Source organism: Miniopterus schreibersii (genome assembly GCF_964146895.1).
Source record: "Miniopterus schreibersii genome assembly, chromosome: 8".
Lineage (NCBI taxonomy): Eukaryota > Metazoa > Chordata > Mammalia > Chiroptera > Miniopteridae > Miniopterus > Miniopterus schreibersii.
This window is the reverse complement of record NC_138109.1, coordinates 57911587-57983675: the sequence shown is the minus strand read 5'-3', so window position 1 is coordinate 57983675 and position 72089 is coordinate 57911587.

The following is a 72089-nucleotide window of genomic DNA, read 5'->3' as shown; positions in this document are numbered from 1 at the left end:
AAACACCCTGAATGTTCATTAATATCAGATTGGTTAGATAAATTATAGTGAATTCATATCATTATGCAGCTATTGAAAATAATGAGTTTTATCTATATAGGTGACTCATAAGGATTTTCTTATGAGATATAGATAAGAAAAGATATGTGTGTTTTTTACTATAAATTACCCCAAAGACCAATATATATATTTAAATTGTTACACAACTTATGAGCATGGAAGGCTATATACCAATATATTAACTTTGGTTCCTGGGTGAGGGGTGAGGTGAGATATAAGGGTCAGGAGAAAGGGAAGGGAGAGGTGAGTGAACCGAAAGACTGAAGGTCAGGGAAAGGTATTTAGAATTTTAAGAGGTGCCCTAGCTGGTTGGCTCAGTGGTTAGAGAGCATCAGCCCATGTACTGAAGGGTCCCAGGTTTGATTCTGGCCAAAGGCCTGTACTTTGGTTGCAGGCTCGATCCTTGGTCCTGGTCAGGGTGAGCGTGGGAGGCAACAAGTTGATAGGTCTCTCTCACATTGATGTTTCTCAATTTCCCCCTTCCACTGACTCTGAAAAGCAATGAAAAAAAATATCTCCTGTGAGAATTAAAAAAAAAAAAGGCTATATAGAATTTTAAGAGGCAGTGTAGTATGAACCCATTTATATAAAATTATATATATGTATATGTATATATATTTGTGTGTGTGTGTGTATCTTTGCCTAAAATCATGTATGAAATTATAGTCACATAAACATTAATAATAAATCTTTCTGGGTGGTGAGACTTAAGCAATTTTTTTTTTTTACTTTGTTCATTATAATAGTCTGAATTGCTTGATTTTCTAAAAGTAAGAATGCATTATTTATATATACAGAAAGAGCAATAATGCTATATTTTATGGAGAGGATACTTACACATGCTTTTACACGTATTTTTGTGTCATCAAGGAAAATTTGCCTGGGAGAGATACCAGGAGAGAGATTTGGTGCTTTGAAGGTGGATGTCTATCAGTTGGGTGTGCTGGAGCTTTCAGAGGGGTGAGAATGAGGGGTTTGTGTTCTGGGGGTGAGGTAGGGTGAGCAAACTTACCCTGAGATGGCCTTCCTCACACTCGGAAAGGTGCTGGGTCAGAGATTCCCTCCAGTGATGATGCGTGATGGAGATGGGCCCCACTCAAACATAGCTTTGGCAAAGATAGAATCTGGACTGGGGTGATGAAGGAGAATAGTTGCAGACAGCTTTGTGAACCAGAGGTTGTGCTGAGGTGAGCATCTATATAGGGATGATACGTGGTTAGATTCTAGAAAGTTCTAAGGTAAAGCAAATAGAATATGTTGATGACCAAGATTTTTGGCCTTAGCATCGAGAAGACTGGAGCTCCATTTCCTGAGATAGACAGCTAGGGAAGAAGCAGGGTTGGTGGTTTACAATAGCCTGTTTTAGACATGTTACACTTGAGAAAAGTATTAGACGTATTTGCTGAATATTCTCCATTTGGACCTCCAGAATCACTGTCACTTTCCTCTGTGTCCTGGGAAGCCAACCACCACAGACTTAGTCACCCAAGCTCCCTTGTCCTCTAGCTTCTGTTTGGGCCAATGGGACACAGAAGCTCAGAGGGCAGAGAAGACAGGTTGGGAAAGTTACTCCTCCCACCCTTTCCTCTAAGTTGCAGGTCATCAGGGGCTGCACTTTTCTACCTAAAGCCATAGCTCTTGTCATACGGCTTCACTCCCATAGCTACAGTTCTTGTCAGGTACTTACAGCAGCTCCTTCTCTTTCCTGTTTGTATTAGTTCCCTAGGGCTGCCGTAACAGAGTTGTATGCCACAGATTGGGTGGCTTAAACAACAGAAATGCATTTTCTTACATTTCAAGAGGTTAAAAGTTTGAGATCGAAGGGCCAGCAGAACCCTGATTTCTTCTGATGGCAAAGAAAGAAGGGCCCGTTCCAGGCCCCTCTGCTCTGCCTGCGGATGGCCGTTTCTTCCCTGTGTCTCCACAGCCTCTTCCCTCTGTATGTGTCTACATCCAAATTTCTCCTATAAGAACATCAGGTGTATTGAATTAGGGCTTACCTTAGTGACCTCAGCTTAACTTAATCACCCCTATAAAGACTCTGTCTCCAAATGTAGTCACATTCTGAAGTATTGGGGGTTAGGACTTCAACATAAATTTTTTTGATGAGGTAGCACAGTTTAGCTCATAACACTTTAAACCTAGAGGTGATAATGGCTCCTTGCTCTTGCTGGTTCCATGAGTGCTTTGTCATCTGTTGCGGGCTCCCCTAACCCTGTCCAGTCCTTTGCGAAGAGTCCCCTCACCAAACGCTCTTTAGGCACCCCTTCAGCGTGCTCTCTGTTACTGCAGGAACCGTGGCTGGTATAAAATCCAAGTGGCAATATTGAGTGGACACAGATATTTGAAACCAGAGTTCAGCAGAGAGGCTTCAGATGACTCCAAGGTTTCCAGCCTGTACAGCTGGTCATTTGCTGGCACCATTTTGCTGAATCTGGAATGCAGAGAAAGGGAAGGGGTTTTGAGGGGACTCTTAGAGTTCTTTTAGTAGCCTGGAAAGGAATGGCTTTTAGGAGACTAAGAAATTGAATAGTGGAGAGAGAATGGAGACAGCAGCTATGAATATATATTTTTAATGTTTTGTATTAAATAGAAGGGCTTTCAGTGAAAGTTGTATTATGAAAAAGCAAGTTATTCTAATTGTACAGGTAAGTGTGTGTTTAGAGGAAAGGAGGGAGGAGTCAGGGGGCAGGGAGAGATTGAGGATATATGAACGAAGCAAAGAGCAGTGACTCTGGAATTAGGTACATATCTGTCATAGAGCAAAACAATTACCAACATGGGGGAGAAAATGACTTGAAAGGAAGTCTCCACCTCCACTGACACTGCCTGAAAGTTGAGCAAATGTTTATAAGACAGTAGAGCCAAGAGGAAATGGAGGGGATTCTGCTTATTAACATATTTTATTTCTCCCTATATCAAGTATAAGTTGAAATCATAGTTGCAAAGAAAAAGTGTTTTTACTTTCATGATTGGTTGGTTTTCTATATTAATTCCTAGGAAAGTCTAAGTGACTAATGTTTATTTTCACCTGCAGAATCCACCCAGCAGCACTGGGCATCTATCACGCAAGACAAGTTATCAGTGAACCACCACACACAAACATTAACATGGGTCTTCTTCATGTCACAACAAATGTTGAAAATATCCCCAGTTGCCTGTAGATGTCGTTTACAGTTTTTATCTTATTTGTTAAGGTACACACAAATTTGTGGCCATTTTAAATATAGGTGAGCAGAGACTTTTGGTTTACCTACATAATAATTTGGAAAAGTAATCTAGAGAAAGTTTTTCAAGCTAAAGAATTGCCCTTTAATTTAGTTTCCACAATGGAACTGTTAGGATATTAACTGTTAGGTTAGTAATTCAAATGCAATGTGCAATATGATGAAATGGGTCGACTAAATATGCATGGTTTTGAATACCTTTTCATCCTGGAAGGAAACTTGGAGTTCCTCTGAACCAATTTACCTCATTTTACAGATGGAAACATGGAGGCTCAGAGAGCTAAACAACCTACCTGAAGCCCACAACTAGTTGGTAGCATAGAACCCAGGAATCCTGACAACTTAGACAGGGCTTTGTGTTCTGTACTGGACTGCTCCTCCCTGAAGTCAAAAGAACCATGTTTTAAAAGCATTTGATTTTATTCCATGTCAGCCTGCCATGATGAAACAATTAAAAAAAAAAAAAGTGGGTAATAGGATAACTTCTAATGAGATTAAAACCCAGGAGGAAAGTAGTCCTGTGGCCCAGAAGGCACAAATGGTTAGGTGGGTGATGCCATCTGGAAGGAAGAATGGCTTTATGCTCTTAGCCACGGCCTTGTGGAGGCTTCGCAGAACTGCCCTGGACACTGGGGAGGGCAAGGCTTGCCCGGAATAGTGGCACCTGTGGAATTCTTACCAGGAGTTTGTGCTGTAAAAATGCTCAGCAATGGTTGTTTTTTGTTTTTTTTATTAAAGATTTTTTATCGGGAGAGGGAGAGGGAGAGGGAGAGGGAGAGGGAGACGGAGACGGAGACGGAGACGGAGATGGAGACGGGAGATGTCTCAGAACCCTAATGGCATTTCTATCTAAATTAACATTGAAAAGACTGTTGCCACCTTTATCCACCTCTTCATACAGTCTGCTCTATTACCAATTTATATCTGGAGCCACTGGGCTTTTATGTTTATAGTTGTTTTTGTTTTTTTTTAACTAAAAGAGAGAGAAAGTAGCAAACTTTATTTCCTGTGGCCAGATCCTGATGCTCTAAAGAACAGGTTGAATCCTCACTGAAGCAGTTTACAACTCACCCAGGTAACATATGATCCCCTCCTAGTGAACGGCCAATTTGATCAGCAAATGAAAAGGAAGTAACTTTCCAGGAATGGTAAGGGAGCAGAGCTGCGGCCTCCAGCAGAGACCAAACAACCCTATGCACTGAGCTAAGAAGAGCTCGTTTATTCATTCAATTCAACAAATATTTATGGAATGCCTTCTATGTGCCAGGTACTGGGCTAGGCATTGAGGTTATAGCAGGAAACCCACCCCTTTGGCGAATCGGGGGCACGGAGTAAAGGTAAGTGTAGAAATCATGGTCATATGCGTGGTTCACCAATTGTATGAGGAAGACCCAATGTGAATCAAAAACAGAAACCAGAACAGGCTTTAAATAACCAAAACCTTGCGCTCGCACTTCTTATTCAAGATCGTGCTTGCCAGGCTCTCACTTTCAGGGAATCAGAAAAATAGCAAGAATTTATTTCATATAAATTCTTCACCTCCAATACATATGTGGAGCTCTTCTTAATGACCTTGTTTTCCTCCCTATTAATATTATGCCAATATTCACTTTTACCTACCTTTTTCTATAAGAGTTTGGTATGAGTTTTGATTAGTTAGAATGTTTTGCAATAATGCTGGGAAAAGGTCTTTTTAATATTTAATAGCTATTTACCACATGCCAGCACAGGGCTAACTGTTTTACATATTTTATTGCAAAATATGTGTGGTTTTCCATTTTACAGATGAGAAAATTTAGAGAAATTAAGTAATTTGTTTGGAGTAATACAGGTTTTTTGGTGGCAGACTCAGGACTTCAAGTTCTAAAGTATACTCAGGGTGCGAGGACCCAGCCCTGGAGCCTCCAGAGGAGGCTGCACAAGTGGTGCAGTAGACAGTGAGCTCTAAGTGCTCTGCAAACCCCAGCTGCCCGACCAGGAGCCACAGAAACCGTCTCAAGTAAGGTCATTGTGCCCTTTTATCTCAATACCTATTTAAGTTGCTAACTTTTTGCCAGGCACTATTTGAGGTCCCAACTAATAATAAGACAGAGTTAATCATGACAATGATAATAATGGCCTCTAATTATTTATATTTTACTGTAAATAATTAGGGGCCATTATATTTTATTATAAATTATTAGAACCATTCCACCAGGAATGGTTCCAAGTACTTTATCTGAAGTAATTAATTTAACTCTCACAAGAGTCCTACAAGGTAGGTCTTTTTATTACTCTTATAGATAAGGAAGTACAGGGGTTAGTTAACTTGCCTAAACCTACACATCTAGGAAGGGATGGAGGCAGGGTTCAAACCTGGCAGAATGACCTCAGGGGTCTTAGCCATGCCATGTTGACATTCATCAAGGAAATGGTGGAGCAGAGGAGACAGCCAAGTGGACTTAGGGAGAAAATGCAGTGAACTGCCCAGTGAAGAACGCAGAGAACAGATTGTTAGGCAGAGAGAGTGCCTTGTGCAATGGCCAGAAGAAAACAGAAGGACGTGTTTGGCATCTAACAGCTCTGCGTGGCTGGAGACTGGGGTGGCTGTTGGGGATGGGGGTCGGGGAGGCGAAGGTGGATTTTAAAGGCACTGAGATAGTAAATTGAGGAAGGTGCTCTCCACAGAGAAGCCGGGTAAGGGTTGAGCAGGGAAGGAACACAACTGGATTTGTGTGGAGAGTTTTATTGAGAGGACAAGACTAGAGGTGCTGTGATGGGTTAGAAGTCAACTAGGTGAGAAAAAAAGAGAGGGAAAAAAGAAAGCCTGAACCAAATTAGCATCCCTGGAGGTGGAGAGGAGGTGGACTTGGGAGGTTTTTAGAAACGTAAAGTTGGTAAAGCTTAGAGACCAATTACTGGTGAAGCGAGGGACTGGGAAGAGCCTAAGATGACTTTGATCTTCTGGAGACTTAGTGGGTGCTGACGTCATTCACCAGATAAGGCAAGAGGAGGAGGGAATTTCAGCAACCGCAACACCAGCCAGCAGGTGCTAAACAAGCTGTTCTACTCCCTGTTCTAAGCAGTTCACGTTTACCCATTGATTTATCCCTAATAACAGCCCTGTGGTGTAGGCACTGTTATTTTCCATATTTTATAGATGAAGAAAGGGGTTCACAGAGGGGTTAAGTAATTTGCCCATTTGCAACTGCTGAGTGGTAGAGCCAAGATTTGAACTCAGGCATCCTGGCACCAGATTCTGTACTCTCGGCCACTATACTGTGCTGGGAGTAAGGTGATGAGCTCAGTTTTGGGCATCTCAACTTTGAGATGCCTGTAAAATCATCAAATGACAATTTCCAGGAGGGAATTGGGCCTATGGACCTGGAACTCAAAGTGAAGATCCGAATTCCTCTGCCGGCTCAAACTCGATGCAATGCACAGGGCTCATCTGCACCTTGGCAACCAGGAGCAGGCACCCCTATAATGCTCATTTTAGGGGGCCTGTTTCCTCAATATTTCAAACATTTTGGAAACAGGAGCTTTATGAATTGATTTCTAACTCTATGCTTAATGGTGTGGTTTGAAATTTTATTGAGCACTGGTTGAAATCATTGGGCATCAATTTAGGGGAGAGATTGTGCTTATAAAAATCTAAGAATCACCTTAGATTCTTTCTGGAATAAAGTGGTGGGATGATTAAATAGGTAACATACAGATAGGACTCTCACTTGTCATATGATTCTGGATACAGCAAGGAGGAGATAAGCCCTGATATGGAAAGAGGCTGGCAGAATTAGTGGGAAGAAGCTGGCCTCAAGGCGTAGGAAACAATCAAATTAAGTGGGCTGCTTGCAGGCACAAGTCTACTGTGGGCTAATTTGTTTCCTGCACGAAGAAGAAAAAAAAGCCTCAACTCATTTTTGTCCTCTTAAATTTTAAACAGGCACTGCGTAATTGCACTTCCCTTTTCTTGAGATTGTTGCTTGGGCAAGGGGGGAGGAGAGAGAAAGAAAGAGAGGAGACCGGGAGGGAGAGGGGAAGGCAGGGAAAAGGGGGAAAGAGAGAGGGAGGGGAGAGGAAGTGCCTAGGGCTCCATCTCCTTTGCTTATCAGGGATGCTAATAACATCCCACCTGCCAGTGCTAGCGGGAGATGTGTATGTTTCATCTAAGCATCTTCTCTCTGAAATATCAGTGCTTGCTCTTTTTCTGAGGAAAATTCCAGCTTCAGTTTTCTTTCATCTCTGACTCTGCATGAGAAGCTATAGTTTAACGGCACTTAGTGGACCAATTGGTTAAACATTGACCTCATTTGCAGGCTCAACCCAGACAGACTATAGAGGAAGCATGAAGCCTGCTTTGCTTGGCTCCATGCTCATGCTTTTCCCATCCCTGCAAGACATTTGTTCATCCATCAGATATTTGGGTAAGGCTTATGATGGGCTAGGCACTATGGTGGATGCTGGGAAACAGCAGAGAATAAGAGCTCACGATTCACTGAGGAGGAAAGGTCCACCCACCGGCTGTAGCAATGCAGTGTGCTAAGTGCTGCCAGGAGAGAAACAGAGTGCCCTTGGTAGACACATAGGGGCAGGAACCCAAGATTTGGAGTATCAGGGCAAGCTTCCTGCAGGCAGGCGGGATAATTAAGCAGAGACCTGAAGGCTAAGCAGGGGATAGCCAAGTTGATGGACAAGGGAAAAGGCACAGGGCTCCAGGCTATGGGAACAGCATGTGCAGAAGTCCTGAGGCTAGAACAAAGAAGGCAACTGGGAACGGACATAGTTTACAGTGATGAGAGGGTACAAGTATGGTGGAGGGAAGAAGGCAGGGTGGTAAGAGAGGTAAGGCTGTAGAGATAAACAGAAGGAATGTGGACAACGGGCCCTACTATAAACCTAAGGAATTTGGTTTTTACCGTGATTTCGATATGAGCCATGAAAATATCTTGAACAAGGAATGACATGATCAGATTTACAGCCTATAAGTGCTATACTGGCTGAAGTGTGGATAATGATTGAGAGGGTGCAAGACTGGAGAGGTAGCATTGGGATCTTGCTGTAGTAAAACAGATGTGAGAAGATGCTGGCCTGACTAATACAATGGCTTGGTTAGGGAGAAGTTTGGAAGAGGGACTGGCCAAGAGTCAAGGCTGGAACCTTAATATAGTGGAGGAGGAACTCTGTGGAGAGAGTTGACTGTTACCACTGCTGTGAGAGTGACTGCAGGCCACACTCCCTTTGTTGGCTACTTATGGAGTTAACTCTTGGGAAAAAAGGCTATATAATCTCTTAATGTTTCCCATTTCCTCATTTTGGGTAACTATTAATCCATTCAGCAGATTTATTATATATAGTGTATGTCCTCCAGGAGCTTGCAGACAATTAAGTAAACAATGAGAAAACCAGACTAGGTTATAGGGCAGGAGCATGGAGAATCTGAAAGGATTGCGTGTTCAAAAGTCTATTTTGGCTTCCTCACCTGGAAAAGGGAAAAAAACCCACCCACCCCAATGCCGATTGGAACTCTCCTGATGTTTGAATTCATGTTTGTATCACAGAATCATCACCAACACATTGCTGATCACTCTGATGAGTTCTATACCAACATGCCCAATTGCTTTCTAAAAACCTTGACATAATGTCCTTTAGAAACATCAAACTTCAAAAACAACTTAAGACTCTTCCTTCTATATCCCTATCTTAGTGGATGGTGTCAGCATCTACTGATCATTCAGGTTAAAAACTTTAAAGTCAACCATGACCTCTCCTCCTAATTCCCTCAGCCCTTCCTAATTCAGCAGGTTAGGAAAACTCATCAGGTCAACATCCAAAATGCATCAGTATCCCCATGTCTTAGTTTGGAATGGCATAATTTCTTCCTTGACTAATTCAGTCCCATAATGGTCTTTTGGATACCACTCCATTTTTACATTCTTATCAGAGTATGTCTATAAGCAAGTCAGATTTATGTGGCAACTTGACTTAAAAACTTCTGAGGACTCTCCATACCCAGATGATAAGATCAAAGTTCTTAGCAGGTTCTTCCCAGTCAGGCCCCAAATTATATTTTTAGTCTCTCTACTCTACTAGACCAGTAGCTCCACCAGGGCAGAGACTAGGCCCTATTCATCCATGTAGACTGAATGCCTGGTGTAGCAAATGACATAGTATTTGCTCAACAAATGTTTGCTGAAAGATAAGGGATATAAATGTGACACCTTCCCACCACGTATATCTACTTCCTTTCAAGTTAAAATAGTCTGTGCTGCATTTTGCTGTGGACACATGACTGTAGCAGAAGGAACAGTGGCTTTGCTGGTCCCCTGTACCCTTGTTCTCCTCACCCCCAGAATTGCAGTGAACATCCATCCAGTCACTGTGCTCTTAGTGCCCATGATGGATGATGTACTATAGGGTGGAAAAAATGTAGCTCACTTTCAGAGAGAAGGTTGCACTCACATCCTGGGAAGTTAGGAATAAGACTCGAAAACAGGAGTACATTTATAAGAGCAATCCTTTTTTAGGGAATGAAGACTGAAGGCGCAGTCATTGCTTTGGTGGCAACAGTCTCTAACGGAGCTTTGTTCTAACAGAGTCTCTAACTGGGCAAGACCAAAGTACTGATAGGGCCTCAAAGGCAAGGGCTGAAGCTCTCCTACATTTAGTGGGATCCGTCAGGACCTCTTTAGAGAAGCATGTACCTAGCGAGGATAGTGATGAAAAGATTTTAAAGGTTGAAGAAAATTTGCGCTTGAGGAAGAAAAGATTATATATATTGTGTGTGTGTGTGTGTGTGTGTGTGTGTGTGTGTGTGTGTGTGAAAATGGAGAGTCAGTGAGAGAAGTTCTAGATGTCCAAATCTTTTTTCTTCAATTATAAAAGAGATAGATGTTCATTTCAGATAACTTGGAAAAGAAATTTAAAGAAGAAAAAAATCAATAGTAATCCCAATACCAGGCATAATAACAATATTTTGGATGACTAAATTCTTGTCTTTTTGTATGTTTCTATAAGTAGTATAACATACTGTTAAAGACCACAATCTCTGCCATCAAATGGGCATGGTTACAAGTCCCAGTTCTGTCACTTACTACCTACTTGGCCTTAAAAAGTTATTTAAACTGTCTAAGCCTTGATTTCCTTTTCCACAAAAGAGGGATAATAATATTATATTACCATAGGTTTATTTTGAAGATTAAATAAATAACATACATGAAATTCTTAGTGTGATGCCTAACACACATAGTAATTACACAATAAAGGTTGGGTAGTGTTGTTTTTTATCAAAACGTATATGATTTTATTTAACAAAATGGATTTTATCCTGTGTGTATATGTATGTAGTTTTGTATCATGTTTTTTCCCCCTAATACTTTCTCATTCAAAATATTCTATCACATGGCTGTATAGTAATTTATTTTACCATCTACTGTGATTAGAAAGTGAGTTTGTTTTCAGCTTTTAACTGCTATAAATAATACTGCAACCAACATTCGTTAGCTTAATCTCTACCATGTTCATGATTATTTTCATAAGATGAATTGCTGAAAGTGGAATAACTGGATTAAAGTGCATGATTATTTGGAGATTCTTGATACCTGGTACCAAATTGTCCCCCAGATAAGCTATACCAATTTATTCTCCCTGTGGCCTAGTCTGAGAAGTCTCATTTCTCACCCTCACACATCCACATCCACACAGTACGCCCCCTTATCCATGGGAGATACATTTCAAGACCCCTCTAGAGGACGCCTGAAGCTGCAGATAATACGGAACCCTAAATATGCTATGCTTTTCTACACATACATACCTATGATAGTTTAATTTGTAAATTAAGCACAGTAAGAGATTAACAACAATAATAAAATAGAACAATTATAGCAATATACTATAATAGAAGTTATGTGAACATGGTCTCTCTTCTTGCTCTCTCTCTCTCTAGTAATTTTTATATTTTTCAGACCAAATTTATTCCTGAATCTTTCACCATCGCTTACTTGCAGTAAGTGCTTGGTGTCACTCATTTTGGGGATCCCTCGCTGAAGTCTTCGTATAGACCCAATGCTCTCTGGTGTAACACATTGCCATCAATCAGACCACATTTTCTGTTCATGTCTTTCACCCAAAAGTAAAATGCCTTTTCTATCTTAAAACTAAGGACTTATCAAGCACTGTGGCTTTAACTTGCAGTTTGAGCTATGACAGGAAAAATAGTATGAATTTTTTTCCCCACAATTTCACAGATAGAAGACTCATTCCTGAAGACCTTAGCAACCTCAGCATATGATTTTTTTCTTTTATTAAGTCAAGAATTTTCACCTTTTCATTTAAAAGAAGCACTTTCTGGCTTCTCTTTGGCATATCTGAATTGTCAAAATCGCTACTTTTGTGTTTGGGGGCATTATTAAGGAAAATAAGGATGCCTCGAACACAAGCACTGTGCTAGCGCCCCAGTGATCTGATAGCCGAGTGGACTACTAAGCGATCCACACTTAGCACAGCAGGCGTATGCTGGACAAGAGATGCTTCGGGGGGCAGGACAGAGAGGGCCGGTGTGAGACTTCATCATGCCACTTAGAGTGGGGTGCAATTTTAAACAGATGAGTTGTTTCTGGAATTTTCCATTTAATATTTATGGACTGCTGTTGACCATGGGTAACTGAAACTGCTTAAAGCAAAACTGTGGATAAGGGGGGACTACTGTATACATATACATATATACTTAAATATTTCCAGTTTAGTAGGGGAAAAACCCTCCCTATTTTAATATTTAAATATTACCTTATCATTTGAAGTCAGATTTCTCTGGGACATTTAATATTAATATTGGTAATTACATGGATAGAAGTGCCCTTTACATTTCTATGTTAAAGAAACTGGGGTTATCCTACAGCAGGTAAGATCAAAGGGGGGAAACTTCATTATTCTCTTCAAGGACATAAGAGGTCTATAAGAAAGAATTGCTTCCCATGGTGTGCGTGGTTTAAACAGGAGGAACTGGCTTCAATTAAAATAGGAGAGACATCTCTTGAATACAAGGGCAGAAAAGCAACTTTCAAAATGATGAAACACTGGGAAGTCTCCTCAGAGAGACTGTGGGTCCCTGAAGCTCTAAGACCAGCACAGTCACCTTCTTACCCTGGTTGGCTGCAGATCCAGTGCCCTGAAGGAGAGAGGCACACCACCTATCTCTTTGGTATCTTCCAATCTGCAATTTCCAGAGTTATTTTAGTGAGGTGTTGATTTTGTGATATTTTTGGAACTAGAGAGAGATGGTTTTATTCCAATGCATATATCGCGTGACATTTTTGAACTGATGAATTAAGCTCTATTTAGAACCCTCTCTCCCTTTACAAGTTCAGACACATGCAATGCAGTCCTGCCATCAGCCATCTTATTTGAAGCATGTTAATAACTAGCAATAATGACTATAGTCTTTTAAAAAGAAAATTTTCTCTATTTGTTCTTTTCATGCTTGGGCAGTGTTTTATGGAAAGAGGTATTTATTGTTTAAAAAAACACATGTTTAATGGCAGAGTACATAATGAAGAAATAAATAGTGCAAAGATGCTGGGCTTTTTGTTACTGACCAGTCTCCCCAGCTCTTCCCCTGGATTCTTTCACACAAAGAACACATTGTTACTGGAGCCATTACGGAGCTCCTCTGCTTTGCCAGGCTCTGCAGGGCTCGGGGGAAATGGCTATAGATTGCAGCAGAAAAGTCCATCAGATGGATCACATGTGACCTCACTGTTTCTAGAAAAGAATGCAGTAGGACACTCCAGCTGAATAGACCGATTTTCCAAATGTTTTAAATCAGTTTTGAGACAAAAAGAGGAAGATGCTAAGAAATGGATTTGGCCTATACACGTCTGACCATGCGGTGCCCATTTCTCTGGAATGCAGACATTAGGGGCTTTCACGTGGATGGGGGGCTTTAAGGGGGGAAAAACCCAGCCCACTGCAACAATTAAGCGGCAATTGAAGAAAAGCAGGAAAGAAAAGATGGCCCTATGTTAGTACAATAGCTCAGGGGCTTTTCATTTTGAGGCATAAAGACAGAACAGAGAATGTTGTTTTCTTTTTAAAGCCCTTTTAAAAATGGTAACTGCATCCTGCTCTTGTAGATGTATTACTTATGACATCCCAGTTTTCATCCGTTCATGATTTTACATTAGAGTTAAATCTCTGCAGCTTGAATCTCACGGCTGAGTTAGCTGGAGCCCATAAAATATTGAAACCTTTAGAGCAGCAGCCAGCCAGGTTGAGAGAAGTTCATGTTCAAAGCTGAGCTTTAGATTCTGAGACATCCCAATTGGAGTGTAGTACAGAAAAAAGCACTGATAAAATTTTCATAAAAACGAGCTAAGGATATTGCTAGCATGCTTCCCAGCATCTATATGAAAACTTAATCTGAGCTAATGGAAAGGATATGAAAGCCTTTCTCAATTCAAACACAGTCAATGCATGATTCATAAATTATTGTCAGAGAAGTGAATCAGCTCCCAGATTTATTCTCTTTTGGGTAGGAGCAACCAGAGGAAAACTGGGTCTTTTTGACCTTTAATGCCAGCAAATTTTACAGTAGACCTGTCAATATAACCAAGTAAACTGGTCATTTCTCCAAACAGCAACAAAATACCCTCATATACCCAGTGCGAGCTAATATTAACTTGGCCCACTAGGTTACTGACAGTACATTCAGAGCAGCAGATACCAAACATCTGAGCTTGTCTGGCTACACAGGACCAGCTGGAATTTCTGTGTGGCCATGCCCACATCATCCACAGTGGTGGGGTGAAATGTGGCTCTCAGGTGTCTCCTCACCTCCATACCCTCTGAGTGATCGCAATGCACTCACATTCCCTATAAAGACGGTATTAGTATTATTAGTAACAGCTCAATTTTATAGATGGGGAAAAGGAGCTCAGTCAGGTTTGTGCATTGGATTATAAAAGCAATAACGTTATATAGAAATATAGGTATTATTTAGATTGCTGTGAAATAAGTTTAAGTAGGACAAAAGGATGGAAACTTAAACAGACTTGCATGTTGGGAAGCGTGTTAAAAGTGTCCTTTTAATTTTATATTTCTTTACCCATCAGATAAGTTAGAGCCCCTGCAAAAGCATTATGAGGAATATAAAGATGAAAATACAAACCATGTCTTTAATGAGTTAACTTTATGCAACAAGCCATAAAATTCTAAGCTTGAAAGGGCTCTTAAAGATTATTTAGCCCACTCTTTTACCTTAGAGCTTCAATATTATCTAAGACATTCCTATTGAGTGGTCAACCAGCCCAGACAGCACATGCTTGATGAGAATCCCTGCCCTCAGTTAACAGTGTCTTTCTCTCAGCCAACCCCTCATAGTAGAAACCTAGCAGCAATTTTGATGCCTTGTCTCTCAACCCCTGCGCTCGGGATCACCGGGTGCTGCTAGTTCTACCTGCCAGTGATTCTCAAAACAGTTCTGGCCTCCCAGCTGTGTTACAGCAGCCTCTGTTCAGGCTTAATTATCTCTCACTAGGGCTGTTTCAAATAAATACTCTCCAAGTTCCTGTGCCCTTGATCACTTCTTCCTTCAAATTTACCCTACATCCTGTCACCAGAGTTCTTTCTAAGATAGATATGAACATGTCACCTGTGTATTTTTAAATGACTTTTTAAAAAATATATGTCTTTATTGATTTGAGAGAGAGAGAGGAGAAGGGAGAGGGAGAGAAGAAACATCAGCTGGCTGCCTCCTGAGTGCCCCCTACTGGGGATCAAGCCGGAAACCTGGGCACCTGCCCTGACTGGGAATCCGACAGGCGACCTCTCGGTGCGTGGGAGGGTGCTCAGTCAACTGAGCCACACCAGCCAGGGCTTAAATCACGTTTTGAGGCTCCTTTTTTAAATTACAGAATTAATTCCAAGGTCATTAGCATGCTAATCAAGGCTCTCACAGTATGACTCTGACATGCCTTTTAGGGTGTCACCTCCATGCAACCATGCTCCAGTCCTGCATAGTAGTTCTCACCTCTGATTGCATGTTGACTCACCTACAGGTGAAGCTTTTAGCAAATACCAAACTTGAGCCCAACATGAGGTCATCTGGGAGTTTTTGGCCACAGGACATAGACACGAGTATATATTTTTGAAAATTCCCAACCAATGCTGGCTGAGTCTAATGCACACCCAGCGTTAGAATTGCTGCTGTAGAGTACAGGGTCACTTCCTTTTCTTGAACACCCATGAGCTTTCATACACCTGTGCCTTTGTTTAATCTGTTGCTGTGCCTGAAATCCCAGTCACCTTATCTCAGCCTAGGACAAAGGTAAACATTTGTATTTTTTTTAATTTTATTTTTGTTTAAAATATTACAGATGTCCCTTTTTCTCCCCAATGACCCATTCCACTCTTCCCATCCCCCTCCCCAGTTCCTCTCCCCACCATTGTCCGTGTCCTTGGGTTGTGCATATATGCATATAAGTCTTTTGGTTACTCTCTCCCCCTCCACCCACCCGCCCTCCTCCATACTTCTGACATTCGTCAGTCTCATCTATGCTTCCATGTCATTGAATCTATTCTGTTCATCAGTTTATTAAGTTCTTTAGATTCCACATATAAGCAAGATCATGTGATGTTTGTCTTTCTCTGCCTGGCTTATTTCACTTAACATAATTTTCTCCAGGTCCATCCATACTGTCCCCAAAAGGACGAGACCCTTCTTCTTGACAGCTGCATAGTATTCCAAGGTGTAAATGTCCCATAGCTTTTTTATCCACTCATCTACTGGTGGACACTTGGGTTGTTTAAACATTTGTATTTAGAGTGGTGTTTTCAGACTGGTCAGGATTTTGAGGGGGACTTCAAGGATTTCAAGAAGTTTACCCAGAAGAGAAACACTGGGGAAAACATTTACTGAGCATCACACCATTTCTGGGGACTATTCTATGGCCTGAGGATATGTAGTGAACATGCTTGGACCATAAAATGTAAGCTCCATGAGAGTGGAATCATATCTGTCTTGTTCCATGTTGTGATTCTAGCCCATAGAACAGTCTCCAGAACATAGTAGATGCTCACTAAATGTTTGCTAAAAGAATAAATGTAAATTTGAGGTGCCGCTGAGATATTAAGCAATGCTGTTTGAGAACTTTTGGCTATGCCATTAGCTCAGTTCAGCACTCTAGCTGACTAAGACTTTTTGAATTATGAATCTGTCTTTTAAAGTTCTCCCAGGTTTCTTGCAAACATATACATTAACCACCAGAGCAGAGGTTGCACATATTCTTGTTTATGTGAATATAATGCGTGAAGGTGCGCACAGGTCCGTCACTCATTTGTGAAGTGCACCGTGCGTACCCAACAATAGATAAAGTATGACTAAAAGTGTGATTCAAGGAGAGTGTAGGGTTCAGTCCTCCCCTCAAAGATCTTATAATCAAGCTAGTTGGAGGCTAAATATTTATACAATAAAATAATAGGCAGTCTATCACTAAGCTGATAAATACTTTACACAGTGTACAACCCAGAAATTTAATGATGAAGATATCCCTCTCCTGATCTATGAAAAGCAAGGCTATCTCTCACTCTTCTTGAGACAAGCACAATTTAAGTCTTGAGGTAGAACGCCACACCCAGACGCTAAGCTAGAATTCTGTCCCTTTTGGCCATCCTTGAGCCCCATAATGGTCCTGTGTGATATTCTGCTCCAAAGAGGCCTGATGATCATATATTCCAGAGGTTTTGGGGGGATATGTGTGCAACTGGAGTGAAGTTTAGAGTGGGTGCTCTCTGTATCTTCAAATTTAAGATCTGTATCTTCAAATTAGAGGTCTATGAAGAAAATACAAGTAAGTAAGTCAATTCGCAGCCTTCCTTGCTGCATCCCCTGTGGCAAGTGAAGGAGGACAACATGGGCTGACCACCTCCCTCCACGGAAATCCTCCCCAGAGCCTTGTACAGGATGCTGAGGAGGCCTCAAGGGTGGGAAGGGCTCGGGGGCTATTGCCAGCTTGAGGAACAATAGCCACGCTGCCATAAAGCCAGGGCATCGTGTAAGTCACCTCTGATTTTAATAGCTCTTTCTCTCCTTAAGGGATTGTCTTACATGCATGTATAGGACACATATTGCCGAAGCCGAGGGGCGTGGAATAAGAACCAGTATGTTATTTAAATCACGCAAAAGGGAAGCAAGAAGCTTCTTCTAATTAGCTTTTTAAAAAATCACTGTGATCACAAGGCTGGGATCAGAAAATAGGATGAGGTACCTTGTATACCTGCATGTGAAACATTTCAGAATACTGATTATAATTGTGCAACATCAATAGAGCTATTTTAAGACCTTCTGGAGATAAAATTCTATTGTGTGGTTAAGTGTTGGTCTTTGTGCTAGAAGATTAAAGGAAACAATCTCTTGTTTATGTCCTTTATCCCATATGGGACACGTAACTGTATTAGCAGCAATACCAAACTCCGTAAAAGATGTGCCTTATTTAGGTTGATTTAAAACAACAAAAACCAAACAAACCTGAAATCAGCTTCTCACCTGAAAAAATCAATATGTAAGTAAAAGCCCTGGGAAGCAGGGGTGTTTCCTTGCTCACGGTTCACTCACAGTGTAGTGGCATCCAAAGCTATTTGGTGTTGGGGTGTCTGTCACCTTCCAGGCTCAGAGTTTAGAGTGCTGACCTCATTTGCTTCCTTTGTTTTAATTGCCCGAGCAGCCGAGAGAAAGGAGGCAGAGAATACCATTGCTGCTTGACAAGTTAACATGCATAAATGGCACTGCGATATGGGGAGACTGTGAGAAGTCATGTGACCGCGAGCAAAGGCAGCCCAGCGTGCAAAGGGAGCAATTTTCTGCCCCGCAAACAGCACTTCAGGTGCTGCCGTTCATCTTTCTGTGACTTGCTCTGTCAAAGTCCGCCCAGAGCAGAGGTGCTCAGGGACCCAACAGGCCGTAAGTGTCCAGCTGAAAAACCTGGGAGATATCCCCAGGCCCTGGGAGTTCACTTTTTCAGTTGCACTGATTTACTTCAGAATGCTCCTTCAGGGAATGTCTGCCTTCCATTGCTTTACCTTCCCATTGCCTTTCTTGTCATCTTTAAAAATCCATTAAAGATCACGCAGGCAGTTTCTGCAGGCTCAAATTTCTGAGAGTTTCTGTCGCTTAATAAAATGCACCCTTTCAGGAGGCTGTGGTCTCTTTTGTGCTATTGGGGCCTGGATACTATTAAGGCTTTTAATTAGAGGTGGTAGTCATAGATTAAGACAGCAAACGATGGCTGAAATCCCCAGGGAAGGCAATATTTTCCCATCCGGGGATCTAAAATGGCTCCTTGGCTCACAGATCCAGGATAGAAGCACTAACCACAGATGATCAAAAAAAGAAGCAAAATTAAAATGTGCTCCACATTCCCCTTTCCCCTAATTATTTGTTTCAAAGGCCTCCAATTGCCAAGGTTAAGTGATTATTGTCAACACCCACTGAAGGCTGCTTTAGAAAAAGGAATTGGGTTTTTAATTTGTTTACAAATCCAATTTCCAAGTGCACTTCTCATCCAGCAAAGCACAGATATCTTCTGAAATCTTTCCTCGCACCGAGCCTCCTGTCCACAGCTGTCCGCACGGTGCCCTTGCTGCGTATTCGGCGCGCAGCCTTTTCCACAATGCAGGGAGATTACATTCAAATGCCACCTTGCTGATCACATCATTAATTCAGATTTGTCTATCATTTGGTGTGGTTGCTGCTTTGCCTTAGGTATTATAATAACAATACCTCACCTGTCATATTCCACTCACACTACCTCACCTAGAAAACTGCTCTAATACTGCCTCGGATCTCACAGACCTTTTTTATTAAAAAAATGTTTTTTGCACAAGCTTACCTATAACAGCATAATAATTGAACTTTTATTGGCCACCTCCACATATATTTTTACTATATTTTTTTCCAGTCCAGCAATTGTTACATGTTGATTCTATGGCAGATTGAGTCATTCAAAGCCAGTCTTTTTTTGCTCATCTGTAAAACATCTTGTTCCCTTTTCTAACTATTGTCAATCTCTATTTGGATAGCTTTAGTAAGTCGTATTTCCAAATAGATGAGCAGCAATTCAAAGTAGTATTTATTTGGAGATTTTAATATTATATGGCTGTATGAAAAGATGTCTGAAAGTTTTGGGTTGAAAATGAGCTCAATGCCCGGCTGGGTGTGCCTCAGCGGTTGAGTGTCGACCTGGGATCCAGGCGATCGGGGTTCGATTCCCGGTCAGGGCACATGCCCGGGTTGCGGGCTCAATCAATGACTCTCTCATCACTGATGTTTCTATCTCTCTCTCTCCCTCTCCTTTCCTCTCTCTGAAATCAATAAAGACATATTTTTAAAAAAAAAAGAAAATGAGCTCAATATTTCATTTCTTGTGACAAAAATTTAAATGCACATATTCAAAAACAAAGTACAGTTTCTTTGAAATAAGTTTTACAGAGAAATCCAAAGTCTGGCAAATGCCAAATAGAGATTTCTTTTCAAAATAAAATAGACAGATTTTGCATTAATGCTTTTTTTTTTTTTTTTTTTTAATTGTGAAAGCTGTTTAAGTAATTTTCAAGTATCCACAGGCATAGGTAATTTGGTCTTAGGGCTTATGAGAACTCTGGCTGCTTTAACATGGTCTGCTGGTGAGAAGAAGGGTCCCTTTTAAGTGCTATATAATGAAAACAAATGGTACATTTAAAGCCTGCCACTGTCTTGTAATGTGTGCCACGTTCCAGAGAGATGAGTAAGTTACTGAGAACAAATACCATTTCATTGGCTAAGAAGCTGTCACCAATGTCTTTTCACATAATTAAACTGGACATGTTTTAGAAAAGTGAAATGACAAAGATACACTGCTAAGCTGCAAATAGTATTCCATGACATTATCAATTGCAGAGCTTCCAAGGTTTGCATATTAATTGAGAGAAAGTGCTAATTTGAGGGCTTTAAGCTTCATTCACAAGACTGTTTACATGCTTTGTTCCACCTGGACCTGCTTGGAGGTTTGTCAGAAACCTAACCAGCAGAAAAATATTGCATTTGAAAAGACACATGCATGTTTAATTAAGCCAGGGCCACTGAACATTCCTCAATATATTTAGCCGGTGAGGTTGAAGCTCCGTCAGAGCATCAGGCATTATCACCTTTTGAAGTATTGCTGAATCTTTAATATTTAAAGCACAAAGCAGACTGTAATAAAAAATTCTAGCAGACCCTAGAAGATTAAAGATACTTTATAAATGTGACAGTTTATAAATGGAACACAGTATTAAAGGATCCCTCTGATATTTCACAGCATATTTTTCAGGTGTATGCTAAATTATGAATACAATTAAATAGCTGTAATTAGTCTCCAGAAGTGGACAGCAAATTTAAATGCCTACGAAATTTGCAGTTGACTACAGAGCGGGGATTTATAGCACAGTGGCCTGAGTGGGACAGGTAAATCTTCCCAGCAGGTACCAACCAAAGCTCTTTTAAATCCAGTGAGAACTTCACTCAGCCCCTCTGATGTGTGTGCTTTGACTGTCAATGCCTGTCCTGAATAAGTGCACAGCTGCAAACAGATGTGTCGGGAAAGAATCAAGTAGGGCTGTGATGCCAGAGGCGTGGGTCTTAGGAGCCACATTTGCAATCACTATTAAATAAAAAAGCTCTGTGTTTGTGTCTTTGGCACATTGAGTTGATCAAATGCAAGCCATACCTGGCATAGAGCGAGCTCTAAACAAATAGTTGTGGAATGAATGAAGGAATGAATGAATGAGTGCATAATAAATATAAAATGTGCTTATTCTAATATTTTAATATTTTCAGTAAATGAGTTTTCCTGGAAATTAAGTTTAGTTTGATTTAGTCAAAACCATTAAAAGCAAGGACAATAGTGGTATGTTTTGCACTTGGAACAAGTGTTTTTTAGTTCTCATATATTTCCTTGGGTGGTGAGAGTGTGGGTGGGCCTCACAAGAATAGGCCTTGCTCTGGTCCTAATCACCTATGGGAGCTTGGCCAAGTCACTGAAGCTCAATAGACTTCAGCTTCCACATCTATAAAATGGGGATAATAATCTTTTTGTGAAGGATTAAGTGAGACTATGAGTGACAAGACTTTGCTTGCTGCAGACATATAAGAATTGCTTAATAAATGATAACCTGTCATTGAGAAAGTCAGCACAGGTTAGTATAAAGCATAGATGCTGACCCAGACTGCCTGAGTTTGAGTCCTGGCTCTGCAACTCTACTAGCTGACCTTGGGCAGATTATTTGAACTGCTCATGCCTCACTTTTCCCATCTCTAAAATGGAGACAATAGTTGAACTTATTCCATAAGGTTATTATGAAAATTGAATAAGTTGATATACATAAAATGGTTGAAACTGGGCATAGCATTTAGTAAGCAAATAAAGTTTTGTGAAATAAAATAAAACAAGCATTGACTATGACTGCCACACAGGAGGCTTTTCTGAAAGGGGTGCTGCAACTGTTACAACTCTCTGTGAGGCAAATGAACTGCACTCCAGAAAGGACCCAGGAGAAGCCTGTCATTATTTCTGCAACCTCTGGGGTGTCTGTGATCAGAGGCAAAGAACTGTGGGAGCTAGTCCCTGGCTCAGGCCTCAGGGCTCAGCATGGGTTCTTCAAAATCCTGAAAAATAATGCAGCTATTGAGAAACTTTTCTCAGTGTTGAGAAAAAGAGGGGCCTCTCAGCCATCTACCTCAGCAGGAAAAGCTGATGTTACATCTCAACTGTGCTGCTGAGACCCTGGGCCCTTCCCAGTGCCTGGTTACATGACTGAGGATCTTAGGTCTTGCCTATGGAGAACATACTTGTTGCAAGTGCTCTACAAACATCTCATTATTCCTCAGAACAACTGGAGGAAGGTGCTATTATCACCATTTTACAAATGAGGAAACAAAGGCACAGTTGCTTAATTTGCCCAAGGTCATAGAATCAGTAAAGGGCAGAGGCAAGACTCAACCTGTCAGCCTGACTCTAGAGCTTATATCATTAACCATTAAGATACACTATCTTTTGTAGGTGAATGTGTGTGACTGCTCAGAAACTTCAAACTGCACTTTACGTGAGCTCTAGTGAGTCTCAGTGCTGAGGCAGAGAGATGACGAGTGCTCATATTTGTGTTTGTATTATTAGAGTGTGTGTATTTTGTGTGTTTGCGCGTGTGTGTGGGGGGGGATGTACGTGTATATCTATGTATTCAAGGCACCATTGAAGCAGATCTTAGAATTTTTTTTGCAAGAGAAGCAATAACTAAGAGTGAAGAATCAGTGGGTGGGAAAACTTGCTGGTTATTAAGAACCAAAAGACTTGGAAAGAACCTCTGACCCTCTCCCTTTCCTACTTAAGAGACGCAGATGGAAAAACCTACTTCAGCAAGGAAACCTTAGCATATTCCCCTTAGCTTAACCTGAATTAAGTGTGGTAGGTGGGGAGGCTCCGGGCAGGGGCCTCAGAGCCACAGTAGCCCTGTGTCCCATTAAAGCAAGAATCTGCCTGCCATGTACACTCAGCTATTCCTCAACTTCCTGTAGTTCGCCCATTTTCACTTTTGAAGTCTAAGATCCCATTTCCCCCTTTTCTCCTTTGTCCAAAATGTCATATACACCCAGTTTTACCTCACTGTCCTTGGAGTTTTCATGTTTATGTGAATTCTCCGCACATGTATTAAAATCTGATTTTCTCCTGTTAATCTGCTTGAGTTATTGGCCGAGTTAGAAGTGGGAGGAATAGTATTTTTTAGCCCCCACAGGAGGAAAGGACTGGCAAGCCACTCCCAGGAAGCAGAATAGGACTTAATCAAGGAATATTTCCAGCCCCCAGAGTTCATGACCTGGGCGACATGTGCCTGGTGGATTTAGAATTGCTACGGATATGTGACTACTCTGTGCTCCCCATGCTTTCCTTTTACAAAGAGTAGAAATTAGTACAGATGTTCTATCACTGTGGTGCCGTCGGATGTTGGGTGAGGCAAATAACTTGTTCTTTTAGTTCCTAGGTCTCTGGATCAAGAAGACAAGATTGTAGATCACAAGATACTGGACTTCGAGCTTATTGCCATGATTAGGTGAGACTTTGGGGGTTTTTGAGAGGGACTGTGCTTTATGTGTGGAAGGGACATGAAATGGTTAGGACTGAGGAAAAGGTTGTAGTTTATTATTAAGCAATGGCTTCTAATTTGTTCCTGCCTCTATCTGAACTGTAGGGTCACCCCTCACACTGCCTCTGGGTTTCACGGCGTGGATTGTTTCGGCCAGTGATGAAATAGCAAATGTCACACAAACTGTCTTGAAATCTGCTTGTGCACTGGGGCTTTACTTCTCTTGCTGATTTTGGATCTTTGCTGCCACATGAAGAATTCTTGGCCAGCCTGCTGGGTGATGGGAGACACTTTGTTGCCCGGTTACCCAGGGCGGCAGGCTGTCAACCCTGCACGTGTGAGTGAAGCTCTTGCAGATCACCCAGCCTCCAGTCATCCCCTGTCCACCCCCCTCCCCCATAGCCACAGACATATGGGAAATCCTAGCAGAAGCTGGCTCAGAAAAGAACTGCCCAACTGACCCACAGAATCCAGAGATAAATCCCTAGTTGTTTGTTTTAAGCTACTAAGTCTTGAAGTGGTTTGTTATGCAGCAATGCCTGATACACCAAGTGAATTTTGATAAGGAATACTTCAGGCTAAATAAAACATTGAATGAGTAACAGTTTATTCTGAAGAACCACTAAGGCCTCTGCAGCAACCTATGGTGACTTAGGGGGCATTTGTTAACCGTCACTGAGCTTACCACTGCATGCTGAACCTCCTTTTCTTAGGGCTACCCCCATGGCTTAGAAACTACTGCTAGCACAACAATGAAATCATTATTGCAGTGGCCAAGGGTTTATTTCCTCATTTATATATTCATTTGTTAATTCAACATATTTTTTTATTTCCTTTTGTTCTAGGTCCTGGACATACAATAGTGGAAAAGCAGATGCAGTTTCTAGGAAACTGCCTTTGAGGAACCTACATACAGGTGAGAAGGAGAGTAAACACACTTGTTAGAAAATGCAGATCATGTGTTTTACAAGCAACAACGTTTGATAATAGTTAAAGAGGCTGGAGGAAGCTTAGGGGAGAGATAATGAGTTTCTGAGAACTGGGTAATACTTAGTATTGGGAAATAATTTAAATATTAAAATAAGTGTTACCTTGTTAATACCACAAGTGGTAAGGCAGGTCAGATCAGAGAGAGGGAAAGAGAGGTTGATTGTGCTCACTAAATTTTAACCATAGAGTATATACTTTTTGATAAGCCACTCCTTTTACCAAGGAATACATTTTCCTATGTGAGTAAATGTTATCATACAATAGGATTTTTTTAATTGACACATTATTGTTCATAATATAAATGTGCTGTGTATTTAAATTTTTAAATAATATAAGTAATATTAAAATAAACATCTTATATGAGATCTTTTTTCTTATTATTTTCTGAGTTTTCTAGATTTATGCTTATTTTTAAATCATTAAATGTCTATTGCAAAATTTCCCTCCAAAAAAATTATACCAGTTGATACTTCCAACATCATTTCATAAGACTATGGGGCCTAGTTTCTTCAGTGAAATTCACTTAGTTTCTTCTTCATAAAAACATTGCCATGTTCTGCTGGGAAGAGTTTACTATACACAATAAATGCTGTCAAGTCTCAAAAGAATTCATTTCCATGAAAACATACTGTGTACTTGCTATGTGCAAGGCATTGGCTCCATTATTCTATCATAGTTATACAAGAGCAGGGAAACACAGAAAGTGACAAAAGTGACCCAGATTCCCCAAGACATATACCCAGGGATACTGCCTGAGGAAAGTACTAATGGTACTGGAAAAGTTTTTGAGTCAAGTGTCAGAAGCCATCTTAATTTGACTCTTAGTTGTGTCACTGGTCAATTGTAATCATCAATAATAACTAATATTTATTGGAGTTATTACAATACGCCAAATAATACGTGACTGTTTTAAAATGTACTGCCTCATTTAAATTTTACAGCTATCCTAATTATCTTTATTATTCTAGTTTTATAAATGAGAATATTGCTACTCCTCAGAGAAAAGATGTCATTTACCAAAAGTGTTCTAGTAATAAGCTGCAAGGCCATGATTGAAATCCAGTCCGTGTGACTCTTGGCCAGAACTTTTGTCTATTGTGCCACACTCTTAGCCAGGCAAATCACTTACTCTCTTTAGAGTCCAGTTTGTTCACATTTAAAACAAAAAATTCAAGCTAGATGGCCTCTGCATTCCTTCCATCTCTAACATTTTGTGATTTAAACATTCTGTTACCCATACTATCTGCTTAGTAAATAGAGCTTGAATAATATTCACCAAATATTGCAATAGGTCCGGGCTCTTCCCTCAGATAGGAACTTTCCAACTGTAAATCTCCAGCACCTCTAAGTAGAAGGTAACTGTGTTCTGACTTTCAAAGCTCAGATCCAGTATTTTCCTTTTCCGTTTCCTCTCTCTGCCTCTCTGATTTTAAAAGGAAAAAAATCTTTTAAAGAGAGAAGAGACTTGAGAATACACTACTTCTGATTCTACTGCAGCAGGGGTTATAAACTTAAATATCTACTGGGAAATTTCTTTTTAAAATAAATGCATGAAATGGCCCAGATGTAAGACAACACTATCTTGCTCAGTTGCTTGTGCTACCGTGGATAATGCCCACCCAGTCACATTGTGTTATATAAAACCATGTAGAGGACTTGTAGGTGACATGGCAAATCAATCACACTCACTTATCTCCTTTCTATTCAAAAACTCAATAAAGTGACAACAAAAGTAGATATAAACCACAAGGGCAAAGAGAGCGGAAAAGAATATAGATAAAACGATGAGAGATTTCAGCACATCTTTTTGTAAACACGAAAATTGATGTAGGAGTGGTAACCGCATTAGCAGAGCTGGGGAAGCTATAGCCTAAAGCCCCTGCAGAAGAAAACTATGAAAAGTAAGCTGATTCACTTTGCAAAACTCTAGAAAGACTCAGGCTTGCAAACTCCTGATATCACAAAAGTGTGTGTGTGTGTGTGTGTGTGTGTGTGCATGTGTGTATGTGTTGTATGGGAGGTGGGGCAGTGTTTGACAAGTGGTTCTGATTGTAGGACAACTGGTTAAAATTCCTTAAACAGCAATATTGAGCAGCTAGGTGCTCTCCCCACATACCCAGACAGCTTTCTTCTGTGCAGGATATCAAGGGGATATTTTCTAAATAAATTACACTAGAGACACTCTGTGTTTGGAGGGAGGGAAAAAACCCTTAAAAGAAAGTGGTGCCCGGCCAGGTGTGACTCAGTGGTTGAGCATCAACCTAGGATATAGGAGATCACAGTTCGATTCCTGGTCAGGGCACATGCCTGGGCTGTGGGTTCGATCCCCAGTGGGGGCGTGCGGGAGGAAGCCGATCAATGACTCTCTCTCATCATTGATGCTTCTCTCTCTCTCTCCCTCTCCCTTCCTCTCTCTGAAATCAATAAAGATATATTTTAAAAAAGAAAAGAAAGAAAAAAGAAAGTGGTGAAGTATAGGTCTAAGAAGTTTAAGGGTAAGAGCTTCTCTTCTGGCTCTTTCTGATTGCCTTGTCCCACTGAGAACAGCTAGAAGAGCTGCAGAAACATTTGTAAAATGTGTATTTGAAGATATACTAGAACTGGGAAGGCAATCAAGATTTAAGGGACCAAGAAGTCTGACAAAGTGGAATTGCAAAGTGGTAAGACAAATATGCAACATTGCCTTTCTCTTTAATATATAAAGGGCAACCAAGAGATTGTAGTTTTATGGGGCTGAAGAAACAAAACTTGAAGTTTGGAGTCTGCCAAGACATAGGACTTTGTATAACACACCAGGCCCCTCAGGACCTATATTGCAGGAGTAAGGGCAAGCCTGGAACAGACCAGTCTGATAAAGACTGCAGCCTACCTTCAAATCATTGACTATATTAAGGAGATTTTTTTCCCCAAGCCAAATTGCCTGTCAGAAGCAAATGTACATTAATTCTGGAAGATAATAATAACATCATTGAGAGCCTGAAATTTTCTCTTTGTTTCAAACACAATGTCTGGGACTTCAAATTTTTAAAAGACATAGTAGAAGACAAAAGCCAATGACTGAAAACAAAGGAAAATAAAATGGAAAATAAAAGTATCCACAAGACATCCAGATATTGGAGTTATTAATCAAAGACTGAAATAATTATCATTAATATGTTGTAGGAAAGAAAAAAAGTAAAAATTCAGCAGATAAATGGCATCAATAGAAATAAATTAAATGGATATTTTATATCTGAAAAATACAACAGTGAGATTAAGATAGCAATATATGGGTTTAAGAGATAATTAAAGAGAGATGAAAAAATGATTGGTTAACAGAAAACATGTCAATTAAAAAAACTAAAATAAGGAGAAAATAAGGTTGAAATTATAGGAAAAGACATAGGACTCATGAAAAGATATATCAGTTGTGTAATTGGAGTCCCTGTAAAAGAGATAATATAACATAGAACAAATATTAAAAGAAATAATTGCCACCTAACATATGGTGACAAAAGAAGATTTGACTTTGGGTGGTGGGCACACAGTGCAATATACAGATCTTATATCATAGAAATCTACACCTGAAACCAATATGATGCTATTAAACATGTCACCCCAATAAATTTAATTAAAAAATGATAAAAAGATATCAAGCCATAGATTCAAGAATCTCTATAAACCCAAAACATGATCCACAGAAGAAATTATACTTAGACATATCATAGTAAAACTGCTAATAACAAAAATAACAACCCCCCCCCCCACACACACACACACAAGAAGACTCACAAGTGACATATCAATAGGAAAACAGAAGCCAGAAGACAACAGGACATCTTTGATGTCTTCAAAGAAAATAACTGTCTTCTTAAAATTCTGTACCTAGCAAAAATGTAGTTCAAAAATGAAGGCAAAATAAATATATGGCCAGGCAAAAACAGATAACTAGTCATCAGGACATTTGTATGAAAAGAAATCTACTAGAACGCTTTTTGTAGAAGGAAATATATCACACTATACAGAAAGAACAAAATGCAGAAAGAAATGAAAAGTATAAGTAATGAAGAGGTTAAATGAATATTTGCTCTATACAAGTATTAAATAATATCTTGTGGGGCTTAAACTGGTTGTTATTTAAATATTAAAATACATCGCCATTTTTTTCCTATGTGAATATGTTATGTTGACGTTATTTATTTATTTATTTTTAATATATCTTTATTGATTTCAGAGAGAGGAAGGGAGAGGGAGAGAGAGATAGAAACATCAATGATGAGACCGTCATTGATCGGCTGCCTCCTGCACGCCCCCGACTGGGGTTCGAGCCTGCAGCCCGGGCATGTGCCCTGACCGGGAATTGAACCCTGATCTCCTAGATCCTAGGTCGATGCTCAACAACTGAGCCACGTCTGGCCGGGCACCTGGTGATTTTTTAAAAAGGCAGAAGAGAATAAAGTTAAGTGAAAAATGTCTGTTTTAATTTCTAGGGTAACTACTAAAAGAACATATAGCTAGAAGGTAATGCATGGGTGTAAATGAATAAGGAAAATACTTCTTTAATCCAAAAGAAAGTAAGACAAGAGAAATAAAGAACATAAAACAGGGTAGGTTACAAAGAATAAGACAACAGATTTTGAAACGAATGTATAATTGAATTAATTTTAAAAAGATAAAATAAACAACAAAGATTGTCTAGATAAAAAAAATATGTAACTTACTAGAAACATTAAATCTAAGAATAAAGAAAAATTGAGAGTAGGGGGTATAGAAAAAGATGTACCACGGCAGACACTAAGTATCAAAAGGTGCTGTAGTTACACTAATATGAAAGCATACATTAAGGCAAGAACCATTAATAAAGATAAAGTTGGACATTTTATAAGTGATATGTTGGGTTTATCTACCAGAAATATATAATCGTTATAGGTTAATATAAACCTAATAATATAGCCTCAGAATAAGTGAAGCAAAGTTGATTGAACTAAAGAGAGAAATAGACATACCTATAATCCTAGTGGGAGAGATTAACACACTTATTTTAATATCAGTTAGAATAATCAGACAAAGCATCAGTAAAGACATAAAAACTTTGAACTCACCAACTTCTCATTGACGTATATGGAAAATTGTACCCAGAACTGAGAAATGCATATTTTTTTCAAATGGCCACGTGACATTTACCAAAATTACCATTTTTCAGGCCATAAAGCAAGCTTCATGAACTTCAAAGATTAATATCACTCAGAATATGTTTTCTCACTATAGTAGAGTTAACCAGAAATCAGTAACAAAGAGATAACTAATAAAATCCCCCAGAGTTTGGAAATCAAGAAAAATACACTTTAGTGACCCAAAGATCCAACCCAAAGAAGAAAGTACAATTAACAAAATTAAATAAATATTAAAAATATAATATACCAAACTGTGTAAGATACAGGTAAAACCGTGAGTAAGTAGAAATATATATTAAAATACCCATCTCAAGAAAATAGAAAAGAACAGAACATTAAACCCAAAGGAAGTAAGAGGAGTAAAATAATAAAAATAAAAACATAATTAAATAGAAAAGAAATATTCAATACAGAAAATTCATAAAGCTAAAAGTTAGGTCTTTAAAAAATAAAATTATAAGCATCTGGAAAAACTCTTCAAGGAAATAAGAGAAGAGCCCAGATAGCTTCATTTGTAATTTTTCCAAAATATTTAAGGTATAAAAATATATCAATCTTATCAAAACTCTTTCAGAGAATAGTAAATTAAAGAAAACTTTCCAATTCATTTTATGAGGATAACATAACCCAGAAAATGAAATTTGACAAAGACATTAGAAGAAAGCAAAATTATAGAACAGTATTTCTTATGAACATAGAAGCAAAATCTCCAAACTAAGTGTAAGCAAATAAAACTCAGCCATATATGAAAAGGTGATACACCATGACCAAGTGGGATTTATTCTAAGAATGAAAGATAGAATTAATATTAGGAAATTCAACTAATATATTTCCTACATTAACTGAGTAAGGGAAAAGAACCATATGATTATCTCTACAATGCAGAAAAAGCACAGGGTAAAGTCAACACCTCTTTTGATAAAAATGTTCAGCAGACAAATCTACATACAAAAATCAAATGTATTTCTATGTACAAGCAACAAAATATTTGAAAATAAAAATTTTAAAATACATTTACAGTAGTAAATGTATTTGAAAATAAAATACCAAGAAAAATATCTCACAAAAGATATGCAGACTGATATGCATATATGCACAACCCAAGGACATTGACAATGGTGGGGAGAGGGACTGGGGAGGGGGAAGGGATGGGGTGGAACGGGTCATTGGGGAGAAAAAGAGACAACTGTAATATTTTAAGCAAAAACAAAATTTTAAAAATAATAATAATAAAAAAATAAAAAGAAAAAATACAACATGTTGCTGGGGGAAATCAAAGATTTTTATTTTTTTTTTAAACAGGAAGCATTTACCACATTTATGGACTGGAATAGTCAATAAAGAACCATGTCAAAAAATCTCCTCTAAATTAATCTAAAATTTCAGTGTAATACCACACAACCTCTGTAGTTCTTTTTCTAAGATTTATATGGAAATGCAGTGAATCAAGAATCATCAAGACCAGAGGTCAGCAAACTTTTTTTTGTAAAGGGTCAGATAGCAATTATCTTAGGTTCTGTGGCCCAGATGGTTCCTAATGCAACCAGCCAACCCTGTTATAGTAGCCAGAGAGCAGTCACACACAGTATGAAAATGAGAGGGAAAAGCTGCTTTTCAATAAAGCTTCCTAATGCAACCAGCCAACCCTGTTATAGTAGCCAGAGAGCAGTCACACACAGTATGAAAATGAGAGGGAAAAGCTGCTTTTCAATAAAGCTTTCTTTACAAATTAGTTGTTGCTCCCACTGGACATAGTTTGCCAACTCCTGGCCAAGATAATCTTGAAAAAGAAAAACAAAATTAGAGTTCTTAAACTGCAGGGTATCAAGACATACACAGTGGGGGCAAAAGTAGGCTTGCAGTTATATGGAAAACAGTACAGTAATTAATAAATAATAATGCGAGAATAAACTCTGTGTTTTGCCTACTCACAACTGTGCTTTTGCCCCACCCTGTATAAAATTATAGTATGGAGACAGTGTGATATTGACGCCAAGTAGACCAATGGGATAAAAGTCCACCAAAAAAAACCCCACACATAAAAGTACACCTGGCTTATGACAAAGGTAGCATTGCAGAATCCATAAAAGCCCTTTCCCTTTAATTAATACAACCCAAATGAGTAAAATAGTTTAAAATGTTGCCTCCAAGTCTAGCTGGCCTATTATAATGTATGAAGAATGAAAGCCTACAGTGGCTATGTGATCGAAGGTGTGGTTTCTCTGGTTCGCCCACAGTGAGCTGTAAAGCCTGGAAGTGATTACCCATAATCCTCCAAGGGAAGAATTCATATAGCTCTTCTGAGCGCCAAATAAGTCATAGTTATGGTTAAAGAGCAGCAACATTTTGTGGTAAGTAATATGATTTTTCATGTGCATGTGAAGTGAAAGACTTGTGTGACTTGTATGTACATGTTCAAATGTTAAGAACTCCGTACAAGTCACTTGTGCATACAGATGATGTATTAGTTAGGATATTGGTTCAGCTATTTTAGAAATCTAAATTAAGAATGACCTAAAGAAAATATAGCACTTATTTCTCACACATCAGGGTCTGACCAGGAACATGCTCCAAGAGTCGGGTGACTCTATGAGGGCTTCCAGTGAACCAGGTTCCTCCTGTCTGGTTGCTCTGTCATCCCCCAGGGCACGCATCTCAAACATTAATGTGCATCTGGGATTCCTGTTCAAATGTGGACTCAGATTCAGTAGGTCTGGAAATGGGGCCTGAGCTGCTTGCTACATGTCTAACAAGCTCTCGTGATGCCAATATGCTGCTTTAGAGACCGCACTGCAAAGTATCCAGGCCCACACATCAAAACTACACATCTGAATTCCTTCCACCTGGAGATTGTATTAGTTTTCTATGGCTGCTGTAACAAATCACCACAAATGTTGCGGTATAAAATAACAGACATTTATTCTTTCATAGCTCTGAAAATCAGAAATCCAGAATCAATATCACAGGGCAGGTCCACGCTCCCTCCCTCCAGAAATTCTACGGGACAATCCATTCCTTGCCTCTTCCAAACTTCTGCTGGCTGCTTGTATCCCATGGTACAGAAGCAAACAGCCCTGCTGACATCTTGATTTAAGACCCATAAGACTTATTTTGGACTGCTGACCTCCAGAACAGTAAGAGAATAAATTTGTGCTACTTTAAACCCATGAGTTTATGGTAACTTGCAACAGCAGCAATAGAAAACTAATACAGCAGTAGACCCTAGCTACAGGATTGGCATTATGGGCAGATTGGCCCACAAAGGGAAGTCAGGAGGGAATAAGTCCAATGGCCATCACAGTACGGGAGGGATCTGAGGGAGTCAGACTGGTGTCAGACTAATGGGGAGAAAGATCTGCGAACTGTTAAAGCAGTCTTGTCTCAAAGTTGGTCTGGCACTTGGGATAGGTCTGGGCCTGGAGATGAAAATATCAGTAAAACTAGCTAAGAAAAGCAGCCTATGGTGTAAGACAGGTGCTGACTGTCTGCTGTAAGAGTTCAGGGAGGTTGCAGCAACAACTTTAAAAAAGTTAAGATATACCGTTTCCATCAATCTTGGTGTTAGAATTTATGTTCTGTGAAGATCATTTTCCTTGGCTCGAGGGAACTGTGTTTTTTTACCTTGATTCTAAATTTGAAATTTAGAAAATGCATTATGCCTAAAAGTTCCGAAGAAAACATGGTAAAGAGTGGTAATATGTTGACCTTTGAATGATATTGCAGTTGTAAACTCCTGAAAGGAAAGGCCTATTTCCTTTAAATTCTTTCTCCTTAGCATACAGTAATAGCTCTGTCATCATCATCATCATCACCACCACCACCATGTATTGAATATTTATCATGTGCAAGTTTTGTACTAAGAGTTTTAAATATACTACTTTATTTAACTTTCACAAAACCATCAGAGAAGATATTATCTACATTTTGCATATGAAGACCCAGATTTAGAGAAATTAATGATTTATACAAGTTACACAGCTACTAAATGGGTCTAAGTGACTCCAACCTTTTAACTATGAAGATATATATTCCTATTGTTTTTAACCACCTTGACCATTTTTAAGCAAACACTTCAGAAGTGTTAAGCACATTCACTTTGTCCAATCAATCTCCCTAACTCCAGACCTCTTCTTGTCTTGCAAAACTGAAACTCTATACCCACTAAACAACTCCCGTTCTCCCTACCCACAAGCCCCTGCAACCACCCTTCTACTTTCTATGAATTTGACTCATATAAGGGGAATCATATCATGTTTTTCTTCTTGTGACTGCCTTATTTTATTTAACATAATGTTCTCAAGGTTTATCTATGTTGCAACATGTCAGCTTTTCCTACCTTCTTAAGACTGAGTAAATTCCATTGTAAGTATATATACTACATTTTGTTTTTTCATTCACCTGTTCATGGATTCTTGGATTGCTTCCACCTTTGGCTATTGCGAGTAATGCTGTTATGAACACGGGGATACAAATACCTCTTTGAGCACCTTTTCATGAGCTGGGTGGACATTTGTTAATCTTTGGAAAAATGTCTATCCAAGTCCTTTGCCCATTTTTTAAAAAATGAATAAACTATTTTTAGAACAGTTCAAGAAAAATTGAGTGGAAGGTTCAAGGAGTTTCCACCTCCTGTCCCTACACATGCACAGCCTCTCCTATTATCAACCTCCCTCACAAGGGTGGTATATTTGCTATAATCAATGAACCTACGTTGACATATCATTTTCTGACCATGATGTCATTGGTCTTATATGAAACCACTGGCTCTTCCTCTAGAATGCATTATGGGATTCTACCAGCTCTGCCACCTTATTCTCACTCCTTGTCTCCAGGCTCTTTTGGGTCACTTTAGATATTCCTATTACATAATTTGGCTTTAGCAGAGTACTGTGGCTAAATCAACAAATATAATATGAATGTGGTGAAGTACAAAAAGCAAGAGCATGAACTTGGATATCAGAGACCTGGGTCCTCTAGGGCCAGCTCTGTTACCTCTGTCTCTAAGCTTCAGTTTCCTCAGTAGTGGAATGAACAGTACTTTGCCTGACCTACTTCCCAGGGTCATGGTAAGGCTCAAAGGGAATAACACATTCTCTCTCCTCCAGTCTTTGTAAATGTTGCTCCTTTACCTGGGTAACTCCATTTCCTTCACTGGGTCTCAGCACCACTTCCTCCAGAATTTTTTTGGTGATCCTTTCAGACTAAGTTCATTGCCCCTACCATTGGCTCTCTTAGTGTTGCAGTGAAGTATGGATTCCATTGAATCATTCTCACTACATTGAAATTGTTTACTGCTCTGTCTCCCTTCCTAGATAAAAACTCCATGAGGGCAAGAGCTTGTGTTGTTTAATCACTCTTCCATCCCAGGTTCTTGCCAAAAAGTGGATATGTACTTAATAAATATTTGTAAAAAAAGTTACTGAAGCACCATACAAAAGTAATAGCATTGATATAGGTACAATGTGGCCTTCCCTGAATTGTCCTGGACATTCATTTGCCATTGTTTTATAAGTAAACCCTTGGTAGTAATTACTCTGAAACATGGCCATATAGATTTGCCCATTAAAATAACCTCCACCACAAATTAATCCTTCTAGTAGAAATATTTTCCCTTTGACTTTTAATTTAGGTGATATAATTGCTCTCTGGCCACAGTACCTTAATTTTATGACATGTGCTTTCTGGTTGGGACCCTGCCTTCCATTGGTACGCCAATTCACCTCTTCTGGCTCATCAAAGAGAACTTCAAGCATATGCCATATAGTCAATATTTTAAATAAGGCCATTCCAAGTTGATGACATTTTATGCAGTCATTTTTGCCCATGAAACTTTTGCCTAGATAATGATAAATTTAGACTTTATTTGTCCTAAGTCCTATCACATTTTACTCCTCTAGGTCTGTTCCAATGTGACCCAGGAAATTGGCATTTATATATAGGGCCCAGGCTATGCATTTATTAGCATGAAGACTTTGGCATGGAGGCATTTTCAATATAAATTCATGTAACTTTACCCAGTAGAGAGCAACAGAAGTTTGAAATTAACTAATACATTCAGATAAGGTTCTTGGCAGGAACCCTTTGGGTCATGCAGAATAACTCTTCAAAGTATTTGTATTTTATGCCAGGGTTTCTCCTATATTAAGGTGAATTACAGTATTTAAATCTTCCATTGGGTCAATCATAGTGCTCACCTCACTGTTCCCCATCTCCCAAGTATCACTTTCCTTCATTGGTTGATGTCCAATATCTTGTTGTCTTGTTATATTTCTTAGGTGATTTTTTTAGTTGTTTTGGGCAAGAAAGTAAACCAAGACCTTATTACTCCTCTGGCTATTGAAAAATATATTACTGGCCTTTCTGAGTCTCTTTATATGGAAGGCACATGTTTACATATTGGACACAGACTATCAATTAGGTAAAAAAAATTTTTTTTAACTCTTCAACCTATAGATTTTGTTTCCCTCATTTTCTGGGAAAGTCATAAGATAAGTAATTCCCAGCCATCCCTTTTATCCTACGAACATTCATGCCCACCTTGGTTTGTTGTTGAATTATTTGCTTGTGACACATCAAAGTAAATTTTAGCCTTGAAACATGGGCAGAACTGATTTTCCTGAGCTGGGTAATGTTTTGCCCTGCATTTCCCTGAATTTCTAGGTCCTATTTTTTCTACTACACAGAACAGATCTCTGTAGGTGAGCATAGAATAAGGATTCTGAGTCTTTTGCTGTGAAAAGACACAGGAGCTCACACAAAAGAAATACTGGATTGGAGCAGATGCCTATAAGAAACATGACATAGCTTGGCTTCTCCTTACAAAGCCATACAAAGCCACAAGTTAAAGAGCAATTTAAGTTTGGAGGAACTAGGGTGTTTAGACACTTAGCTTTAGCAATATGTAACTTTTGGTGATGCTACTTGTTTTTAAATTTTTCTTTTAATTTAAATGAATGTGTCCTAGCGATATGTCCAAACCATTCTGGGTTTACTTTGCTCCCACTCCTCAGTTTTCACCCCTGATATGTTTCCTAGATGAGCATAGGCTTAGATTTCTCAAGCATAGTGATAATTTCTCCTGAGCAGCAGAGCCAGTCATTATTTATTATACTTTGCTTTCACTCCTTCTCACTCTCCTACTGGGAACATTGCAGTGGCTGCTGGCTAGAAAATTAGCCCAGGGAGCTCCTTCTCTTGGTCTCTTTCCTCATTATAATAGTAAAAAATTTAACTGTGACATTCTTTCCCTGCATGTGTGCATGTGTGTGTGTGCATGTACATATATGTGTGTGTTTCCACAAATTTTTTTTATATATATATATATATATATATATATATATATATATATATATATATATATATATACATAGGTTGGAAGCACACTGTAGGGGCTAATAGTGAGTAATTTAACTGTGGCTTTCTCACACATTTTACTCCCTTTCTTTCTCTAGAGTGGCTGCAGTAGTGCAGTGTGCTCCTGTATCATTGTTTTACATTATAAGCTGAGCTTGTGGGTTTATGTGTCATCTCACTGTTTCTGCTGGGTTGTTTTCTGGGTGGATGTGATATCATTTCATCCATTGTCAGGGGGCTGCCCCAGGTACCTGGGATGCTCAAGAGATGCAACACTTACTTGCCATGTGATAGCAAAGGCTTCTGTTTATTTCTGCGGCTGCTCCTCCTGCAACCCTCAGTGGGATCCCTGGATACTCAGGCTGATGGGGAAGCTGAAAGCCACACAACCTTACTGAGGCTTTAAGAATTTTTGCTTATGGGTATTTTTAAGTAAGCGCCAGGCAACCATGAACTACAGTTTGCAAGAACTCCTTTCTTTTTTATAAGTGTCCTTATTAAGTCTGTTCTGGGTCACAGTTTTGTAGTTCCATGAGCTTTTAACTAATAGTATTGTTAGTACTACCCAGCTTAGCTCTGGAAGGGTGACTAATAGGCACTTGGATAGACTGAAAGCAGAGGCCATGTGTGACACCTTCCTCTATATCCTAAGCAGCATCTAGTTTAGTACTGAGCACTCTGTGAGTAGTTGTTGACTAAGTGATTAATTTAGGACAAAATAGTCTATTTTCTTAGGGTTGATTTTTTGATCCAGATGAAAGACATGAGCCTTTCTCTTTTTTAATGGTCGGTCTTCTTGCAGAGTTGAGAGATTGAGATGGGGGCAATGAAAAAAATGTTCGTCCAAAAGGGTCTGTTGATTTCTGCAAATGCCACAATCTCACTATTAGTTTCAATTAAAAAGAAAACTTGATGTCTATTCAATATTGGGGCAAAAAGGAAGAGAAATGGGAGAAATATAAAAATAATACTTGTTTTTGTGTGTGTTTTATTTTAGAGAAAACTATTCTCTATATACCATTGGATCTGAAAAGGTACAAACTGAGTTTTGGAAGGGGGGGTCAGTAATGACCAAAGCAAAGGAATGTGAGATTCATTCAACTTTGGGAAGAAACATATTATATTTTCCACTGGCCTTAAAGTAATCTATTTAATCAACTATCTGACTATTTAGTTTTTTAAGGTTTTCAAGTTGTTTCAACAAGACTCTCTATAATTAGGTCCAAGTAGTATGAGACAGTAACTGGTAAAGAAGCTGTAGTTATTTTATATTTGTGTCTCATTAATGAGCCTTCAGATTAACATCGCCAATTCATTATGGGAAGATGTCACTGCAGGCAATAAAATCCTTGTTCCCAGCTCCTCAGGCAAAGCACGTGTAACCCTTAACCTAAAGCAGTGTCTCCCACTGGAGGCATGTGTGAATACCAGGCCTGTCTTCATCTGGCCTAGTGCCTACAAGTGGGAAGCAAATCTTTGCACAACCAATTCCAGGGTGCGTGATGGTACAGCTCAAGGAGTGGGGAGCATGTAGCTGATCAAATGAGAATTTTCTGTCTGTATCTCCCATATTTCAGCTACTTTGGGGGAACTCATGTCATCCCATGATGTATGATGCTGCTTCAGACTATTTGCAAGAAATCATCTAAACGTCAAGTTGTGGGTATCATGGGGCACTGCACATACTGAGACAAACTAGAGTGTGAGGAAACTTAGAGTGAGGTTGGTTTCAAAGGCTGTGCAAAAAGAAACTCCAGCCATTAGACACTGGCAAAGGCAAAGCGCTGAAGGAATCTTTGTTCCGATCATTTCACAATCCAATCCATAAAGAACAGTGTCATCACTCTAGGTGTTTATATATTTCTTCAAAGTAATTGAATACATTTATTCAACAAGAATTTACTGAGTGTCTCCTATGTGGCAGACACTGTCGTAGACATTACAACAGTGAACAGATCGAGGCTCCTGTTCCAATGGAGCCCATTTTCTCCAGGGGAACAACAGCACACAAACCAAACAGCATACCTCCCCTCAGGTGGTGATAGGTACTACGAAGAAAAACAAAGCAGGGAAGGGGGTCAGAAGTGAAGGAGGCACCCTGGCTGGGTGATCCTGTTTGTTGGCATTGTCCTGTACACCAAAAGATTGCGGGTTCAATTCCCAGTCAGGGCACATACCTAAAGTGCGGGTTAGATCCCCTGTTGGGGCACCTACAGGAAGCAATAGATTGATGTTTCTCTCTCTCCCCCTCTTCCTTCTTCTCTAAAAATCAATAAACATATTCTCAGGTGAGGATTAAAAAAATAAAAAGTGAAGGAGGCAGTGTACTATTTTATATAGAGGCTTGGGGAAGGCCTCTGAAAAGGTGACTTTGAAGAGCATGAGATCCTTCAGTTCCAGTTCTCGTTTCCTCCCGACTATGACAGCCTTTTCCTAAATGATCACCCTTGTCTTTACCTGTGCAATCAAAGCTATGACAATTTGGACATTTCTGTCAAATTCATAGTTGACTACATGACCAAGGATCAGTTCAGCCCAAATTCTCAAAACCGAACTGTAAGTTAGTTACTTGGGGCCCTCACCTGTCCCCTTTGCTCTCCAGGCAACAAAACACAGCCTGTAGTTCACTCAAATGAAACAGGAACCATGAAAGAAAAAGAATTCTATTGTCTTGGAGGGCTTTTAAGGAAGGAAGTTTTGGTGAAAGAAGAGCCCTAGAGAGAGCGCAGGAGCCAGCCTTAGATTTTAATCGTGGCATCTCTACTTACCAGGTGGGTGATTTTTAACAAACTTAACTTCCCTACACCTGTTTCCTCAGCTGCAGAGGAGAATGGTAGTGTTTGCCTCAATGGGGTCTAAGAATTAGATGAGAACTTTATATGAATCGCTGCATAGTTCCTAGACGTGACATGCACTCAGTGTTTAAAATGATGATCATTATTGCTGTTAGCGCTATGATTTCGTGGCACAGCTATCTTCCTGTACAGTCAGATACTCTGTATGTGTAAAGAATTTCTGGCGAGTGTTACTCTTTCCCCTGTTTTATTAATTTGTTCATTGAGCCATTCATTCATTTAAGGCATAGCTACCCTATGATTGGCATGTTGCTGAGCACCGTGCTAAGCTAGATTGTGTGGGGAGTAAAAGATGTACATGTGTTTTTGTTTTTGACTTGTACAGAAGACTGAAGCATCAAAGAGGACTTGTTCCAGGTGACCTTTAAAGTCTCTTGCGAGTTGGATTGCCTGTGATTCTAAGGCATTGAATGACCACCCAATAAGACAGAGAAGTGGAATTTCTGGAAGTGCTGAGATCTATACAGGGCCCCAAGGACTCTAGCACAGACCAGAAATGTCTCCTGGGGACTCAGCCAAGGGCAGAAACACTAACTGGTTTATAGGATTCTCCATTTCCCTCCAATTCCTCACATATTGAAAACATAACAAGAATCTCTTACATTTGCACGCTGTTTTAGAGTTTGTCAGGCATTGTATACACATCTCAGATGATCCTTTTACTACAACTGTTCAGGATAAGTGTCCTCTCCTTATCTCACAATGAGGAAACTGAGGCTCACAGATTTCAAGTGAATCATCCAAGATCTCAGAGTGTCAGAGCTGGAACTCCTGCAGATAGAGCCTAGAGCTGGGTTGGGAGTCCTAGGGTTCTAGGAAGTGACGTGCTCCGGAATGTGACAGTGGGCCTCCTTGATTAGGAAAGTCCCCCTCTTGTGCCCAGCCTGCCTCATTGTGGAGGGCAGTCACTGATGAGAGCACGGAAGGGGCATTTGCCCACTGGCCACTTGAGTCAAAACAACCCTGTTTGTCCAGTGTAAAGAGAAAGCCAAGCCCTCTGTTTCAGGTTCCATATTCTTTGCCCTGCCCGCGCCCCCCCCCCTCCCCTGTAGCCACAGATTCCTAAAAGAATATGGGATTTTCCTTTGGGGCCATCAGGGACAGATGCCCAGAGATTGTGCTACCTACTCCTTTCTCCCTAACCTGCTTGTGTGAGTAGCTGGCACAAGGCTACAAAGGTGCCCGATGGCCTGGGTAACTGCACACCTACCCACCCAGATGCCAGATACTGCTGTTGCCCCGAAGGAAGGAGGGCCTGTGAACAAAGCCCTCCCCTCCGGCCGGGGATGCCTCTCTGCTTGAACTGCGGCAGCGCTCTGAGCGAGGAAAGGAGGTGGCTGGCTGCACCAGCTCAGAGGCGGCTCCCGCGCCTCTCTGACCACCCCCGGGATAATCGAAAGAGTAAAAACTCACCCCAAGGTATGGAGAGGGAAGGCATTTCATACTGCAGGAGGTCCGTGCATGTGCTCTGCAATATGGCAAACTTGGGGCGTCCACGCCCTCACCAGCCTGCCAGCGCCCCCTCACGTGACCCCAGAAGGCCCAGGCCCTCCTTCCCGAAGGGCTTTGCCGGCGAGCTCACGAGGGAGCCTCTGCTTTTATCATGTCACAAGGCGGCACACCGCAGCCTGTCCCACTGTATCTTGCAAGAAGCTCATATTCCAATGATGTTATTAAAAAGTGGCACCTTTTGCCACACCGCGAGAAAACCTTTGCAGTGGGGGCAAGGAGACTGCGATATGTTTTCCCCAAGGAGCTCACTCCAGCCGCAGCATTTGATGTATGGTGACATCTCCCCCACACCCTCACACACACACACACACACACCACACACACTACAAACACATTTCCCAGCTGAGGAAATTAAGGAAGTTAAGGGACTTGTTCAAGGTCACACAGAGGACCAAGGAGGTCGAGTCATTCATCCCGGGGCAGAAAGCATGCAGCCCAGTGCTTCCCGACTCGCAGCCCTTCCCCTGACCTCTGGTCACCCACCGCCTCACCTCCTTTTCAGCTGAATCCATGTGTAACGCACACTAGAAATGCCATCGCAATTCAGTGTATCACTTATGAACAGTGGCTTTTAGCTAACAAGAATGTTGTTAACTCTTACTCCCTGTGGGTATTTCTCAATTCGGGGTTTTTGCTTTCTTGCAACTCAAATCCGTGCTCAGCTCAGCATAATACGCGGGTCTGAGTGCTGAGGAAAACCCTGCGTGAAGAAACAGAAGTTCCTCATTCGGGGGGGGCCCGTTCCCCTCCCGGCTGGCCCAGGGCCTGGCGGCCGGTGCTTAGCCGCTCCCATCCCCTGCGTGGGAAGTAGAACGGAAAGGATGCCTCACCTGCCAGCCTCGGGAGGATGGTATGAAAAACAAATGAGATTATAAGCTGGAAAGGCTTTGTTATTACTGGAAGAAAAAGAGTTTTTATGTCCTGAGGGATCATGAAACAGTGAGAAGCTAGTGGCTGAGAGTCAGGCGGTGATGGGTTCAAATCCCGTTCCTGTTGTGCGCTTTTGGGAAAGTTCTTTACCCTCTGAGTATGTATAAAACAGGGAGGGAAAAGCCATTTCACAGAACTGTGGGGAGGATTATATGAGAGAGTCTATTTAAAGCTCCTAGCAGAGCACCTGGCCTGAGGAAGGCGGCTGTTGCATGTCGTTTCCTCCCTCCTTTGTGCCCCATGTCCCCTGCTTTGCGCACACAGACAGATCCTTACCTGAATTCCACGTCTTACTTGTTCTTGAATTCCCAGTACCTGTAGCTGGCTTTGCCATGTTACAGGAGCTCACGATTTGAGGCTATGGATTAACATATAGATCAGGAATGAAAAATGAATGTGTTTAGTTTTAAGAGTGTATTGTGGTATTTGATACTGTTGATGGACCTGTCTTCCTAATTGGGAATGTGGGAGTGAATTTGCCAGTTGTATTCATATTGGAACAATTAGGTGGTAATTTGTGCGTTTAGCTCATAGATTGGCTTAGAATGATCCAAATCTAGCAGCAATTTTCTTCGCACAAAACAAAACCTGACTTATTATCTGGCCCGACACAACATCGCAAGGACTAGTTTCACGGCAGAAATTCACATAGACAAGTAAACACTCGGGGGAAATTCCCTTGTGAAGTAACCACATGCCTAGTCAGAACTGTCTCATAATTTAAGAGCCAATTTTTAAAATAACTGTCAAATTAAGCTGGCTGATTGCTCTGGTTTTCACCTAGTGGATCACAGGTGGGGAAGAGGGGACTGATCTCAAAGGTAAAAAGAAGATATGGACAAAAGAGACCTAACAGTGCCCTAAATGAAATTATATCTGGCAACGTGGATGACAGTAGGTTTTTACAGAGTCCATTTTTATATCGCTTTTCCTGGCATTTTTGGAAAGTGGTTCTGCATGGATTTGTTTTTCAGGGTATTTGATTATACATGCATCATTATTTTTAATATAACTCATGAAGTTGTCAAACATAATTCTTTCAATTAGATTTACCCCTAAATTAGCTTCAGATAATCTTCAATAAAAAAAATAAAAACATTGTACTGGAGCCAAAGGGTTAGATACTGACTATAGGAAAAAGCAAAGGGGGAAAATATCCTCAAGCTCGAAGAACTTACTCTTGAATATCTTCTTTCTCCTGCTCCCTGAGAAATTAATGAACAGAAACCCCGAAACTTCAAAGCCATAATGTCCTGCTTTGGGAATTGCAACCTCCATCTTGGTTGTTTTAAAATGAGCATACATGGAAATGATGCATCAACATATCTTTTCAAGTATTTTTTTTCTGTTGAAAATTAATCAACAACCCTCCAGTTATTTATGGCTCAGTGAATGTATAAGAAAAAAATTAGCTCTGTCTTTATAAAAACTCAAATACATATTTAATCACAGTGGTAAAACATGGCCATGGTCAAAAATGATAACTGGACACAGATGTAAGGTGAAAAGTCTACCTCTGCAATCCCTACCCAGCACTACTTTGCAAAGATAAGTGCCTTTTGCTTTTCCTTCCTGAAAATGTCCATGCTCATATAAGATTGTGCGTGTACCTCCTTCCTACCCCTTGCATGTGGGGCTATAGTCAGATGTAAGTGCCTGCATCTGTGTTGCCCCACTCTCCTCATAATTCTGTATGTCACAATGTCCACGTGTGTGATGATCTGACGTTATCAGATTGAAGCCAGCTTGCCCAGGTTTATAAACTGTACGATCCTGGGTAAATTACCTAACTTATCACTCCACCTATAATGTGGAGTGATAATACTGCCTAACTCCTGTGCTAGTTGTGAAGATTGAGTTAATTCAGCAAAGTGTCCAAACAGGGCCTGGTTCAGAGTTCTCCCTCAATAAATGGGAGCTGTGATCACAGCCAGATCTGCCCGCTCTGAAGCTCTAAAATATTGCCTTTATTCTGATCACATAGATTCTCAGCTTTACATCTCCTCCAACCCAACTTGCATATATATTTTAATACGGCGAAAGAAGTGAGGTTATACATTTTCTCCCTAGCTGCTCTTTCTTCCAAAACACCAGTACTTCAAAGGCTGTAACCGCCCTTTGCAAAAGCTTTCAAAACTTGCAGAGAACTCAATCACTTTCTCATTCGGTATTGTTCATATGCTCCGGATGTATACGGCCTGTTTCCGATAGATGAGGTTATGTCTGAGCTACCCTGCATTTTAGGAATCTCCCAGCATGAAAATAAAGACTTGGCTTCAGGAGGGATCATGACAGGTCAGTTGATCTGTTAAATAATATGCCAAATACTGTGGAAATAACAAGGAGAAAATTACATTCACACTTATTTATTGGTGCCATTAACAGTGTTTTGTCATCCAGCTGATGAAGCAACGCCATCTCTCCCAAAGCATAGCACCACAAGACTGCGCGGAGCCTTGTCCAACCTTCACCCCTGTGTCCCAGCCGCCGCCCAGGCTACCAGGTGGGGGAGGCAAGGGGGGACCAGAAGTGACTGTGTGAGGATGCGCTAGTTTAGGGGAAGCCAAAGGATGGGCTACTTTCCGTAAGAATCTGCTTATGTGTGAAAGCCATTTCTGTATTGGTGTCATCAGAGCCGTGGTGAGCCCCCCCTTCCACCCACTGCTTTGGAGGTCAGGGGACCCCTCTTTGAGCCAGGCTGCAGCTCAACCCACTCAGTCGCCTGCCTTCCATTGTGCCGCTCCCCGTTTGCTGAGACCTTAACAAGAGCAGCCCTTGGCCTCCTTCTGTCTTCTCCCAGGCTTAGTGAACAAATGCCTCTTTTCTAGTATTGGGTAAACTGGAAGGGGGGTAGCTCTCTTCTCTCATCTCTCACCGCTCTCGCAATGATCTGTTCTGGTCTGAAACTCACTCACTTTTCTCTCCCCTCCCCTTCTGTTCCCTCCCTCTGTCTTCCTTTCTCAGAATCTCTCTGAGATTTTATTTTGTTTCAACAATGGATAGTTGTTTGATGGAGAATATCTCACTCCCCAGAATATGATAGGGGGCTTTTATAAAGTATAAATTGAACTGAGGACCCCCCTATTTAAAACACATCATCTTCAGGATTAAAATCCAAAGCCTTACCAAGTCTTTTACAGCCCCAGCAGACGCAGCTACCCTCCAGCCTCATTTCTTTCACCCTTTGTCTAGCTCACGAATCCCAGCCACTGGGGTCTTCTTTGCATCAATAATAACAACTGTCATCAGCCGAGCACACTGAAGCCTCACAACAACCCTACAAGGTCAAAACTGTTATTCCTGTTTTTGCACATGAGGAAACTGAGGCACACAGAGATAAGTAAGATATGGCTAGTAAGGGCTGGACCCAGGAATGATTGATTGATTGATTGATTGATTGATTGATTGATTTTCTTGTTCAAAATATTACGGATGTTTCTTTTTCTCCTCATTGACCCATTCCACCCCACCCCATCCCCCTCCCCAGTCCCTCTCTACACCATTGTCTGTGTCCTTGGGTTGTGCATATATGCGTATAAGTTCTCTAGGATTTAAATCTAGGATGTCCAGCTCCAGGTCCTCCACTCTGGACATTATGTGGTGCTGCATCTGTCCAACATTTCAAGCATGTCAGCTCTTCCACGCCTCCTGCACACGCTGCTCCTCTGCCTATTACACGCTTCTCCCAACTCTTCTACCCGATAACTTCTTTTCATCTTTGGGTTTGAGCTGAGATGTCACGTCCTCAGGGAAACCTTTCCAGAGCTGCCAACACCACCACCACGACTCTAAATCACTCTCCACTGTTATTTTCCATCAAAACCTTCTGTTCTTTTCCCCATAGCTTTTCTTATCATTATTAACATAAATGTTTATTTCTAAGTTTTGGTATATTTATATTACTTGTTCAAAAATATTTGCTGTCCTTTGTACCAGACTCCTCTCTGCTGGGGGGTTTAAACATCCCCATCCCATGGACATCAAGTTTGGCTTTGGGACTTCTTTGAGCAAGGAAACGTGCTCTGAGAAAAAAATGCTGGAGCCATTGTGTGCCATCACGCTTGTTCTCTGCCACAAGGGGACAGGACATAAACCCTTGCGGTAGTAAGTCACGAGGATTGGGAGTTATTTGTTGCTGTAGCATCGCAGCCCAGGTTGACTGACACATGAGATACATGATGTTTGTCTCCCCACTACGCTACCCATTTCATGAAACCAGAGGCTGTATCTGTTTTATTTTATTCTCTCTATTCAGCATCTAACAAAGGGCCTGGCACATTTAAGGACTCAACAAATATTTGTTGAATGAGTAAGTACGTCATGAATAGACACAACGAGCATTTGAAGGCTACCTTTTGGTTTGTGTTATTTATCAAGTGGAACAAGTCGCTTTGTAAAGTTGATCGACTCTCACTTGCCACTCTGTTGTACATTACCCCAGACGCCCTACATACCTTTTACCTTGCTTCGTCTCCCGGCGGACACATAATTTTGACACTGCTTTTAATATGTCTGCAGTTGCTATGTAAGGTTTAATTCCTATGAGAAAAGTCCCTTGATAACTATTTAGTTTCCATAGAAAAAAGAAAGAATTCTTTTAAATATCTTCTTTCCAATAAAGAATAGCTTGTTTGTAGATGGTCAAGAAACTTGAAAGGACCAGCTTTGAGAGTGTTTGCTTTTTGTTCAGACAAGCTGAAACAAAATACAGATACTGTGGAAAGATATTACTGAACATATTTTGCAAATATAAGGAAATACACTGGCTTTCTCTGGGGCAGAAGAGTTTTTCTGTATTTAAACTATCCCTAACTTCTATTTGTGAATACAGGGGCACTTTTGTTTCCCTACAAAGGATTTTGCTAAACATTCTGAGTAGTAAAGAGCATATGGACAGGAGAGTGACTTCTCCTCTGAAAATAGTGTAGGTGATCTGCCCCTTTCACCACATATGGAAGCCAGTTGTACTGAAAACTTCCAGTCTAACCCTTGTCTCTGTAGATGAGAGTAGGGACTTGGTCTTATTTATGTTTGTGTCCTTAGCACCTAGCTTAGTGCCTGCCATGTAATAGAGGCACATAATAGAGGATCAGTAAATGTTTGTTCTGTGCATGAATGGTTTTGTTGAAATAAATGAGAATCTGGAAGTGCTAGGAAGACCCAGGCCTCTTCTAATTTACATTTCTTCCAGAGAACTTGGAATCCAATAACCAGGATGGGTGATGCATAAACATACAATTCACCCTCTCTCTTCAAAACCCTCCTTGTTTCAGGGCCCGGCTTTCAACTTCCAGTTGTGCCATTCTTTGCAATTATTTGAACCCTGTCAGTCAAACTCAGTGTTGCTATCAGTCAACCAATGCACTGAGAGACAGGAGGGAACCATGTTGTAGTTCTGCCCTGCTGCCAACCTTCTGTGAGTGGGGGCTTCATCTGCAAAATGAGTCCATGGCCCAAATGATCCCTAAGGTCTTTTCTAACTGATGTTCGGCACCCTTTCTGTGAAACGCCTCAGACTTGGGAGCACTCTATCTCTCACCATTGTTTCTTAACACCGGTCTTCAGAGCTATAGTGCACTAGACCAATTAGCTGGGTAATTGTTCCCGAGAACAAGCTTATTCCTAATTAAACAGTGTCTGGGTTCACACTAGAGCAATTAACCCCCAAATGGAATAATTGCTCTAGAATGAACACAGCATAATTGTTTTGAAGCTCGTCTTTCCTTCTCACCAACTCCCTTCGAGCTACGCCAGGAGAGGAACTGTCTGCTACGAGTTGGCCACTTTCCGCTTGACCTCTGCATGGTCTTTGCCTTGTGGTCTTCCATTCAACTTTACAGCTGGCTCCTAGCTTCTTGGTGTTATTGTGGCCTGATATCAGGTCACTCCCCTGCCCTATGACATTGCAGCTCCTGTGGATTTAATGACAATCTCCCCTCTACACCTACAGGCCTCCCATCCATCACTCAGACCAAAACCATGAACAAAATTACCACCCCAAAAACAGGTAGAAAAGGAGATCAGGGAATTAGGTGGTTCCTTTTCAGTCTTCATAAGATAGCAGCATTTAGGTTGCACAAACTTGACTGCTTTTATCTCTCTGCAGATCTTACGAATTCATGGGTAAGAGAGAGGAAGAACTGCTAACATAACCCACAGTTAGTCAGCCGCACGCCTCTCAAACGAGCTGCATTTAGTGCAGCACAAACGGAGCAAGCAGTGCGAATTTTCTGTTACTGAATTTGTTAAAGTGATTCGTAGGTATTTAAACTTGAGTATTTTTTACAGTTTGAGGTAATTGGCCCATTTTAAATAACTGGCAACACACACGTACTGTACTTTTTTCCTTTCCCGTTCCCCTGCTAAATGTTTCCTGGCATGCTGACAGCTCCAACTGCAAGCAGCGCCAGGGTAGCATACAATAGGCCAGAGGTAACAGGAGCAGAGGTGGGTTATTTGGAGTAGAAAATTTGGGCTAGCAGCAGGGAAAAGGACCTCAGCCTGTGTTTCTGACTTGGCACCCAATTCAGGGAGGGGTGAAATGTTTGCCGGGCACTGACGGAGGCACTGGAAGTAGAGCAGAGTGCCTGAGAGGTCCATCTCTGCGGCAGGCCCATTGCATGCAAGCTCCCGCTCAGCCAGTACTTGGTAGCTGTGTACCTAGTTCTATCGAGCCACAGTTCCTTCAGCTGTTAAATGAGGATATACCTATCTCATGTTCTTGGAATAAATGCAATAAAATATGTAGATCATCCCACATAGTCCCAGGTACACAGTAAGCATACAATAAATGTTGGCAATTATAAGGAGCAAAACTATTAGCATTCTTGAATATGACTATGTTCAGTCCTGTCACCAGCTAAATGTGAAAATTTGAAAAAAATGTACTCCTTCTTTAAAATAACTTATTTTCGCCCAGCCAGGCATGGCTCAGCTGCTGAGCATTGACCTAGGATCCAGGAGATTGGGGTTTGATTCCTGGTCAGGGCACATGCCTGGGTTATGGGCTGCAGCCGATCAATGACTCTCTCATCATTGATGTTTCTATCTCTCTCTCTCCCTCTCCCTTCCTCTCTCTGAAATCAATAAAGATATATTTTTTTTAAAAAGATACTTTAAAAAAATAAAATTAAATAAATTAAAAATTAAAAAATAAAACAACTTATTTTCATTAAAAAAAATCATATGAGCATGGCTCAGTGGTTGAGCATTGACCTATGGACCTGGAGGTCACAGAATCCTGGTCAGGGCACATGCTTGGGTTTGGGGCTCGATTCCCAGTAGGGGGCGTCAGAAGGCAGTAGATCAATGATTCTCTCTTGTCATTGATGTTTCTATCTCTCCCTCTCCCTTCATCTCTCTGAAATCAATAATAAATAAATTAAAAATCATATGAAACAATCTACAACAATCAACCTTAATGGTGCCCCCTAGAACTGAATAGTGCACAGGAGCACCATCCACACACCGGGAAGCAGCAACCTCGAAGAGACTTTTAGCAATGACTGACCCTATGGTTCTATTATATTACGCTTATTAGATGTTACCCTAAGCCATCCTCTCCTACAGAACTGTTTAATAGGAATTGATACCTGCTATGGACTGAATTATGGCCTTTATAAATTTATATGTTGAAGCCCTACTCCTCTAAATGATGGTATTTAGAGATGAGTTCTTTGGGAGGTAATTAGGGTTATACGAGGTCATAAAGGTGGGGCCCTCATACTGGGGTTAGTGCCCTTACAAGAAGAGACACCAGAAAGCATGCTCTCACTTTCTGCATCATGGAAGAACACACCAGGGAGGCATTTGTCCACAAGCCAGGAAGAGAGGCTTCACCAGGAACCAAATTGGCCAGCACCTTGATCTTGGAATTTCCAGCCCCTGGAACCCTAAGAAAATAAACTACTGTTGTTTAAGCCAACTAGTCTAAGGCGTTTGTTATAGCAGCCCAAGCAGACTATGACAATGCCCCTTCTGCAAGCTTCTACAGTACTTCTACTACTCTGACATAGCAACAATATATTGAATTTGAATTGCGTACTTATTTGTTCTCTAGCAAACTATGAGCCACTTAAGGGGCAAGGACTATATATTTTCTCTCTGAACAATCTCATATTTAACTAAGTATGTAATGTTCCATAGACCTTTGTTGAGTTCTGCCTCTTTTTTCCAGCCTAATTAAATGCTACTGGGTAGAGGGCCAGGAGTGTATTGCACAACCCAGAGTGAGACATCTGTGCTCTCTGAGTTGTTCTCAAGGACAGTGGACACATGAATCATTGAAATCACCTTCATATCCTACTGGTTGAGGCACAAAAGAGTGAACTGAGTAGGAAAAGAGGAATTTGGCATTTAGCAGAATCTAGGTGTGATTAATAAGAGAATTGCTCTGTGGTTTATTTGAGTGTTGGAGTAATTCTGGATTTTCTGCTATAACAGGGAGATTTTCTTTGGGGAAAATGGAGTAATAAACATATTTGGGAGCCAACATTCTCTGAAAGAATACATTCAGGAGGAAATATTATGTTAATATATTTGAGTATCTATCATCTTTATAGTTCTAACTTGTAACAAAATAAATTATAATAAGATTTTATATTGCTGTATTTTCCAAGTATTTCACAAGTATATTTCACAATGAACCTCAAAAGTAGATAGGCAAATATAGGTATGATAGACAGCAATTATAGTGTATGCCCAGAACTCATTGCCTTTTTTAGGGAAAATTTTTTCTCTAATGTTATAGAACATTCCTACATTCCTTGCACCCAATATTTAGGGCTGAGGAGCCTTAGAACCCCATCCCCCTGGCCACAGAAAGGCACATGACCCAAGATAGGCTAATCAGAGCTCTTCTCAAGATTATTCGTAAGGAAAGGGAGCAACTTTCTATGTGGTGGTAAACTAGGCAGGTAGAATTGCCTGTGGCCATGGGTCTCATCTCACAGGGAATTCTGCTTAGAGAGAAAGATGCCAATACTATATTGAGAGAAGCTAAGGAAAGCAATGTCTTGAAGAATCAACATTCTTTTGGTTGTGATAAAAACTCAACTTGAAACAGCTTAGGAAAATAAAGGAAATTCATTGACTTATTTTGCCAAACTGTGGAAAGAATTTTGGTATGAGTGAGGCTAATAAACCACCCAAACTATTAGGATTCTGATGTAACTACTGAGGCTCAGAGAAGTTAGATGAGTTATGCAAATTAGAAAAGAAGAAATGAAAATTACATTTAATAAACACTATATGCCAGGCAATGTATTTTATGCTTTATATACTTTCTTGTAAAAAAGGTATTGCCTTCCCCATTTCCTAGGTGAAGATGGAGATCATGCAGCTAACATTGGGACAGCTGGGATTTGAGCCCAAGCCTGTCTGGCTTTACCTATGTGTTAAAATATATTATCCAGCCCTCACCATTTTTTATAGTGCAAAAATATATATTTATAATCAGTCCTCACCTGTTTAAATACTTTCCCGATTAACATGACTACATTTCATGCCCTTGGGTAAAGGATTGGCTGCAAGAAGTGTTGATTCTGAAATAGAAACTTAGCTTGTCATTCCCGTGTCCTGCCAAATATGATAAAAATGTCACATCACAGAAAGCTCCATGTGGTACTTTGGTCAGGCCTTCAGCAGAGTAGCTGTGGGACCTGTGTCCCCTCCTAGTGTGAATGGACCAGCTAGAAAAGGATGGGAAAGGAATGAGAATTCCAAGGGAAAAGACACCAAGATATGGAGAGTAGAATCAACAATTTGAGGAGAAATGGCCACAAGAGGCTGTGATACAAGCAAAATAGCAGCAAGTAAAAGAAATAGAGGAGATGAGTGTGAAGAACAAACTTCCTGGAACATAGGAGGAGCTGAACAAAACCAAGGGGAGCACTAAAGAAGAAAAACCTGAGCAGAGAATAAAGTCCACAAATAGTGAAATATGGAGTGAAACATTGATATTCATCAAGAGAGAAGAAAATCCTAAAAAAAAGGCAATGACCAAATGATTTGTATCCTGCTTTGAAATTCAGTTTTCCTTTGGAGAAGAGATTCTGGGAAAGCTGATAGACTCTCCAAACATGCTTAATTGCTGTTGCATTTCCCAGCACACGCCACGGGGTGGAGGAGGGAAGTGTGACAGGCTTGGAAGAATCCCTTACAATTGCATCCCAATGACTCCGCTAAGTAGATAAAGAACCTGCAGAAAACTTACCACTTGAGTTATAGAAAGGAAGTCAGCATTGTAAGTTGTGAATGAGAAAATAAAAGCGGCAGGGGAACAATGGAAACTAATATCTAAGAAAATAAAGTTGGAACTATGAGAGAAAAGTGAAAGGAAATACTGAGAATCATTTATCAATTGAAGGTGAATTTTTAAAGCTGAAAATTAAAACCAAAAGCTTTTCAGGTATAGGGAAAATAAGAGGTCCATGGCCTGGATCTGGGCCTAGAAAACAGATAGGGGCAGATCATCCAGGCCACTAAGGGTAGTGTTAAGAATCTTAAAATGTATGCTAAGATCAGTAGGAAGCCACTACTGATCTTGGGGGAAGGAGAGGATGGTGGGACAGAAAAGTAACACAGTCAAATTTACATTTTAGAAAGTTTGCTCTAGTTGGAATGTGGGCTAGAAGTGGGCTACATTAGATGTCAGGAGACCCAAGAGGAAGTTATTGCAAATGGTCTAGATAAGAGATGATGGCTGCTTGGACCACTGTGATAACAGTGAAGGAGAGACGCGTGTGGTAAGTCAGCAGATCTGGCTTAGATCACAGACTTGTTGTTGATCACTGACAACTCCTTAATACTTCCAGATTAGAGAGACAACAGGTGACAGCTGTTTGATCGCCTATAACGCGAGCCTCTACTGCATAGTAGTAGCAGTGTACACTTCCTGGGCTCACATCTTGCTTCTGCTGTTTAATAGCTGTGCGACCTGAAGCAAGTTATTCAACCTCTCTGTGCTTTTTTTCCTCATCTTTAAAATGGGAATAACAATAGTACTGCTTTACATGATTATTATAAGGATGAAATGAATTAATATTTGCAAAATGCTTACAATAGTGTCTGGCACATAACAAGTGCTACATATGTATTTGGTCAATATACTTGAGAGATTTTATTTAACCTTTCTGAGTCTCAGTTTACTTGTCTGCAAATTAAACTTGACAGTATCTGTAATTTCTCTGAATATTAAATGAGATAATTGTATGTAGAGCTCTTGGCACAAAGTTTTGCATAAAGCTGACATTCAATAAATGTGGTTCTCCTTTCTTCCTTCAAAGTCTGGAAGACTATCCAGGTTAATAAGTACTGAAAAGGATTCAAACTCCATTCCCATACAGTTATTTTCTATTTCTGTATCCTTCAACATTTCCCTTCGGCTCTCACCTCACACTCCCGCTGGACCATAAACTCCCCTGCGGCACACCTAGCAGTATGCACAGCCATTGTACACACCGATTGGCACACAGGAGATGCTCAATAAATACTTGCTCACTAAATAAGTACATGATTACTCAACCCTTTAATGTACTTTGTCCACCCAGTAGTGTCTTTTAGGTATTGAGACAGATTCAGCAAAATGGACAACTCATGATCCAGACAATTTTTCTCTTTCTGTTTAAAAATTCCATTTATATCAAGATAACCAAGTGGGGCTGCAACCAGCTGTCACTTCGTGTAGACATGTGCAAGCAGAGCCCTGTGTTGTGGGCATAGTTCTTGAGCTGCAGCGTGTTACACTCTGTCAAATGGAATATGTTAGGAAGAGAAGCATCCGCCTACAACTTTACAAGTAGGTATTTTGCAGATAGAAAAATAAGAGATATGAAAGAAATGTACTTTAAAAAACTCTTTGCTTTCAAAGTTTTAACTTAAGATAGAACCAATCTTATTGTAAACCAGTTAACAGAAGAAACTTCAAGGTGTTCTCATCATCTGGATTCTCTTCCTTTATTTTTATTGTCCTGGGCAATAAATTTCAGCACTTGATCAAATAATGGCAGATTCCATGCTATTCCATTCAGGTATCCCCAGCTTATCTATAATGATTTTCCTCTTGTCAGCTCATTTCTTAAACCTTTGCTGAATCTGGTTTCAATGGTACTATAAACAATCATCATTGCATTGTAAAACTGGAAACTCTCCACTAAAATAGTGTTTTGATCTGGGTTGCCATAGTAATAAGTGTATGCTCCCCTCTTTGGAGGCCTTGTTATATGATTTGCTCAGAATGGCCCCAGTTCATCTGTCAAAATGGGTTTTTCCTTTTTTAAAATAATGATCTAGAAAATCCCACAGCGGCCACAAATATTTTACAACCATAACGAGGAGCATTGGAGCAGTCAAGCTTTATAAATCTATGCCATTATTGCATTAGAATAAATCATGTTACTTAGGTATATTACACAGGCCACTGTAAGCCTAATTTTAGATCTGCTGTTCAACAAGGGTGCGGTTGTTTGTAATGAAAAGAGAATTATTAAGTGTGGCTTCAAAAATGCATCATACGTCAATTCATGTAGAGAGACCCTGGAGCAAAAAAATGGAAATTAACTTCTTATTTCTATCAAAATACTGCAAATAGCTACTCAGATTCAAACTTCGTTACAATTAGGATGTGATGAGCAGTGATTTCTTATAACAGCCTGAAATCGTACATTCCGCTCACGTTTGAGTTCAAGCCATTCACTGGTAAGAGGGGAGAGAACAAGAAATCCTGCAAATTTATCAGTGTCACCATGAAAAAAAAAAAAAAAAAGATGGTACGTTATTTGAAATAAAAATGTTCCAGTCAGTTACAGTAATTTGATACAAGAACTATGGTATTTTTTTTCCTGCAGGAACGAGAGTAAACAAACACTATATCAACAAACCAGCAATAGAATCCACAGAAAGGTGGAAGATCATTTTTCATCTAAGACAAATGGTTAAGTTGTCTACTTTCCGTAAGTCACTACCAGCTACAGGGTTATTTCATGTAATTCACTGCTGGCTACTGCCTCATAATATCTGATGTGGGAATATTAAAAACATCGGTGGGTGAAAGAACAGGAAGAATCCATCTGTATCCAATGAATTCTAATTAAAAAGTAATTACGGCACAACGTGGTAGCTGCCAACCTGATTCCCCCTTCCGGGCCACAAACCGCACACACGGAGCATCAGCCTTCTGCGATTTGTGTCCTGCTAAACAAGCAGGAAGCCGGAGAGAAACCGGCACACGTTTCCTTGCATTTTTCAGGTGACTTCGTCTGAAACCACTGCAGCCCCAGCAGACGTTCCGGGCCAAAGGTGGTGCACATCTCCTGTTATAATTGACCTGGGCTTTGAGATTTCTCTGTCATGATGTATCCCGGAATGTTGCATGATGGGAAGACCCTTGTTATTCCTCCGCCGGCAGAGCCAAATGGACAAGATCAAGTAGGCCTGGGACTTGGGAAAAAAGGGAAGAAATATTGACAGATAAGTAACCACTCCAGGAAATGACAGGCAGCTGGAGCAGGGTTGGGACTCTCCGGATTCAGACATAATCCTTTAACCTCATGCCCAAACTCTGTAATCTTTCAATGAGATGGAAGAGAGGAAGGAAAACAGCAAATTGCTTAATCAAAGCCCTTAATATGTGAGCAGGATCAGTGATTAAGTCAGAATGACAACCTGAAGGTGTAGAAAGCCTTCATAAAATAGCCTCTGTACTAATGAAGTTGTATGTGAAGGGCTGAGAATATGGACAGGGGAGCCTGGCACTTCAGCTGGCACCGACCCCTTTCTCTACGAGAGCACAGGCATACGAAACTGTGCTCCTGACCACCAGCTCTTTTTTTTTTCCCGCTGCCAAGTGGAAGGGCTACAGTCTGTATTCTTCCCGGGTGGCAAAGCTCCCATTTCGCCCACATTCTGTACAATCTTCATCTACTGGACAGCGTAACAGGTGTCAGTAGGTCTTCTGTCTAAGAAGAGAATAGGCTCTGGCATAAGTCGTTTGCTGCTGAGGGCACTAAAAGATGTCGGGGTTCTTCTTCAGGAAGGAAGTGCTAACAGGCTCAAGTGGCCCTTGTCAATTCACATTAAAAATGGAAAATAATAGCGCACCGGGTTTACACGGCATCCTTGGAGGCAACCATTCACGTTGCACTACGAGTTTTTGTATTAACCTTTAGAAGTGGTGGGAAGTGTGCGTTAGTTACTCCGTCATACAACAGGGCATTTGAGGTCCTGATGAGTGGTTTGTTAGCACCCCAATCATAGCTAAAAAGCAAGAGCGTCCTGCCCTCGCCAGTTTGCTCAGTGGTTAGAGTGTCGGCCCGCAGACTGAAGGGTCTCAGGATCCACGCCTGGTCAAGGGCCTGTCCCTCGGCTGCAGACTCCATCCTGGCCAAGCGGGGCACAAGTGGGAGGCAACCAATCAATGTGTCTCTCTCACATCAATGTCGCTCTCTCTCTGTCTCTCCCCCTCCATTCCACTCTCTCTAAAAAATCAATGGAAAAAAATGTCTTCAGGTAAGGATTAACAACAACAAAAAAAGCAAGAGCGTTCTTATTGAAAACAATGTATTTCAGCCATCTTCCCTCTCTTTTCCCCAATACATTACCAATCTTCCATGAAATAAGCAACCACAAATTCTTTATTCCTCTATAACAGGCTAGTCCTGGCTGAACTCATGGAAGGATAGGTATATGGGGTCCACAACTGACCCTCCACTGCCTCTCCTCTAGTTTTGTATGTTACTTATCACAGTGTAACAAATTTTCCCCAAATTTAGCAGCTTAAAATAATAAAAATTTGTTGTCTCACAGTTTCTGGGTGTCAGGAATCTGAACATGGCTTAGCAGGGTGGTTCTAGAACAGGGCCTCTCAGGACCCTGCAGCCAAGCTGTCAGCCAGGGTTGTATCACATGAAGATTTGGTTGGTGCTGGAGAATTGGCTTCCAAGAAGGTTCACTAACATGGTTATTGGCTTCAGCCTCAGTTCCTCACTGGATGTTGGCTGGAAGCCTTAGTTCCTCATCACCTAGACCTCTTTGCATGGCTCAGAACATAGCAGCTAGTTTCTTCCAGAGCAGGTGATCTAAGAGAAAGAGAGTAGGAGAGAGCCCAAAACAGTAACAATTGTGTCATTTATTACCTAATTTTGATAAGGTATGCTATCACCTCTGCTGTATGTGCTTGCTCACAGAGACTGACCCTGGTGTGGGAGATGACTACACAAGGGACTGAACACCAGGAGGCAGGACTCATTGGGGCCATCTTGGAGGCTGGCTACAATTTGTACTACTAACTATGCAATAGGCCCATGGGTATTTTGGTATATCCTAGGAAGAATGATGTGTATGTGTGGGTGTTTTGCTACAAAGAGCACTGTGATGTCTGTTCTCAGTTCAGTCCAAACAATCCAATCTGACTTTCTATAGAGAGAGAGTCTATGGGCCAAAGCTAAAGGACCCTTTTCGAGCTGGACTTTGTGAGACATTGGACACAAACAGTGTTGCTTCCAGACCCGTGTGATAAAGGGTTACTCAGAGTTAGAGAGGCCTTCACTCCATTTGGGAAAGTACTATAGAGCAGCAACAGGCAGCTACAGTGTCTGCTATGTGCAGCAGGGAGTCAGGGATGTGAGGTTCCCCCAAAGGGTCCTATCAGCCATGGTGGAGAGATGCTTCCTCACATGCCTACAAAGAGGACAGAGGTAGGTCATGAACAGACATATCCCTAATTACATGTAGGACTCTTCTTAGAAAGTAAAAATATCTGGAAGGTTGAAATCCTACCATGATGCTAAAAAGTACACTAATAAATCAGTGAAGTTCATCAGTGTTATGTGTCCTTATTTGAACTTTCAGGCTGGTAAAGTTACACTATATAATTATAGATCTACAGTACACACTCTGATCAGGCTAAGGTAATTTAAATGTCATGACCTTGTCCCATCAAAGATTCCCAAGCCACATGTGTAAGCAACAACCTAGCGGACACCACGGCTTCGCTGAATTCTTTGCTCAGTCAGCTTTCAATGTAGCCACCTCTTATTTTGCCTCTGACTCTCCCCCTTCTGATCCGTACTCCATCTCTCTTGCTTTTTTCCTGCTCTGCCCTATAACAAGCAGACTTCTGAGCTTCTGCCCCATCTGTTCTATTTTTTAGACTTTCACTAAGCATTCTCTTTCCAGACAGACTGCTTAGAGATTGTTGGTGACTGCATCAATAGATCGCTAGTGGAGGAGCCATATTCCATTCTTGACTGTGTCTCCAATACCCAGTATCATATCTGGCACATAGAAGGCCCTTAGTAAATGTAAAAGTCAAGTTGAATTATTACTCTACTCCTGACATGTCACAAATTTCCATCAATCCCAAAGCACAGTCGTATCCTTGCGGAAATTCTTACTAATGTCCTGACTACCAACTAACAAAAAAAGCCATTCCTTTCGCAGTTATTCAATTTGAACACCCACTAAATGCCAAATACTGCACTTGATCCTTGCTTTGCAGTGATGATCCAATCTACAGGACATTTGGCCCTAGGAAATGTAGAGTCTAGTTTATCTAATAGGTATTTAGTAAATGTCAGTAGGAGATACAATGATATATGGTAGTTACCTTCAAATATATAAAGAACTATCTCACAAGAGAGAGGCTACACCGATATTTAGAGGACAGAATTGGGCTCTGTGAGTGGCAGTTACCAGGATACAGAGAACATTTTAATACTGGGCTTGTTGAACTCTGGGAAGGACTCACCTTGGGAAATAAGGAACTTCCCAGAACTAAGAGTCTGGAAGATCATGTGTCAAGGATGCTATATGAATAATAGTAACAACAATACTAATAGTGGCTAACAGTTACAGGTTTCTAATATATACCAGGTGCTGTAAAACACTATGAAGAGGGTATTACTACAGTTGTCATGTTATAGATGGCTGAGGTAAGCCCTGAAATCAAGTCTAGACAGCCCAGTTCCAGAGCCTGTGTGCTGAACCACTTAATCCTCTGTGTGTCTGAGAGAATTCCTCAGTGAGCAGAAGGTGAGCAATGTGTTTCCGTCTAACACTGAGATTTTCTGACGCTGTAATTCTCTTTATAGTCACCTGTACCCAAAGACAGCGATTGGTCCAGAACCAGAAGCTGGGGCTCAGGATTTGCAGTTCCCTTGTGTAATTGCTGAGATGTTTAGAAAGTCCCACTGCAACCGCCCCACCAGGAGCAGCATCAATGGACTGATTTCTGCAATTAATCTGCGTTGGACCATGGTTTTCTATCTTAAGCTAAAATCTCTGTTTAAATACAAAGCCTTGAGAGGGGCCCATATTTAAGGCGGTAAAAGGTCAAGAACTCATATCATAGAAGGAAATGTTGAAAGAATTGAATATGTTTTGGTTTAAAAAAAAAAAAAAAAGAAAAAGAGCAAGGATAGATAAATCTTTAAATATTTGAAAAATTATTTAAATTAGAAGAGGAGGTTGGCTTGCATTTGATTCTGCCAAAGGCAAGATGGGTACCAACAGTGAAAGTTGTCTGGGGGTAGTTTTCTGTTCAATATTAAGAAAGAACTTTCTAACAATCGGCACTGCCCAAGCATGGCATGGACATCCTGGGGGCGTTGCGAATACCTCTTTATTAGAAGATTTCAGCAGGCATATGAGGGAAGCGATTTCTCCCTTGTTAAGAGTTCTTCCAATCCTAAAATTCTATAGTTCTTTGGTTAGTGTCTACATCTTTGTGCAGGTATTAATGGTTGCATTTTTGTGATTTAAAAAAATTATTTTAAAATATTGAAAAACTCTAAGTAAAAATCACCCATAATCCCACCATTTAAAGATGAATAATTGAGGAAGGAAGCAAAGGTCTCAGCCCCTCTGACTCTACCCTCCATTGTTCATAGCTTGGCTAAATTCATCAAAAAATAAAAAAGGTGATCAATGATATAATGAGAGTTGATAATGAAAAGGAATGGGTGACCTAATATTGGTTGATATGTGTTATCTTCTGACGTTATATATATATATTTACATATAAATACTTACGATTTTAGAGTTGACTGATTCAAATCATGCCTCGAGCTACACCTGACCTCTCTCCACCGTCACTGTCCTTACCCAGGCAACTAGCATCTACTGCCTGGGACACCGGAGCAGTCTCCCGCTTCCATGCTTATTTGCACACAGTGACTTTTTAAATGATGAATTTATATAATTTGATCACATCACTCCTCTGCTTTAAATCATCCAGTGGCTTCCCATCACATTTAGCACATATTCTAGACTCCTTACTCTGTCTACAAAGCTCTCACTGACCTGACCCTGACAACCCCTTCAACACCCTCTCCTACACTCTCCCCAGCTGATCCTCGTGGTAATAAGCTGGTGCCCATCTGGGAGCTTCCACAGTAATGGTGCCCTCTGCCTGACTGGCACTTACACTCATCACTGCATCTCTGTGCCCTTTTGATTCAGAGCTCAGCTTAGATATCACCCCACAGAGAAGCATCCCTTGACTGCCTCATCTGAAGTAGATACTCCATACCCATCACTTATTTTATTTCTCTGTGTAGCTCTTATATGCTCTGATTTATTCCTTGCTTTTCTTTCTGTTTTCCTCTCCCTCTCTCTCTCTCTCTCCCTCTCTCTCTTTCTTGTCTGTTTCCCCTCCAGGATTCAAGATCCCCTTGTTAACTGCTGAATCCTCAGCTCCTAGAACAAAGCCTGATACACAGTAAGGGCCCAATAGCCACTCGTTGGAGAAATGAGAGTGTGAATGATGAGAGGCACTGGAAGATGAACAACCATTCCACCGACTCCTGCCTGCACCCAGGCCCTCCTGGTCCTAACTGGACAACGTCAGGCCTTGCATGTCATGGTAATGAGCCCAGCTCTGAGGTCCTGTAGCCACTGAATAAAAACCGAGTTCTCAGGGCAGATCTGCGAACGTGCTTGAAATCAAGCATGAAAAAGAAGCCAAGGCTTTTTTTACATGGTTTAATTTGTGAAGATAACTGCTAAGAAACTAGAATAGTTTGGAAGGAAGCATCAGGACCAGAAAATTCTCCATTTGCTCTCAACACCATTAGCTCTCTATTAAAATGCCATCACTGACAGAAGCTGCCAGAGCCAGAAAACTTGGGCTCAACTTTTACAAATTACCACTGTGAGTGTCTCGTGTTCTTGCGGCAGTTGTGAATTGTATTGTTATTGGCTAAATTTGATGACACCAAGTGAGAGGGATGAATTATTTCTTTATTTATGAAGTCACTGTCCTGAATAAAACTCCAAAATGATTCCCATTAAATCAAGTATTTCAGTCAACAGTTTATTAAGTACCTACCATATTGCAATCATTTTCATGGGTATTTTTTTTAAATGTCATTCTATAGATGGATAGATTTGGTCCCATAGAGGTCAAATCATCTCTCAAGGTCACACAGCTGTGCATAGATAGAGCTGGAATTGAACCTTAACTTCTTAGCTGTTAAGCCCTCACTTCCTTTGCTTGTCCCAGCCTTCAGGTCCTAATTTGGCATGTAATGTAGACCAGCCAGCTGGGTTATAATTCTCAATGTAAACTACTGATTTTGCATTCTGATGTGGACAGCACCTTCTGGAGTGTCGGATCAGTGGGGAGCAGCTCCAGAATTTCTGGACACACAAAGCTGCAGACCAGATCTCAGGACCACCCCTAAGCGCAGCCCCAAGTGCCCTGCTCTCGTGGCCCCCAGCCTCTGGAGGTGAAGTTATTTCTGTACCCGCCCTACAGGTCAGGTTTCATTGTTAACCCACTTGGCACCACCTTCCTCCCCTGGCAGTTAGTGAATGTCTGCTCTTAACGAAGAAACTTCACATATCTTTCCTTCTTCACTCAGCCTCACAGTTAAAAACAAAAAATATGAGGAGTTTAGTGATGTTTTAAAAAATAAAGCTTTTACCCAGTCAGCGTGGCTCAGATCACAGTTCGATTCCTGGTCAGGGCATATGCCAGGGTTTCAGGCTCCATCCCCAGTGGGGGGCATGCAAGAGGCAGCTGATCAGTGACTCTCTCTCATCATTGATGTTTCTATCTCTCTCCCTCTCCCTTCCTCTCTCTGAAAAACAAACAAACACACAAAAAACACACAAACATATTTATAAATAAATAAATAAATAAATAAATCTTTCAAAATGCTGTATTTTTTTCAGTGTCTTTCCCCTTTCAGACTGAAGTAGTGTCATATGTCAGACAGGTGAGGGGCAGAGGGAGGAGAGCCAGTGCTGTGATCTAGGCAGCTGGATTGTGATAAAGGACACAGACCAGGGCTTGAGAGCTGGAGACTGCTGAGCAGGCTCCACCCTCCCCGGGGCCCACCACACACACACACACACACACACACACACACACACACACACACAGCAAAGAGGACAGTAGATGTAAAAGGCTTACAGAAGAAAGCACAGATCTGAGTGTTAAGCCTTCTTAATGCTATGAATTTTACACTCCATCAACTCCTTTCCACCTGGCCTTTGGCAGTGGGCTAAAACTGCATTTTTAAAAGGGCACAGTCTCCACAACTGCAGAAGAAACATTTTAAAACAAAGACCCATCAGTTTTCAGACAATAGAGAAAGCAAGTTTTTATTCACAATTGCAGAAATATCAATGATCTCAGAGGCAGTTTTAAGGTTCATTCAAACACTGATGATAAATCATACTTTTTAAAAGTAGTTACCATGTAGAGAGGGTTTTAATGGCAGGGACTACAATTAAATGAGAGGATTTTAATTGGGAAATGCAAAATGATTCTTTCAGATTTATTTTTAACATGAGTCACCAAGCACTGTATTTGTGGAATTATTTTAATAGCAAAAGGTCATATATTTTACTCCTCTGCTAAAATTTTGATCTTTCACCACCTAAAACAAAATGCCAACATTCTATATAGAATTGGTTTAAAGGGTAATTCATTTCACCAAAAGTGTATTACAGTTACTTTGAGGCACTTAGATAAGTATGTGATAGTAGCATTTTTTTAAAAAATTAAGAATTTGAATGGCTCCAACTTCTATTTATAAAAATAGTTTCAGGGTAGGAATCTGGCCTCTAGATTCTGGTGACCCCAGAAGGAGGGCCAATTTGATCCTCCGCAAACAGAGTGCAGGTACCTGACACAGAGCTCAGCAACATTTCCTCTAAAAACAATGTCCACATAAACTGCGTTGCTCACTGAGTACCACGAACCCCATCTGCTGACCTCCAGCATCTCCCAGAGCATCAGGAGACACTGAGGCAGGATGCAGGAAAATGACCCAAGGCAATTACTAAAGCCCTTGCTTCCTACTGAGGTCTAAAACTGGGATCTTTCTGGTGTTCTACAAGCCAATACAGGGGCCGAAAATTGTTTAAAATGAAACAGTGCCTAAAGAAATACTAAGCAAGTTACTGGTTGAATGGAGTGGAAATTAACAATGCAAAATGGTTTTTAAAACTAGAGATGGGAATAAGCCTTAAACAGGGTGTTTCTGTTGCAGAGGAACTTGCTTAAAAGTGTTAGCATTTAAATGGTCGCACCTTGGCTTTGAACTTAACACTCCATTAAGGGGCTGAGGGAGCTCACACCTATCTGTGGTGCCTTTCACTCTTGTTGTTGAAGCCCAAGGAAGAGAAGGGGAGGAGAGAGGAGGAAGGGAGGAGCAGCCACCAGGGGAACAAGGGCAAGGTTGTTTGTGGAAAAAGTGAAGGTCCTGGTAATGCCTGCTGTCCTGGTGCAATTATTAATAGCATCTGCTTTTTCTTCCTCAAAGTGTCCTGATTTGGATAATAAATTATGTGGTTGCCCAGTTAGAGTATAGAATGTCCAAAATGATAATGGCATAGCAGCATTTATCTTTGTAAATAAAAAATAACATTTGTTCCTTGGATGATATGCTTTGGTTCAGATATTTCTACGGCATTTCACATGCTAAGGCTAAGTGCTCCTAACTGTAAGAGAAGGAGCAGAGAATGAAAGTATCCTGGGAAGGGATCCTAGAGGTTATATGATTGTCATTTGGGAAAGGAGAAACTGATGCTCGAAGAGGTTGACTTGCCTAAGGCCACACAGCTAGTTAATGAAGAAGCTGGGATTGTAAATTACACATTTTCAGTGTGTCAAATATTTTCAGAAATGTAAACAGTGTTCCCAACATAAAAAAATAAAGTATAGAAATTGTGATAAATGATATAGACTCCCTTCTCTAGGTCAGGGGGCTCAGAGATCAGTCAGAGGGGTTGGGGGACTAAGAGAACAACCACTGGCTATTGGGGTGAAGCTTCTGATATTCAATAATGATTTCACTTGAGGAAGAGACCAAGAATTTCCTTGGAATGAACAAAAGCCAGGAATCAAATTGGCTTCTGACTTAGCAATTTAATAGCTGATTGTTCCTAGTCAAAGTTACTGAATGTCTTTAAAACTTTCATTTCTTCGCCTATCAAATGGGTATAAAATGAATATTCATCTCTGATGCCTGTTGTGTCTTAAATAAGACAGTTTATGTAAGCACTTAGCCCAGTGCCTGGCACATGGTTATACATTCAGTGAATGTCAGCTATCATCATGATCACTGTCATCTCCTGCATCTCCCTCATGACCACCAGCAGCAGCAGAAGCAGCAGAAGCAAGAGTTTTTTCTTCTCCACAGCTAATCCGACCTGCTTTGTATAGTCAGCTGATTTCACAATCCCACTCACCCTTTTATTTTATGTAATTCTCCACCTTAATCTCATCTAGTTCCACACACTCACGGAACTAGATATTATTGACCCTCCCCCCCCCCCCAACAGACCAGGAGACAGACTCAGAGAGATTAAATAAGCTCTTCAAGATCACACAACCAATAAGTATGGAAGCAGAATTCAAACCTAAGTTTTCTTATCTTTTCAATTTGTCTGTCTCTGGTAGGAAACTCTAGGTGGAGTGCTGAGATGAAAGAGTGAGGAGAGGGAAAGATATGTGTGTTGGGAAAGTGATGTGAGATTGGCCACCCTTTACTCACTGTTCTGTAGGTGTTGCCCACATACATTCAAGAATTTTTTCTCACCCTGGCTGGTGTGGCTCAGTGGTTAGGGAGTCAGCCCGCATACCAAAGGGTCTTGGGTTTGATTCCCAGTCAAGGGCACGTATCTCGGTTGCATTTCACTCCTTGCCCCGGCTTAGGGCACATGCAGAAGGCAATCAGTCAATGTGTCTCTTTCACACTGATGTTTCTCTCTCTCTTTCTCCCCTTCCCTTCCTCCCTTCCACTCTAAAAGCAACAGAAAAAATATCCTCAGGTGAGGGTTAACAACAACAACAAAAAAAGGATGAAAATTTCCTTACTATGTAGATGCAAGACTAGTAGCTTAGAATGAGGATCATGGTCCATTCAGTGTGCTTGATCAGGCAGATCACCAGATCACCAGATCTGGCCCAAGGTGACAGATTTTAGCCTTTTACCCTTATTTCAAGAATCAAAGAAGATAGTGAATTCCATATCATTAGGGTTATTCAAGCATCAGCTAAGTGTAGACTTAGTTGGGGGCATTCATTGCTAAGGAAACTCGAGTATCAGATGGGTGTTTGGACCAGAGACCATTAAGATCCCTCTCATCCTTGGTAATTTGCCATCTCATAAGGCCAAGAACCTTTTTATCACAACATACATTTGATCTCTTTATAATTTCTCAAAGAAGTGAGCAAATAAAAGAATCCAAAGTCACAGATGGAGGTTTCTTTGTTGTTTTGAGTAACAAGTTTCCCTGGGTCTGACTACTCTTGTTACCCCATTTGGTTCTTTCTCAAAGAAAATTACTTTCCAGCAGGAGTCATGACTTGGCTTCTCTAGACCCTGCAGACATCTTAGTCATCTCCTTTGGGCTTGTGCTCAGCTACTCCTGCCCTTTTGAATGCTCCAACATCCTCTCTCTACCAATTCATTACCTCCTTCAAAATCTTGCCTCATGCTGCTTCCTCTAAGAGAACTTCGTTTCTTATATTCTTCTAAGTTCCTCAAGGACTCTGTAGTACACCCACATTGCTTATATCTCACCTGCAAATTGTTCCCCAGTTTCATGTTTCTGTGACTCTCCAACTGAACTATAAATTCCTAAAGGGCAGTGAACCTCCAACGATGGAGATAAAAAAGAAACAAGCTCTGGATTTTTCTAACGATCACAAACATTGGGCACAAAGCAACCACTGGAAGCCTAAGACCCTTCAAACAGCAGTGAAATTCCACCAGGATTAAGGTTAGTTGAAGCAATCCAAGTTTTAGAAGATCAGAGACATTTACATTCTGTTCTGAGTAGTTCAACACTCCTTCAAAATCAGCAGGACTGATGACATAAAAGTTCCCCCTAGCCACTAGCTCTAGCTGAACATATCACAGGTTATTTAAAGTGCAATTTATTTTTAATAGAAAATTTTGTTCTGAAATGGAACATGAAGTAGTCTTTTTGGGGTGTGTTGGGTTTTTTTTAGTAGACTAACATTTTAAAGAATAGCATTCTTGCCCTAGAGAGGGGCATAAAAGTTTAAAAGGTTATTTTCCACATTACACATAACCTACACACTCACCGTTCCTATCTCTTTGCTGGATGTGGGCTCAGGGTGCCTGTGGCACTAGCTCACTGAAAATATCGGTTCCATTAATGCATGATTTACTTCTCTTTACTTGGCAAAGTACAGACCCCATCTTTCAAAGCAAATTCAAGCTTTTCTAATTCATTATGTACTCTGTGATATGTGATAGCATGGTGCTTTCTCTTCAAAACTCAAATGAGCAAAGCAACTATTAGTGAAGAGAGGTCTTCCTGACCCACCTAAAGGAGTTGGTTGTTCCCTGATATGATTTCCTATGGCACTTTTAGCTTATTGCTCTCTTTAAATTTATCATAGCTGATCATAATTATTTGTTTACATGTAACTGCCAACTCCAAGAAAACAGAAATTCTGTCTAACCATCTCTTTGTAACCTCTCATTGTGGGTGCTATTGTGTGCCACCCAGGTCTCTCTCAGAACAAGAATCCCATTTCCTCAGCTGCTAGAATTGCTGTCTGCTGTCAGCCCACAGCTGAGTCTCTTTTCTGGCATTTCACACAGGTAACTAGCATTTACCCTCATCCAATAACTGGTCTATGTGAACATACAAAGGCCTGGCCTCATTGCTTCAATTCAGGATAACTCTGAAGACTCTCTACCCCTTCAGTCTCTGTGCTATCAGCCAAGTCCTCATTTGCAACTGCATCAAAGCTCACCTTCTCTTCTGCTCCCCTTCTCCTCTTCCCACACTCCCTCATAGTTGCTCTGGAGAGCCATCTTCAACAAATTGCCTGCACCTAGGTCTTCATCTCAGAGTCTGTTTCCTAAGGAACCAAATTAAGTCATTTCAGAACCTAGAACAATGTCTAGTGTTTAGTGCCTGGTAGGTATTCCATTAATATTTGGTAGAAGAATGAGTGAATAAAGTACAGAGGAAATTAACAAATAGTAACAACCATACATTCCAACATTAAACTCTCACTACTCTCCCTGACCCATTCTCCCTAGGGTTGTCACCCTTGGCAGTCAATGTACACAAATATTAACTGAGCTTTAAAATGGCAAAAATTATAATATGGTTTGATGTGGTTCTAAATAGAGAAAATATTTAAGACAGTTATATTATAAATGACGGGAGAGGTAAAGGGACATAGAGAGATGAACTTTCTATGACTGTACTTGAGCTGATAAAAGGATTAAAGCATTCTACTGTGATAAGTTGAGTATATATAATGTAATACCTAGAACAAATATTAAAAATGCTATGCAAAGAGATGCACTTAAAAACACTATAGATGAATCAAAATGAGATTCTAAAATAATGTTCAAGAAACTCACCAAAGGCGGGGGGAAGGGGGGAACAAACAGAAAACAAAAAAGAAAATGCCAGATTTAAGCCCTAAAATATCAATAATTATGTTACATGTAAATTATCTAAGCATACCAATTAAAGGACAAAGATCGACAGAATGAATTTTAAAACATGACATAACTGTGTGCTGTCAATAAGAAATACATATCAAGTATAACAGTATAGACAGGTTGAAAGTCAAATGATGGAAAAGATATATTATGAAAATGTTAATTTAAAAAGCAGGAGCAGTTATAGTAATATCAAAAAGGTAGACTTTGGAACAAAGAAAATTACAAGAGACTTAGAGAGATATTACATAATGAAAAATGGTCAATCTACCAAGAAGACGTAGACATCCTAAAATGTTTATGTACAGAACTGTAAAATAAATAAAGAAAAAACTAATAGACCTGAAAGGATACATAGACAAGTTTAAATTATAGTTGGAGACTTCAAAACTCTTCTCCCCAAAATTGACTTAACAACTAGAGAGAAAATCAGCAGTGATAGAGAAGAAATTGATATCATCATGTATCAGTAGGATTTAACCTACATTTTAGAACACCCCTCCCAACAACAGCACAATAAATATCTTTTCAAGTGTTCCTGGAACATATACCAAGATATACAATATGCTGGGCTTTAAAAAAAAAAATAACAGAGATAGTAGGGAAATTTCCAAAAACTTTAAAGGAAACAACCACTTCCAAATAATCCATGGGCCAAAGATGCTGCTCTCATTGAAAATAACAATACATTGAACTGAATTATATGAAAATACAACATATTAATATTTATGGGACACAGCTAAAGTGGTAGTAAGTTGGAAGTTTATAACATTAAAACGAATACATGAGAAAAGAGAAGTCTCAGTCAGTAATCTAAGCTCTCAATTATTTAGAAAAAGAACAAAAGACATTCAAGCAAGTAGAAGGAAGAAAATAATATAGATAAGACAGAAATCAGTGAAGTTCAAAATGAAACAAAACAAAATGATACAGAGCTGGTTCTTTAAAAATATCAATATTTTGATAAACCTCTAGGAAGAAAAGAGATTGAAGGCACAAATTACCAATATCAGGAATGCAACAGGAGATACACTACAGACTCTACAGACTTCAAAAAGATGATAAGACAATACAATGAACAATTCTGTAGATATAAATTAAAAGTTAGATGAAATGGACCAATTTCTTCTAAAACAACTACAGCTTAACCAATATGAAATAGATCTTTGAATAGCCTTGTTGCTGTTAAGGAAATTCAATTCATAATTTAAAAACTCCCCAAAAAGAATCTCTAAGTGCAGATAGTTTCACTGGATAATTCCATTAAATATTTCACAGAGGATTAACACCAATTCTACATAACCTTTTTTTAAAAATTCTCACCCAAGGATATTTTTCCCATTGCTTTTCAGAGAGAGTGGAAGAGAGAGAGAGAAATATCAATGTGAGAGGAGCTCAACAATTGGTTGCCTCCCCCACTTGCCCCAAAAGGGGCTGGGGATCAAGCCTGCAATCAAGATATGTTCCCTTGGCTGGAATCAAACCCAGGACCCTTCAGTCCATGGGTCGACTCTCTAACCACTGAGCCAAACCAGGGTCAATTCTACATAATCTTTTCCATAAAATAAAATATAAGAGAACACTTCCCAAATCATTTTATGAAGCTAGTATTAACCTCAAACTAAAAACAATCACACATAGTATAAAATAAGAGAACTACAGATCAACATTCCTCATGAATATAAACTAAAAATTCTTAGCAAAATATTAGCAAATATAAAGAATTATAAACCATGACCAATGGAGATTATTTCAGGGATGCAGAGCTATTTAAAAATCAATCAATATAATTTACTATATTAACAGACATTTTTAAAAAGTCACACAATAATATCAACTGATGCAGAAAAAGCATTTGACAAAATTCCACACCTTTTAATGGTAAAAATTCTGGAACGAGGGGAGGGAAGAAATACAGGAAAACTTTCTCAACTTGAAAGAGCAACTACAAAAAAAACTATAGCTAATGTTACATATAATGGTAAAAGACTGCATTCTTTCCCCCTAAGATCAAGAACAAGGAAAAGATGTCTAATTCAAAGATTTCGTTCAACATAGTGCTGGAAGTTCTTACCAGTAAAATAAGGCAAGAATAGGAAACAAAACACATGTATATCAGAAAGGAAGAAATAAAACTGTTCTCTTTTTTTGCAGTTCATACAATTATCTTTATAGAAAACCCCAAGGAATCCTCAAAAATAACTTACTAGAACTAATAAGTTGATCAGTTTCAGGATACAAAATGTGTATACAAAAATCAATTGCACTTCTATGTACTAGTAATGAACATGTAGACAAGATTTAAAGCTACAATACCATTTACAATCACTCAAAAAATGAAGACTTAGGTGTAAATCAAACTTGATTTGTACACTGAAAACTACAAAATACTGATGGTGGAATGGGTTATTATTATTTAATGAGAACAGTTTCAGTTTTGAAGATGAGTTTTGGAGAAGCTGGTGCTGGTTGTACAACAATATAAATGTACTTAACACAACTGAACATACACTTAAAAATGGTTAAGCTGATAAATTTTGTTATGTATAGTTTACCACAATTAAAAAATTGAAAAAAATAGGAAGGAAGTCACAAACTTTATTAGTATTTATTCAGAGCTAACCAGACATGGAGGAAAAAAATGTACTTGAATGCACTTGATTAAAACTGAGATATATTTCTAGGCTTTTCCAGCGTCTTGGTGAATTGCCCCTCAAAGCCATCCCACTCCCTTTGGTCTCAATCCATGCTCACCACCCAGTTTTTTTCTTCTTCACTATCTATTCCTCCTTTATTATTTTAGTAAAAATTGTATATATTTAAGGTTCAACATGATGATTTGATATAATAAAATGATTGCTACAGTCAAGAAAATTAGCATATTATCCCTTTATATAGTTACCATATTTTGTGTGTGGTGAGAGCACCTGAAATCTATCTATTCTCGTGGCAAATTTCTGGTATTCAATACAGTATTATTAACTATAGTTATTTATCATGCTGTCCTATTCATAACTGCAACTTCGTACCCTTTGGCTAAAACTCCCCATTCCCTCCAACTTCCCTGCCTCTGGTAATCATAGTTCTACCCTTCTATAAATTGAACTTTTTAGACTCCACATATAAGTAGATTAGTTTTTTTCTTTCTGTGTCTGGTCTACTTCACTTATCATAATATCCTCCAAGTTGTTCCACAAGTGGCAGGATCTCCTTGTTTTCTAAGGCTGAATAATATTCCATTGCATATATATATATAAACACCACAGTTTCTTTGTCCATTCTTTCGTCAGAAAACACTTAAGTTTTTTCCATCTCTTGGCTATTGTGAGTAATGCTGAGATAAACATGAGAGTCCAGATATTTCTTCGAGATACTGATTTCATCCACTTTAGTTATATACCCAGATCACATATAGTTTTATTTTAGTGTATTAGAAAACTTTACATTGTTTTCTGTAATGGCAGTGCCACTTTACTTTCCCACCAACAGTGTACAGGGCTTCCTTCTATCCACATCCTCACCAGCACTTGCTACGTTTTAATTTTTTTAATATCCATCTTAACAAGTGTGAGATGCAATCTTGTGCTTTTGATTTGCATTTTCTTTATGATTAGTGAGGTTGAACACTTCTTCATATACCTGTCAGGCATTTGTTTGTCTTTGGAAAAATGTCTATTCAGGTCCTTTGCCAATTTTTTAATCAGATTGGCTTTTTGTTACTGAGTTGTATGTGTTTCTTTATACTTCGGATATTAACCCCCTATCAGTTATATAGTTTGCAAATACTTTTTCTCAATCCGTAGGTTGCCTTTCCATTTCGTTGATGATTTCCTTTGCTGTGCAGAAGCTTTTTAGTTGCTGTAGTCCCACTTGTTGATTTTCACCGCACACTTTCTGATTTTAGTTGGCCCCTCGGGTGGGCTTTCCACAGGGAGG